The 72,089-nt window shown below is 28.9% G+C and overlaps 1 protein-coding gene, 1 long non-coding RNA gene and 1 other non-coding gene across 3 annotated transcripts; 1 reads left to right on the top strand and 2 right to left on the bottom strand.

The window, feature by feature from the left end:
* Positions 1-3,856: 3,856 nt before the first annotated feature.
* LOC122849296 lies at positions 3,857-4,696 on the bottom strand. The gene is made up of 4 exons (XR_006373562.1): positions 4,515-4,696; positions 4,275-4,437; positions 4,042-4,179; positions 3,857-3,969 (listed from the first exon to the last, which is right to left on the bottom strand). It is a non-coding gene; the product is annotated as an uncharacterized LOC122849296 (long non-coding RNA).
* Positions 4,697-26,988: 22,292 nt separating this feature from the next.
* On the bottom strand, positions 26,989-50,409 carry LOC122849288 (odorant receptor Or2-like). The gene is made up of 10 exons (XM_044147973.1): positions 50,251-50,409; positions 49,994-50,113; positions 49,726-49,843; positions 31,216-31,486; positions 31,039-31,134; positions 30,854-30,944; positions 29,144-29,280; positions 28,940-29,034; positions 28,828-28,865; positions 26,989-27,068 (listed from the first exon to the last, which is right to left on the bottom strand). Exons 1-10 carry the CDS (start codon positions 50,260-50,262, stop codon positions 27,018-27,020), a joined length of 1,029 nt encoding a protein of 342 aa, XP_044003908.1. The 5' UTR covers positions 50,263-50,409; the 3' UTR covers positions 26,989-27,017.
* A 15,494-nt stretch (positions 50,410-65,903) lies between these two features.
* Trnay-gua lies at positions 65,904-66,000 on the top strand. The gene is made up of 2 exons: positions 65,904-65,941; positions 65,965-66,000. It is a non-coding gene; the product is annotated as a tRNA-Tyr (tRNA).
* Positions 66,001-72,089: the final 6,089 nt, after the last annotated feature.

Genomic DNA, 72,089 nt, shown 5'->3' with positions numbered 1-72,089 from the left:
CCTGCTAGTAATTTGCAGATGAGATCTTCGAGTTTCCTGAATTTTTTTGGGTATTTGTTTTCCTTGCGGATTAATTTGATGCTTTAATGCTTGCACTTGTTTTTTCCAGGATTTTTGCATCTTTAACCTGGTCAGAGAGATTTTTTTCAGAAAGCCATCTGGTATTGCATCATACAAGGTTGATTTATAAATTTTATCCATCAATGGTGTGATGAAAAATTTTCTTATCATTAACAATTTGTAAAAACTGTCAGTTATTAGTCCAGTGTGAGACAGGTATTATGAAAATTCTCCTTGATCAATATTTTCACCAGGGGCAGCATTTAGCATTATAAATATAGCTGAGCTTAGTGCTCCAATGGCTGAGCCAATACAATTTTGTGTTTCAATGAAATGTTGGTCTTTTGTAGTGGCCAGTGGAGTCATTAAAACTGGTACATTTACCTTTAGAGCTTCCAAATGCATCTTTCTATTTCTTGAATATTTTTCCAAGATTTTTTTTTTCGGTCGTTTTAGGTAGACCTGTATTTTCTAATGTTCCCATCTTAATTTTTCCTCCGAATGCCAAAACTGATCAAATAATCGATATTGAATTGATATATTGATTTTATTTCATATGTATCACAACTTACTTTTTATTTTTTTTTAATATTATTTAATTACCAAGAATTATCAAAATTTAATATAATATTTGTTACGTTTTGAATTAAAAAATTCTTATTAATTCAATGATATTGTATGGATGTTAAATTTATTCCGTGAAATCGATAATAATGAATTATGGAATTTTGTTTTATTTTTTATCAATTATTTGGAATATCCATCAAGTATCCATCAATTTCGAGACGAATGAAAAGTCGAAGTCGCTATCGATCGAAACAAGTTGGGTGGATTATGTGACGTTAGTCACAGTGAGCTGAGATCTCCAATTTTCAATAGCTCTTGAAAATATTCGAAATATGTCTCATCGATTGGAAATTTATCAATTTCTTACAATATGGTAAAAATTGATAACACTGTGAGTAAAATCGATTTATTAATTATTTCCCATAAAAGTTTTTTTTTCTCTATTCATATGAGAAAATATATAAATATTTTATGACTCAGAAAACAGGATTAGCATATTGTGCAGTGTTTGACATTTCTCGTACCCCTGTGGCAACAAATATTTAACCATAAACCGTTCGTGTTGGTCCTGTAACTGTTATTAAAAATGAAATCCGGAGGATGAAATCAAATGCAACAATAATTTACTCTCCATTCCTATCAGGTGGGTAATATAATCATTACAAAACTGTTTCTTTTACTAAATTTAGAATAATTCGTATCTACTCTATCTATTTTCTTTGAATACAGCTCTTTGAATATGCTCTTTGAATAATAGCAAAAGAAAAAGATTTCATCGACAGACTGGTATCGCGGAATGTGGCATTAGCAGTTTATTCTAAATTGATAGGTTCAGCATTGTTGCCTGTCGACGATATTCATTGAATATTACAATTCAACGAACTGCACCACATGCATTGAGTTTTTTGAATCAGATTTTATCAATAATTATTATTAAAGATATTAGCCAGATGGAGTTGTGCCAGAAGGATCCTGTAAATGGTGAGAATTCTATCGAAGCCTATTATCATAGGATGCAGGTACGGATGGGATCTCATCTTAAAATTTGCGTGTTTATGAGTGAGGATATTATTCATCTATTGTTATCTCGACATTTTGTATCTATTATTACATATTTTGCTCTCTTTCGAATGTGATTGTATATATATATTCATCAATTATTTAATCAAAAAAATTTATGTATTTTTGAATTATCATAAAAGTACTTTTAGTTTACAAATTTTTAATTATTTATTGAAATATTATTATATAACGCTCAAATATTTGGAAAGAATTGAAATATTTCCAAGCTTTTGTGAGGACTGAAGCAAGTTCAATGGTTAGTGTTTATAAAGTAAAAGAACCCGTTTCACATAAATATATCGATCAGTAAAGAATTTTGTGTAGAAAGTGGGACTTTCCCTAGCAAGTAGAGATGAGTGTAACAAGATTATCGGCATGCTAAAACAATGTTTCACAGGCATTTAGAAATGACTATATTTTGACTGATTAAGCTTCAGTTGATGAGTTTCAAAATTCTACTGTTTATGTTATAAGTAAGTACATGTTATAAATATGAGTTATGAATTTCATTCATTTCTTTTAGAAGTTAAAAAATAATATTCACAAAAAATATCTATAACAGGTGTTCAATTATCTCAACGGAATGAAAGAATTGATATTTTACGATTCAATAATGATGTAGTGTCAATATTTCAACGTGATGCAAAAAATGAAAGCTTCACTCTTTCAATACGTGAAATATTAAATTTATTTTTTTCTTTAAAACTATTGAAATTTCGTCTCTATATATTATCGTTGAAAAAATTGATGCTGCTTTATGCCTTTTTTGCCGGGGATTAGTGCTAGACTCAATCTCGTTACCATGTCGTTATTTGTTTCTTTGCTGAACCTGCACATCAGCTCGTTATCTGGAAGAACAAGCGAACATCATAAAACTGTTTTGTTAATGTTGTGGACAGCAAAGTCAAACACTTGAAATGCGATATTCAAAATCACTAGAACGGCCGAAAAAGTTTAATATGAATCGTCAATTTATGATTGCAATTTGACACAAGCCAAGTGAAATTATTTTGTTTCTTGGTTGGGCATTTGATATTGAAAAAGCAGTTGTTAAAGATAAGTTTTAATCAAATATTTAAATAATAAGAAATTGAATAAACATAAAAATAGAATTATAGTGATAATAATTCACAAATAATCTGCTGGAAATGTACTTTTTATTATTCTGATAATAATTCAAATTTGGAATTTAAAATACGAAAAAATAAAAAATAATTATAAAAATATTCATTAAATTTTGTTTTTTTTTTTAATTAGAATTTTGTCAAGTACAAGTGTCTTTTGTACGGAAGCCGGGTAGGGGCATCGAGTCCTTACGTGCAATCGTACGAACGCAAACAGACAAACTAAAGTTAGCGTACGTGCGAAGAACGATTGCAAGTAAGCACTCAAGAAAAAATAATAAAAATCGGCGCGCGCATGTTTAATCCGCCATATTATTTATTGTTATTTATAATTTCATTCTGTCAAATGTCAATAAATAATTATAAACATTGCTCCAAATCTGTTCCAATATTGATATATAAATTTATTTAATAATAATATCAAATCTTTTAAAAATACATGAAATTTAAAGAAAATGATAATAAACCTTGCTACAATATAGATATTAATTAATTCAATAAAAGTATTAAATATTTATAAATACGTGTTATTTATATAAACACTCATACGTCAAGATAACTCCTCAACTAATAATTTTAATAACACAGGTAATTAATATAAAAAATCAAATCAAATGACTATGCTGTAGTTAATGCTCTGTATATAATTATGCAATATTAAATATGAAATGACAGATGCTGGTGGTGCTGGTGTAATTGGAGTTGGTCAGGCTGGTCATGATGATGTAGTTGAATACAGGAATAAACTGATTGAATATTATCATAGAGAAGGATATGGTTATAAAGAAATAGTACGTGATGGTTGCATTTTGTGATATTTTAAATACTGGAATAAACCACAACTATGACCATTAATTCCAAAATCTTTGATAACTTCTTTATCCCAATTTCCCAGTTCAATTGTTAACTCCATGAAAGAGTATTCTCTTTTTGTATATGTATCATTAAAAAATTTCAGACCAGCTTAACGAATATATGCAACGTTGTATTGCTTTGATTCAATTAGTTCTAATTTAATACTACTTTGATCGTTTACATTTTTTCTTGAGTATGGTTTTTCACTTCCAAAAAAATAATGAATCCATCTAATCGTAATATATTTGTTCACAATTTTCTTTCCACATGGGGCTTCCTTTTTTTGTGTCAATTGACGAATCTGAAAAAAAATTCAAAAATATAAAACGAATATCACAAAATATTAGTATGACAAATTTAAAAAAAATATTACTTTTTTTGGTGGACCCATTTAACTGTCATCACTGTCATATGAATTTTCTGCTGATAGTGAAGGTGGGGTTGGTGGTAATTCTTTAACGATCTCCATTAGTTTTCTTGATTTTTGAGCATTGAAATTAGCTAAAGGATGCTGAAATATTGTTAAAAAGAAAATTATTAAATATTTTGTGGTGCATTAACTGACGAAAATATTTCAGATAAAAGATATCATAATGATTAATTTACCGTCTATCATAGGAACAACCGATACAGTATCATCACCATCTTCTTTTTAATAAGAAAGACCAGTTACATTTGAAATTACATTTTTAAGATCACTTAATTTTAGAGTTGAAGTTAATGTCAATTTGTATTTGTTACGACCACAAGTTGCCTTAAAAGTTTTTAACTAAAAACAACAGGTGATTAGTCATGAACAAATGATTGTTTTAAACAATACTATTTAAAAAAATATTTACTACTTACAGAGTCACTCATTTTTAGATAGTATTGTGTAGAATTGTCTACTTAGAATGATACGAATGTTGCAATTATTTAAGATTTCACATTATAAACATAAACATAACCTTGACAGCGTCTCAACAATATCGCAAACACATACATTTATTATTATAATTGACGTCAACAGTGGATTATTAATTTATATTATAGATATATAAATATTGTTAATAATATAATAATATTATTGATCAAAACAAAAGAATTTAATAAACAATTATCACTGAATAAGACGTGCAATACATGAATCATTTGTTCTGATTTATTTATTATTAATAACAATATTAAATAATATGGCGGATTAAGCATGCGCGCGCCGATTTTTATTATTTTTTCTTGAGTTTGCTGTTTTCGTTCGTACGATTACACGTAAGCACTCTATGTCCCTACCCGGCTTCCGTAATTTTGCGTAGTTGTAGAGTCAGTGTTTAAATTAATCAATAACTAATTTGCTTCACTGAGAAAACAATAAAAGCAAACTCTAAGAAAAAAAAAATGTTAGTTTTTGTTGAATGCATCTAGGTAGTTGCAAAAGAAAGAATTGACTATAAGTTCAGCAACAATCAGGTATGTGGTAGCATGAGAAATCAAAAAAAAAATATTGAATTATTCTGTATGTAATTCAATTTTCCAGGTTACACTGATGACTCTGCACACTTGACGAGTATACCCGATTTTGCATAGATTTTTACACATTCGATACTGTAACGAAATTTATTATTTCGCTGGTTCTCGAAATAATAATTAACAAGAGAGATCTAATTATTTATTTGCATGTCAACTGAATTGTTAACAATTAATAGGAGTTAATTGTTAATAATTCTAAGGGTCACTGCATAGGCACTGTGGAGGGTCAAGTCTACTACGAGTAGACCATCATCACACATAAATGTGTACGTGTGAGTTCACGAATGGATCGCTGTAAATAATAACAATAATAATAATATTGAGATATATTATTATTGCAATGGCAACGTATGTGTAAGACCTGGTCACGGATGGATCGCTGTATGGTTCCCTATACAAAATACTCATTTTATATGTAGAATATTTGCTCCTACACTTATGATACTTGTGACGTCAGTATTTTGCCATAGTATAGTCGCAATATAATATAGGCGTATGTAACACTATGCTTGGTTCACGATAGTTCCCTCAGGTTTGGTTACGTATCTCATAGTCCGATCAGGTGGACCGGGCCCCTCTAATATTAGGATTTCTAATATTAACGAAAATATCTAGTTAATTCATTCTCATTATTCTATGATTATTTTCCTTTAAAACTTTTGATTTACATATTCTTTTTTTTTTTGTTATTTCATAGTTGAATACTAATTTATCAACTTGGTACGTAACAAAATAGGTGTCAGAAGTGGGATTTTTTTATTGTGTAACGTAGATTGATAACTCATTTTTTTTAAGCTATAAAATATTTTGGGAACACTATACACTTACATAATTTTTTTTTTACATACAAAAAAATTACAAAAATATTTATATACATATTTATAATTTTTTCAACTTTATACTTCGTCGCAGGAGTCAATTTTTTTTTTCATTATCAAGCGATATGTATCATTTATATTTTTACTTTTTACACGAACAAACAAACTCAATATTTTATATTTTATTGCGTTAAACTCCTTACGAATCAAATTTTTGAAATCTTTCATTGAATTCAATTCTTTATATCATTTTTTTCGTCCGTCGATAATAATACTTAGTGAGAAATGTCATCAGACGGGTTGGTTGCGGGATCACCGATCTCTCCTATTTATGAAGAGATAGACCTACACGCTGAAGCAATGCGGGGAAGAAAAGTTGAGGGGGAAAATTTAAAAACATTAATTACTAAATTACAAGTATGTGCAAATGATTGATTATTTTCTTATATAATAATCAAATTACATGATGTAGTCGTCTGAGTTTCACGATAATAACAACTGAATTTTTTGGTTATTATTACCCTTTCTTATTCCGTTTAAATCAATTATTTTTTCGAATTTATTGTTTATATTTTTTTTATTATATTTTATGTTTTTGGCTATCAGTAGTCGTATGTGTGGTCAACAAGAAAGATAATAAAAAAAAGAAGCTTTTTCATTAAGCCCGCGCTTTTTAGATTGTTAATTGTAGATAGATAAGTTTAGTAATGATTTAATTACCTCACATCCTCAAACTTCGACTTCATACTTTGACCATGTTTTTTGTGGTAGCTTTGGAGTTCATTTCAATTCATTACACCGATCTTTTTGTCTGGATGTGGCTACATCACCGATACATGGACGAAATAATCTCTTCGTTTTCGAGTTATCTTCAATCCAATTTTTTAGTACAAATATACCTTTTTTACTATCCGGTGAAAAATAAATAAGAACATACTTTAGTGCTTACAATAAATTTGTGAAATAAATATAAAAGTACGTTGTGTAAGTTGACTGTATAAGTGAACGTTGTTTAAAATCCGCAATCCAAATTATAGCTAATGATTCTAAAAGAAGTATTTTTTTGGATGACGAAACGCAAAGGAAACCTTTGTTGAATATGTTTTTTTCATTATTGTGATATTATAATCGTGATAATTTGAGACCGGACTTCAAACGTAAATATACTCAACCAATAACTTAGAGATTTGACTATAAATTTTGCGTCCACAGACGTTTGACGTAAACGAGGTTTTTGTTTGTCACAAAGGAATGTTCGTTTATGATTTCTCAAATAAACTTTGGGGACATTATCTTCACTCAGATCCTGGGTAAAAGATTGTCAAAAAATATCGACTCATTATCCTACAGAAGTTTAGTCAAAAGCCATTATACGATATTCACGAAGAAACTTTAGAGATGTAGAAATATTTTTTAACATTATTTACCGATGACTGCCTGGAGTAAAGGAAACAAAGTATTTGAGGGAATCCAGAAATCCTCTGAAGACGAAACCGGACGGATCCGTTTGCCATTATTTTATAATGAAATTTTAGTCGAGAATTTGAATCAATTATATGACTTTATTTATTCGCAAACTGCGTCAAACAGTTTGAATCCTGTGGAGTATCCTGGACCAACACATTCTCATTATGTAAATCATTTAATGAAAGACGATAAAGTCCGATTCTTTGTAAGACGTCATATTGGTTTTTTCTGTAAGTCGCCATTTTGGATTTTGTTGACGGCATATTGGTTTTTTCGTAAGACGCCATAATGTATTTTTTTTTTGATGTCATCTTTGGTTTTTGAAAGACGCCATTTTGTGTCATTATTATTATTATTATTGGAAAAAAAATATTTTCCCTAACCGGGATTTGAACTCGGAACTTTGGCATAAGAGTTTGGCACGCTATCTTGTGGAACAAACAAGAGATTATGATATATGCGTGGTTGGACGCCGTACGATGCGCATCGTCTCTCGTACATATTTCACCAAATTCACAATTTTTGATTTTAAAAGTCAATTTAATTGCCAATTTATATACTGTTAGTACGGATCCACCAGTAAACATAATATTGTATAATATAAAGTGTTATTTTTAATAATTAACAGTTTCTTTATATATCAAATGAAGAGTCGGTTGGTAACATAACCTTTCAGCCGTCATTGACTCACAATAAATTTACACATAATTTAATAACATAATTAATTGTTCGTATACTATTTAAACTATATAGTGACTAACAACTTGTTAATAAGACAATGAATCAATTAAATTGATGGAACATCAAGTTAATTAAAGTGTGCTAACATAAAACAATTTGTTTAATTATTGAACATTTTTTGTTGTTCCATAATTTGTGGTGTAATATCATTTTGGTGTATGTCAGGCATATAATTATTGCTGCATTGCATAGACATCATCTTCTAGACCTGGTGATTTGGGCGTGGTCCTCTGAACACTCTGCCTTATCTTAAATAACTGGAGATAGTTCCTAATCTTACCACCACCAGCACTTTGTTATTCTGCTCTACATTACCTACCAAGGTTATAAATTTCCACACCAGACGTCACTACTTGTTTTTATCAATCAGCTGTACAGCTGTATTATTATATATACAGAATGTCAATAGTGAGATCTCCAACAAGACGTAGCACATCTCTGGACCTCAATGATAATGTATTTAGTGCTAATAATTTCATGTTAATAAAACTCGCAACAATCAAGCTTCAATATTACCATGTCACATACATCTGGCTCAACTATATCTGTGGCTGATAGACGTCCTCTTCGTCCACGTGAAAATACAACATCTACTTCAACTACTGGTACACAAATGGCTAATGACATTACACTTGATGAGATCAAGAGTCTCCTCGATCAACAAACTGTATCATTTCAGGCATCATTTGATTCTAAACCAAATAGTATTATTGATACATTTAAATCGTTTACAGTTACTGTAAATAAAAAATTTGCAACAATTCATGCTGAATTAGGTCAGGTCAGCAACAACATACAAACACTAAATACAACAATTGGCAATAACGTCATTGTTTTTGGCATACCTGAAGACCCAGATAATAATTTAAACACTAATCAACGTATTGTAAGTGATAGAGGTAAAGTAGATCAGCTCATAAAGTTTGTTTTTGATTCACAACCAAGTGCTGGTACTGTCAAAGTGACCTCGTCACGTATTCACCCTCATTCTGGAACTTTGGCAAAGCCCACAATGACAAAGGTGAAATTTAATAGTATTTTCTATAAAGATGTATTTGTGCAGAGGTTTATGGAGTTGAAAAAATTAAAGTCACTGACAGGTTGGATGGCCATAGTGGCTATCTCTCAGGACTTTACACCGAATCAACTAGCCCAAAGACGTCAACTTGACAGATCTCAATTGACAGAAAATGATCAGGATTCATCAATGGTGTCATCAGGGTCATGAACAACACTCACCCAACAACGTGATATCATCAATTAATAAATTACTATTTTATTGATATTATTGTTATATTATTAATTTCGTTATATTATTATGTTATTGTAATGTCCGGCGGTGAGCCAATTTTATTTTGGAAAATTAAATATAAATTAATATAATGAGTGATATCGACAGAATCCTAAAAATATAGGGATTCTCTCGGTACCACTCATGTCATAATTGAACAATTAGAAATAATTTTAATGAAGGTTGGAAAATCCTAAGATTTTCCTCAACCAATAAGAAATAAGCGACATAAGGAAAGTGGAACTGGACCAAGGAGGAAAACCGAACATCCCCGAAGGATCCCCACCTACCCTTATGTTCTGAGGGCATCGAGCGAGGTTGATCGCTAGATCTCGGTCACTCGGTCAGAGTTAGTTCCTTGACCTACACCAGCTCTTCCAGCTCTAACTAGCATAGGCACTTTGCCTCGTCGAATTTCAATTGCTCTCAAAAACTTAGAATATTTTCTACAAATCAGCACAACTGTAAGTTATACTTATTCAATATCTTATTGATTATTTTATCAATTTATTGTTTCAATAATATTTAAGTAACATTTGGTTACTTAAATCATTAATTTAAATTCATTAAATCATTTACAAATAACTTGTAATAAATTACGACCGCATGGTCTAAATTTTCTTGCTTGAGTAAATTAAATTCAAAGCACGCATTGGGTTGCATTGTCTAATCAAATAAATATTGAATAGAATAATTTACATTTTTGCTATAATAAATAATCAGTTATTTATTTAAAATAATTAAATATTTAATTATATAAATTTACGACCTCGTGGTCAGCCATTCAATATTGAATACAATTTATAAAGTACAGTGAAGAAGTTTCGTATAATTATTTTATTTAAATTCAAATAAAAGTAACATTTACTGTGATTTCACTGTAAAGTCAGTGCTACGTTTATGTCTACAATTTGACATAATTTAATCTTCGATCACATACAACCGACTTGTATAATTACATTGTACCACATCTATATAAAATATATATATACATTTATATATATTTTTATACATCGTTACTGGCGATATTGTAACCAAGCCAACCTGTCAATTTGCGAGCGCCTCCGAGGTCAAGCCAAGACACACGCCGTCACTAGATTGCTAGATTAAATCACCGACAATCAATGTAAGTACCTTCTTTTAAATAAATTTTGTTCAGTGTTTGTTCTGTGAATTTATGACAAGTGTAAAAATATTAACATTGTAAGAGCCAAGCGTCATGGTAGCGTCAATGTAGAGTCAGTGACTTGCTTAATTAATCGACTGGATTGCTTCTCAATCTCGTCGCTAGTATTTCGGCCGTCATAATTTAATTATTGTTCGGGTTATTCGCAATTTTAATATTTCTCTGTCTCTGACTCCGTCACGACCGCATGGCTTTAGGTTCTCTTTTTTCGACGCGACGCGCGAGTAAAATTTAATTGGGTTACATATTTAATAATTGTTTTTGTATCGCATTTTCATGTAATAGTAACAGGGTTAATTTATAAATAAATTGTGCTCCGATTTTTACTGAATTTACAAGTGTTATTTGAAATTATTTCTACCGTATCATTGTGTTATATTTTCGCGCATTTTTCAGGTTCCTTTTTACCTCTCCCTACATTACGCAAATCCGTCTCCCTACCTTTCTTATGCGCCCTGGCTGCGCAGGATAAACAGGGTTAAATTAATTACATATCTAGTTGGATTATTTTAAAGGGCAATATTGATTGTCTAATAAATGATCCGGCTACGATATTTCGTTATATTATTATTCATTTTGTTATGGAACTAATATATTAGTTATCGTTGCTATAAGCTAATTACAAGCTTCTAGCTACATCATACTGATTTGAAATGGTGTCAATCATCTTATTATAACGTTATGGCAAAAGGTTATTTGTTGTATCACTTAATTATCGTATTACTTTGCTTCAGATCATAATTTAATAGGGTCAAATTGTTTTTCTATTCTCTCTTTTTCTTACGTTCTGCGTCCTCCTCTTTTGCCTTACTGTCATTATAAATCAAATAATAAATCAATGTTGAATTTAGTGTAATAGTAAGGCAGATGTCTCGGTATGTAAAACAGTTTTCCCTTCAGATTAAGTTTAAAAGTTTCTAACAATAATTAATTTAATGCAACATAATCATATGTAATTACCCCTTTCTTATACTAGGTTTGTAGCACATCTGATAGCTAATATATTATATTATTATTATTATTATTATTAATGCAAAGACTGGTTTTTTTTCATATACAATTGAACTATTATTCTAGTATTATCTAATTGTTATACTTTTGTAATAATAATTATTTTAATCATTATTATAAGTTTAGTAATGTGATCCATGCCATAATATAATTATTGTAAATAACATTTATATCTCATATTTTGATAAATTGTAATATTATTATGTAATATGTACTAAATTGCTTATTGCAATTTTATCCTAATTCCAATAATGGCCTCTTGCCGCTGGGATATTGATAATAAATAAATAAATAAATAAATAAATAAATAAATATCCTATCGGTAGAAGAATATTCCTTCAAATATTATATAATGAAAAACTAAATCGCCTTCGATAGCTCAGTTGGTAGAAGCAATAGACTGTAATTGGTTTAATTAAAATATAAGAGATATCCAGAGGTCGCTGGTTCGAATGCGGCTCGAAGGAATTTTTTTTTTCTATTTTCAATATAAAACACCGTTGATGGAATTAAAAGAAAAAAATTTGTCTCGATGATGGTTCGAACTGAGGACCAATCATTTTATAGGTTGGAACCTTAGCTCTTGCATCATCAAGAAAATTACAGTAAGTATTGTAAATAATTTCATTATTTCATTATTTATTTGATGTTTCTAAAATAAGTTGTAGACGGGGTAAAAATGGTAGTTGTAAATAAAGAGTGGAAGAGATGGAAAAAGAGGGGAGTGGTTATTCAGAGGTATAAAAGAAATATCATCAGTTCGGAACTGTTCACTATACAGTTGAGTTGAGTTGAGTTGAGTTGATATATATTAAAACTAAATGTCAGCATTTATTGATTTTCAAGGATTTCAAGAACCTCAAGGTTTATTTGTTGTAAAAGAGTTGGTTATCCAACCTATTAATTCGAGATCTTTATCAACTATAAAAATATTCAAACCACCTTGTGAAAAACCACATCGAACACAAGAATATAAAAAAACTGTGAATAATTGTGGAAAAAATTATCATGGATATCTTGGGAAGCTGGTCATGATCAATATAATAACGTATCAACAATACTCATTGAAGAATTAATTGGAAAGTTTAATTCTTTATTTATCGAAGGTGAAGATAGAAAAAAATGGTCAACATTTATTTTACGTTTTAATCCAATGACAATTTTTAATTTGGAAGACCTGGGTTGTCCAGATATGAAAATATTAGAGACGGAACATCCAGCAATACGTTCAGCTAGTGGCATTTTGAAAGAAAATGTTTCCAATTTTACTGACAACAGTAAATTTGGTTCACATAAAACTCGTCAGATATCAGTTAAAGGTGAAAAATATGAACAATTTTAGAAATATAATTTAATATAATAATAATCTTATAAAATAAATTTTAGATCCAAAATGTGGTAAAAAAAATATTAGACCAAAAGCAAAGGAAATAAACAGTTACATTTGGGGTCCAGATGATACCAAGCTGCTCATCCAAGCATATGGAACTTATCAACATCTCATGTCACATCATACTAAATCCAATATTGTTTGGCCATCTATCCAAAATGTCATGTTCAGTCGAGGATATAATGTGACTATTGATCAGTGTAGAAATAAATGGAATAGTCTACTCAAACAGTATAAAGTTGATCATGATCTTCAGACTGGTGCTGCTCCAACAGCTAATGGGTTTTATGAGTTAATGAATGAAATTCTTGGTGACAGACCAGTTAACTCTAGCCCTCACTCATTGAGTTCAATGCATTATAAACGAAAGAATACAACTGAAAATATTTCATCAAGTACATGTCAAGTTAATGATAAAGTTTCATCGCAACCAAAAAAAATGCGAAAAGTGAGTAAGCTGGAAAAACGTGAGCAGTATGGGGCTGAAAAATTACAGCTGTTCAAAAAGAAACTAGAATTGGAAGAAAAAAAACTTGAAATTGCTAACAAAAAAGCTAATAATGATTCATTGAAGGTAGAGTCATTTACAAATGCAACGTTGGCATTAGCAAAATTGCTCGAAATGACTTCACGAAAACCAGAATAGATAATTTTTTATGTACTTGTAGTTGCCAGTACTATAAGTACATATAGTTGCATGCAATAATATAAACGTGATAATTTATGATATAAATATATATATATATTACATATTATATTATTATCGGATCTGCTGGCAGAACAAATTCAAGTTTATAGCTTGAATTAAATTATCTTCGAAATTTTTTTTCGTTTACTTTTCAAGTATTTTATTTTTTTTTTTTGTTTACTTTTCAAGTATTTTTTTGTTTATTTTTTCTAAATATATTTAAGTATAAAAAGACTTAAAAAAAAGGTTTGACGTTGTTGACAATAAGTAGTCATCAATATTCTAAAAGAAAAAGTTGTCAAGATGGCAAAAAAAAAAAAAAAAACGTGTTAATCAATCAATACTACAAAATTGATAACAAGTCGTAGTATTAATCACTGTACGTTGTCAATGTCTTCGTCATTCAAAATTAATATTATTTTTCAAGTATTTTTTTTTGTTTACTTTTCAAGTAAACTTTTTTTTATTGTATTTTTTATGAAAAAATATTTTGATAATTTTCATTAGTAACAAATTTTTGTTGACGTTCTATTTAATATTAGTTTCGATAATTCTTTATTCATAAAGTACTGATAGAATTCAAGTTTTGTTTGTCCCAAAAAATAAATGGGTATTTTTCTAAATTAAATGTCAGTATTATATTATTTTCCTTTCCACCAAAATTAAGTAAACATTGATTCCATTTACAGGTATAATGATGGAGGAAAAGTTTTATATTTTTATTTGTTAAATTAAAAAATCAATTACAAATTATTAAATTATAAATTATTAACATCATTTTATTTGTATAATTTTTTTTTATCTAAAAATATTATTGAAAATATCTTGGCGTCTATCTGCAATATTGACAACGTCAATAAGTTGCCCACCACCATCATCATTATCATTATCATCATCATCATCATCGTCATTATCATCATTATCATTATTATTATCATCACTTTCATCTGAATAATATTTTTCAGAGTCTGCAGCTGAATCTCGATCCGAGTCAGACTCATCAGCTTTAGCCAGATTACATATGTTATGAAGTATGCATGCACTTAGCGTGCATTCACCAATCAAATCCAACAGCAAATTACTAAAACACGACAAACGACGAAATCGACCTTTCAATAAGCCAAAGGTATGTTCAACTACCACACGCATAGATGAATGACGATAATTAAAAGCACGCTGTTCTTCAGTCAAAAAACCATCATTACGAAATGGAGGAACAAGCTACGGTAAATTGGGGTAGGCTGAGTCTCCAAGAAGACCTTCAAACAAATCTGCATCATCCTGTGCTCTATGAAAGGAGATCTTCTTAAGCACCTTGCATCGTGCATGTAACCAGGTTCACCAACATGCACATCGATAAACATTTTATCACTTGTAACAGTACCTTGTAAAAGTATACTGTGGTACCGTTTTCGATTATAATAATCTCGTTGAAATTCCATGGGTCTTTTGATTCTTATGTGGCAACCGTCAATAGCACCAGTAATACCAGGAATATTTTGAATGTTGTAAAATCCGATACTAATATTTTCTTTTTCTTGACGATCTGGCCATGCAATGTACTCATGAGTAAGTGAAATTATAAAAATTAAGTGTTACTCTCAAGACTCGGTGGGCTGAACTCATTGTTATATCAAAACGATCAGATATTTCTCTAAATGTTTCAGTATTTGCTAGGTACATTAATATCAACAAAAATGCTCGTTCATGTGTTATAGCTCGAACCATTGGTTCATTATTCCTTAAAAAATCTGTACGTTGGAATCGATCTATAAAGAAATTATCAAGTTATTAGCATGTTATAATGATTATCTAGTCTTCTTGTAAAGAACAAACCTATAAATTGATATGTATATCGTCTTTTAAGACGAAAATGACTACGAAATAATTCATTATCATATCTATGTACACAGAGCTCAATGTAGTTATTTATTTTTGGAATTACTCGACGTGGTAAATCAACTTCATCATCTGATGAATCCAAATCTAGAATGGAGTCATTGTCATCACTATCATCATCATCATCATCACTATCATCATCAATGTCATCATCAAATACTTCCTGTACAAATACACAACAAACAAATTAGGATGTTATTTTTTTATAGTAGTGTGATGAAGTATAATAATTACCTGAAGTAAAAATTCAATTAACTGTCCAGCTATTGCAATTATGTTGTTTATAACATTTTCGTTGATTAATATATTATTATCCATTGTTTGTTGTGATTTGGAAATATAAAATTAAAGAGGTTATTTTTTGATCCTAATTTCTTGATTAATTGCATATTCGACGCCATCCCTCCTCAAGTTTGCATAATATGCGCATGTGTATGATCATGCGCATTGAAGTGAAAAAAAATAAATACACAAAAGAAAGCACCTAGTATGTCGAATTCGGCTGAAATGCGCAACGCTGCGCGCGTTCATAATTTTGTGAATATGACAGCCTAGCAAAGTATAAAAAATATCGACACACTAGCGGCCAATCAGATCTCTCAAAAAACAACAACAGTGTCGAATAATCCAATATCGCAACACTAGAAAACGCTGTGATTGGTCAATAAATAAATATGACACACTTGGTTGAATCCCTTCTTTACCATCGTTTTTACTTCAATCTCAAGCGTAGTCGTACATTTTCGTAAACACGAGAACGAAAACACGCGAACATACACGAACTCTGTTATTTACAAAAAGTAGATGACTGTAGATGTGTGTGGATCATCATCATCATCATCATCATCATCATCATCATCATTATTTTCTATCATATAAATATTGATTTTCAACTCATTTTGTTTTTCAAAATTTTTGATTTTTTCCCATCTTATTGGAAAAGTTATTCTGCTGCAATTTAATCTGTCGAGATGTTTTATATAATGACTTACACGCTCACCATTATTGGACACCTTGTATAAACATGCCAAAACTAACCATATAAAATAAAAATTATCAGAATTTTCAACATTCACAACTGAATGAGTTTTAAGATGGCATTTCAACAAAAGATGAATTACCGCCTTGCAGTGGTATGTCATCCAAAAAAAAAAAAGATATAGATTCAGATCATCGTAGGTATCTTTTACCAAGTACAACTCCTTTTCAGCAGACACCTGCACTCCTCTAGAACCTCCAGGAGTTAACGAGGTTGCAATAGCGGTTCCTTCTAAAAAAAAAAATAATAAATACAAAAATTAATAAATTGATAAAAAAAAAAAAAGTTAACAGAAGTTTATAAAAAGAAAAAAAAAAAAAAAGATTACCAGGATGTGACGGCTCCATGGCTGCTTGCTCACCTCCACGAGTCGATACGGCTGCAGTGGCGTTTTCCTCTAGAAAAAAAAAACAAAAAAATTAATAAATAAGTTAATAATAAAAAGAAAAAAGTAAAAAAAAAAAATATAATGAATAAGAAAAATTTACCTCGGTTAGTAGGAATAGGGACAGCGGCTTCTCCCGATGACTCCCGGTGCAGCTTTTCTTTCTCCGACCTGGACATTGCACTGTATCTCGACACTAAAACTTCATTCAGGAGTCTTTTCCAAAAACATACATGCTGGAATGAAAATAAATTGAATGAAATAAAATAAATTTGAAAGAAAATACAATTAAATTGATAAGAAAAACAAGAAAGATTGGTGAGAACTGCATGCTTGCATGATGCAATTTCCTCATGCATGCATTCTAACCAATCTTTTTATTTTTTTATTATCAATTTTATTGTATTTTTTTTTTTTTCCAATTTATATTATTTTATTCTTTCAATTTTATTTTATTTATTTTTATTAAATTAATTAACAGTTTTTTATTATATATTTTTTTCTTTGCAAAACACATGCGTAAAAGAGATTGCACACATGTTCAGCAAAATAAAAAAAAAATATCTGTAATGAGAAAGCCACACTACTAATTCATCAAATAAAAATAAATAAAATAAAATTGAAAGAATAAAATAATATAAATTTAAAAAAAAATTCAATAAAATTGATAATAAAAAAAACAAAAAAAAGATTCGTGAGAACACCTGCTTGTGTGATGTAATTTTTCAAGCATGCCGTCTAACCAATCTTTTCATTTTTTCATATTAATTTTATGTTTTTATTGTATTTTCTTTTAATTTTTTTTATTTTATTTATTTTTTATTTAATAAATTAGTAATGTGGCTTTTTTATTATATATTTTTTCTTTGCAAAACACGTGCGTAAATGAGTGTTGAGCGAAGAAAAAATATATAATAAAAAAGTCACAGAACTACTTTATTAAATAAAAAATAAATAAAATAAAATAAATTAATTAAATAATTAAATAAATAAATAACTTACATGTCTGTTAACTCTTCCACTCATTTTATATTTTCCTTTAAAAGTATTATCAACCAACCGCATAACTTAACGCGAAGCGCACTTTAAGGAAATCTTGGATATTCGCAATCCATAGAACGTTGACAGAACGAGACTGCAGCGCTCTACTAATCATCTCATATAAACTAAAAGATAAAAACGGGAAATACATTACCTACATTTTACTAGAATTTGAATCGTAATATTATGAAAATTATTAAATTATTATTATTATTGATGAAAAAATAATAATATATTACATTCATAATAATAATAATATATATATATATATATATATACAGTGGTGGTTTCGGGGACATTTTTTTTTTTTTTGCGATTTTATTCAGTAATTGAACTTTGTACATCAATGTACATTCATGTATAAGATGATTTTATTGTATACACCAAAATAAAAAAATTTTTATCGATTGGTACTTTCGAGGACGATCGTTATCACACTCTTTTAACCCTTCACTTACCTTATTTATTCGAATCTTTTGTATTTTAGTATTGTGTTGGCATGAATTTAAAAAGTACAAAAAATAGAAGTAGTAAATTTTTTTTTTTTATACATAAAATTTAAGATTTGACACAAGTCCTCAAAACAACCGATGCATGAAGAATTTATCTATGTAATGGAGGTTTCGAGGACTTTTCTTTTCAAATTTCAATTTTCAAAAAAAATTCAGGAAAAAAAAAAGGGTCCCTTTTGAGAAATTACAAAATTAGTGATATTTAAGATGATGAGTCTAGAAAAAGTAATGAAAAAATCTGAAAAAATTAGAGGCTTAGTTTCAGCTCGAAAACTACCAAAAATAGCTCATTTTATTGAAATCGCAAGGGGTCAGGCAGATGACCCCGTGATTTGACTAAGAATGCCCCATATGCATATACTAACATGTGCGATTGTTGTAACGTGATTTTATTGTTAAAAATACGCATCCACGTGAGTGTTGCGGTTGACCTGCGCCAATTTCAATGATTGGTGTATTCGAGTTGTAACGTTTTAAATTTAATCGAGTTACCAAGTCTTCTGATGGAAATCTCAGAGCTTTGATCCAATTAGGCTCGCACTTGGATTAAATTATCAAGGTTATCCTTTACATTCACCAAGGCTGTTGCTAATAAAACACTTGGTCTTATTGGTGGAGTTGATGTCTTCATCGTTTGACTTCTGATGTGATTGATTGATATTGTCTGACTATTGGCCATTGATGAAAAGCGTAAAGTTTGAGCCTTTATAGGCATGAGTTGATGTCATTGTTGTTGTTGCTGAGTAGAATTACTTGTACCAATTATTGCATTATGCAATGAGGTATGATGAGCTTGATGACATTTATTACAACGTCGTGAATTACGACATTCATCTAAGTTGTGTTAACCGAGACAATTACGACACAAACGTCTTGGTTCACTTTGGTCAACATATTTTAATTTCTTAGTCAGATAAATTTAAATATTTTGGACAATCTGAGATGAAATCGAGTTGTTCACACCTAGCACATGGATATGCACTAGATCTGGGTGTCTTTTGTGAAATAACCATTGAAGGTCGTTGCTTTGCACCAGAGTTTGACGAGTTAGACACTGGTTGTGTAACCACTGATGTATGATAAATTTTACTTGGTGACGTTGATGACGTTGGAGTTAGTTTCACGTTTTGTGAATGTGCTGAGTTGCCACGTGAAGTTCTAACTCGAGTTGTCGCGAACTTTTTGAGCTGATCCCATGTGGATGGATTGGTGGATTCGCCTTGATGTTGTTCCCAATTATGTAATGTAGATTTATCCAATTTTGATTTAAGGATAAATACTATTAAGTGATTATCCAATCCATCGCCAAGTGGACAGTCCATTACTTGAAGGGAGCTCAAAGCTTGAGATGTTGTTGTGACTAATTTCTCTAAGTCACTGGCTGAATTCTTTTGTACTGGTGGTAAATAATAAAACTCAGCTATATGTGATTGTGGGATGAACCTCTTGTTATTATAATGGTCATGTAATGCTTTCCATGATTTTGCAAATCCATCTTTTGATACTTTGAAGGATTTAATGTGTTCTTGAGCTGGTCCAATAGTATATTGGACTAAATAAGCATGCTTGTCAGTATCAGAGATGTTTGCTTCGATTATTTTTGAGTCGAATGTATCTCTAAACGTGATCCATTGATTAAAATCACGTGAAAATGTAGTGATATTTAGTTTTTCTAAATTTGTTGTTGGAGTTGGTTGAGGTATCTCAGGTGTTTCATATTGAACCAATTCTCCCATCATGCCACTAAGATCAAGAATGTAAGATGATCGTGCATGTTTATATACATCAAGTTTAGTATAATCATGTTCTTCAATAAGTTTAAGTATTGACTTATCTTTTTGGCATAAATGAAATTGTATATATTTTTCATTGGAGTTAAATTCTGCCCACTTTTCTTTGAGCATAGAAATATGAGCTTCGATGAATCCATGTGGGAGTTTTGTTTCTCCATGAGCTGTATTAAGTTCAACAAGAGCATTTTCAAGTTTTGCATAAAGCATCATTTGGATAGCCAACAATGATGGCACATTATCAGCTACAGATAATCCATTGTATTGTCTCAGTCAACACACAATAGATTGAGTTGGAATTGCTGATTGTGTAAGTGTTTCGAGATGTATATGTGTGTATCACTGACACTAATATTGAGCTGGCAATCTGTGAATATATTGGAAATAATAAGTAAACAAAAAAAAATAATAAATTTTCAATTAACTGTCATAAAAATGAGGATGTTGTAATTCATGAGTTGCAAAACAAAAATAGATATAAATGGCTGTATATATATATATTTCAACAGACAATATACAAGAAAAAATGTTTGTTGTGAGTGTGTATGTGTCAACAAGGATTTTCCATGTTTCCCTTGACTGAATTGTGTGAACCCCGTTTACCACGTGAAAGGTATATCTTGAAATAACACTTATTATTCGTACTAATTATTCCACAATATTATGCACACAATTCACTATTTAATTGAGTAGTTAATGTTTTTTATATTTTCAATGTAATCAGGTCAGGTGTCAATTGGTTTGAGTCGGAGGTTGAGAGTTGGGAGTTTACTTTGGAATTATTCAGTACATTAGATTAAATAGTCACATAAATAAATAATAACCCTAATCATTTATTATTTGATAATTTATTTATTTAATATCTAAATTGAGTTGAATTAAATACACTTGAAATATATGTTGAGTCGATGAGCTGTTAAAAACTAGTAATGAACTGAGAGCTAGAAAAAAAATATATGGAAAAAATTATATTAAGAAAAATGGTTGACAATCAATCTTCCGTTGATTGTCACTAGATGGCCATAGTGATTTATGACCATTTAGTCAGAACACTTGTTTTTGCTAACTTTAAAACAACAAAATATCTCAATCCGGGTTTGTTCAATATGACTCACGATGTCGGGGTACTCATACTTTTGTTGATATAACTGTTGTCAGGCGAAGAATAAATCAATTATCATTTGAATAACTTATCAGTAGCCTTGTTGTTCAATATTATTGTCCAACAAGGACAAGATATTTTTAATTTGTATCTGCTCTAAATGACTTTTCAGAGAGCCCCATGCAGCTGGAGTCTAAGATAAATTGAAAAAATGAAAAAACCCACGGTAACATGTATGGAGGCTAGTGGCCCGGCTACCCATTGAAATTTGAAAATTTTCAATACTTTGCCTAATGCTATGATGGCGGTGTTGAGCGATTTATTTAAATAAAATTATGCTTATAAGATTTTTTCATTGAATTTGTTGAAATTATTATGTTCTATAATATCTATTGCTGCTAAACATCGAATACTAATGAATAAATGAATAAATAAATTAATGTAAAAAAAAGCAATCAAGAAGCGCTCGTAAAAATAGCGCTTCAAAATGGCCTCTAAAAAAAGGAAATTTTTTATTTTTTTAAAATACAGCGCTCCAAATACCTTCTAATAAAATAATCGTAAAGACTTCGTACTATGGTTACATCAAAATTATAACTGAGTATATAAAGGTTATAGTTATATGGCCTAAAGTTATATCTGTAAGCTATATCCTTATGATATGAGTGCCGGTTGAAGACCCAGAATCCACCGTGAAATTATCACTACTGAATGACCTGGGATTGACGAAATTCTAATAAATAATTAAGGAAACTCAAAGTATTTTATGTAAGAAAATAATACAGGTGACGTTAACTTTATTATTCTTTAATCCTAATACAACTCAAACCGAAAATAATAACTGAATATTGGGGTGTGAGATCTCTCAAGTCGGAGAATACTCTCTAAATTCACATAAAATGGGAAGTTCATCCAGCTTCTTAAGTCAACCTCAGCTAAAAGCGGACGTGTCGACTTGACCATTTCCACACTAGAGTTGAACGTTAGAACGACCTTAATAGACTCTCAATATGGCTCTCTGCTTTGCAGCTAAAAAGCCAAGTTGATGAATCCAAGTCCAGAATTGAACTAGCTCTGAACGACATGGATAAACTCTCAATATCGCTCTCTGCTTTGCAGCAGAAAAGCCAACCTGATGAGTTGGAACCCAGAAACGAACTGACGAGCCAGAAAGCGAGCTCTTTACTATTTACTTTTTTCCCTCCTTCGGCATACTCATTCTCCTTTCTTTTTCAAGAGTGGGAACAGGCTGGCCGATTGAGGGGAATAATAATAATAATTTACAATATAAGTTTAGCAAGTGAGGAGAAAGAAATAGGATTTAAGGTTAACCTGACAACATCACGTTACAGTACTGACTGACTGTTTTTTTTATTAATTACACATTTCATTTAAACCGAATATTCACCAAAATTTTGAACTTTGTACTTTCATTTCGGCCTACACTCATATTTATCAATCTGCCAAAAAAATTAGTTGACTTGTGATATGGTTGTTAAGTTTTTTGTTCCATTTTTTTCATAACGTAGATACAGATAGTCAATCATTTAGGACTATATCGCATTCTCTTTTTCTCTTTCTCTATGTGTGTATATAGCAGCCAGAATCACCGAAGGAACGTTTATCAACTCTGGCACGTAACAAGCCATCATTATTGATAATTTTTTGTGATTCACGAGAAAGTACAAAGCTGAATATTGACATGAAGCAAACAATCTAATTACAAAAAGTAAACAATACGGAAACGAAAAGTATTCTGAATTTTTGAAATAAATGAATACTTTTTGGAGTCAATATTATATTAAAAAACAAAATGTAAGCAATATAAGGATACAAAAGTAAGCGACACAACTTGACTATCTTCATTGAAATTTTGAGTCTCTAAACTAAATAAATCAATTTCAATTCATCTTCCGTTTTCTGACAAAAATATCTTCATCATTTTTCTCGAATACTAAAGCCTATTCATCCATAAATTTTCTATTTTTATACAATAAAAACACATAAATAATTAAAATTAAAATTCATTCAAATAAAGAAAAAATGGAATCGATAATTACAAAAATAATGATGATCGTGATAAAAAATAAATAAAAAATAAGTTGAACAACAAATTCAACTGATTGCTTAGTGATCTTTTTCACAATTATAACAAAACAGGTTGCTAAGCCAGCATGTTCTTCCGTTAACATTAGTTCAACAGTCAATTATAAATATATGATTCATCTTATAATAAAATTTATATCAGAAAGGTAAAATTATGAATGTAACTCACAATCTTTATCAAAACGAAATCAATATACTGTGTTTCAACACGACTACCAATTAACAAATTTAATTGTAACAGAACTAATCAAGTCACCCAACAGAGCAATTAAGAGAATCATTATTCGTCAAAAAATTGCAACTAGAAATCAGCAATTCTAAATTCAGTAAAATCGTTGTAAATTATTATCAGACGAAACACAACCTCAAACCACTTGACATATCAATGAACTCGACCATATTCTATAACATTGAACAATCGTGTTCTTTAATGAAGTCCTCCTCTTTCTTGACCCGAGTTTTTTCGTTTTACGCTGTGAGATTGATCTATTAACGGCGAGGTAAGGGTCAAAAATAAGTAACTGCATATAACAATTACACTATAAACGGGTGAATTTGGACATAACAGTGTATATTTGTTTTATCATTTAAAAATTAAATTGATGAATTTATTCTTTAATAGAGCACTTGTCAGTTATTGACAATTCTAAACAAAACATTTTCGATCACAAACTTTAGTTATTAATTTTGAATCCGAAGTTAAAATATAAATTTTTCCGGAAATAATTTTCTCAGATCTTTAAAATTAGAAAAAAAAAAATTGAAAAAAAAGTAAGAATTGTAAAAACGTCTTGACCCACTCCAAACGTGGTTGGCTTATTTGTTGGAGACAAGGAGTTAAATTACATGACTCTATTTTACCGGCTAAAATACGTCATAAAAATTTTCAAAGAAGTCCGTAAGGAACAGGCAGATGACGAGATGAAGTGACTTAGAATGCCCGATACGCATAAAATTGAGTATGTGATTGCATTGTTAATGGTTATATTTCATATGTTATAAATTATAATATGTTACGTCTTGGTATAAATAATAATTAATAATCGATAATAAATAATAATTTAATAAATTCAATAGATGCAAAACAAGCAATAAAATTTTTCTTTTTTTATTTTTATTTTCACACGGAATAAAAATCCATATTTTGCATTTTTTATAAAACAATTTATTTTTATAATTTTTACATAAATTTTGGGTAAGCAGTTTTCAAAGTCACCTCTGCAACGCGAGATTCCACATCCGTTGAAGTTGCTAAATTATTATTTATTAAATGTTTAAACAATTTGAATGTGCTGACTACTATGGGAACCATTGTATCTGATTGGTTCAAGAAATGGCACCACTTTTCATCCCTACCTAATAATTAAATTTTTATGGGAATAATTTTATTTTTAATATTAAGGAGCGTCACTCTTGCGACAACTTTCGTTCTATTCAAATCATTGAAACTAAATTAAAAATTAAAAATTAAAATTAAAATTAAATCAATTACATCTGATAAAAATTAAATAAAATCAATTGAACTTTTACGTTTTAAATAAATAACATTTTTTTTGAGTGAATTTAAACTAATTAATTCTTGTGATAAATTATTATTTCCTGTGTTATTTAACCTTCCCTAATCCTATATAAAAATTATTGACTGTGACATTTCTCCGGGGTGTTGTTTTCTGTGCTTCGAGTTTATTTTACCGTTTGGATTATTCGAGACTACAAACATCAACAGGCGACCATCCAGATTGACACGCTCTCAACAATTGTTTCGGATTATTCTTACATCAAGGTACATCTACAATCATACACATTCCCTCCTAACCCGTTACCCTGTAGGGAATAACAAAATAAGAGGATTTTTAATTTTAACGTGAAATACCAAGTTGATTTATTTTAATTATTCTATGATTATTTGGTTATTTAATTTTGATTTTACATATTCTTTCTTTTTCTTGTTATTTCATAGTTAAATTTTAATTTTTCAACTTGGTACGTAACAAATAGATTTAAGAAGTTCAAAAATTATCGTTTCCCATATAATGGTATTCGAATAGTTGAAAAAATTATTTAATATTGTTGCTTAGTTTTTTTTGTTTGTATAGAAAATTTTGTTGTTGCCTCGAATTTTTCGTGAGTTTGTCTTTGAAAAATTTGTTCAGTTTCTCTCACTTTTCTAAAATCTGTCTCGAGGAAATCTCATTGTCTCTGGAAATGTAGTTGGAAAATTGTCTCATCGTCTCTAATTTCTCTTAAATTTGTCTAAGAGAATACTTCTCTTTATCTCTGAAAATCGAATAATATGGAAATTTTTATCCATCTATTGCTCTTTGAAAAATCTCTATACGTCTCACAAACGAGATTTATAGGAGAGATCTCTAAGAAACCTAAAAGAGATCTCGCAGTGATCATCAAGAGATTCAATTTTTTACCAGTGATCACTTTATTAAAAAGAATAATTACATGAGGGAATTTCAAGTTATCTAAATATTGAAGTATCACCCCTAACTAGGTAGGTGAAGATCGTTACTCCTACAATTTACTGAATAATGGAACAGAATTTGAATCATTACAAGTGCATGGTCTGAAATTAGTTGCATTATCAATTTAACATTCAAGTAATTAAAGGGATAAAAATATTCGTTTTGTTCTAATGGTTTTGTGGAATCAACAATTAATAATTCACTATTACTCAAATAAAAACATTTAGCAATATCATTCGCGAAAAGATTGACGTTAAATACAAGGAATGAATGCTTTAAGAAAATAAGCAAATAACAACTTATGTAAAGCTTGGGTAATCGCGTTGTCATTCTTCAAGATCATCAAGTGATGGACCAACAAGTAATTAAAATCCGAGTGCAATTCACCGGTTCCCTGCGAACTTACAGAGTAACAAGAATGTTTTTTTATTGGTCAAAATAAATCTTTTCCGCTGTTCTCTCCTATTTTGTCACCACTTTCCTTTACTAGTTCTTTAATTTTTTAGACCAAATCGATTTTTAATAATTACAACAATAAATAAAGTTTCAGTTTTACTTAAGAATGACTACATAATATTACTACGAAAGTTGTAATCGAAACGGTATAAATACTAGATAATTACACTTTCACTAAATGCTATTACATCATGACTACACTCAAAGTGACACCATGACTACTCCATAGTCTCTTTGTAGACATTAAGATGACTTTCAACTAACATCATCGTGCAAATATTCAAGTCGCATAGATTCTGTATTCGGCAATGCTATATTTTTTGTGCATGTTCACGAACCATTGTGGCGCTACTGAATAAGTGTCGAAAAATGACTGATTCAATGAAAAATGTCACCAAGTCATTACATGTTATTTCAGTCAATCTTGCTTCTGGCTCAAACGTTTTTTTAATCCATAGATAGAAAAACAGCTTGATATGATGCCGTAGTTTTCAGAATCTGGAATCATTTAAGGAATGATAGGTGTTTCATTCTGTAAAAAAACATGAATTACACGGAAAGAAAGTTTGAGTAGAATTCGTAGAGTAGGTTTAGAAAGAGTACCTAGGTGGTGCAGTGAAATTTGGTGATCGGAATTTGCTTCTGTAAACGCTTACAAGAGTGAAAATTTTTACATAAATACTTTGGTAAAAAATATCATTGAACAGGCTTTTTTTTCCTGATAATACACAAGATAGACAACTGATATAATTTCCCGTGTAGGAATCGCCAAGACTTACGAAACGGCCATGCATTAGCCCATCAATGTTACCCAATGATTGGTAACCAGGCATAGGCTATTCGTGGTTTATTATTGATGAACGACTTTCTTATTCTTGTAGTGCCGATTAGCTGTTTTGATCTACGGTCAAGCCTTAGCTGACTCTTGGATGTCCATTAATTGCCAACTATGCATCGGCCGAGCCTTGGGTCATTCTCAGATATTCGTTGATTGGCAGCAACGCATGGGCCAATCCTGGCTGACTTTTAAATGGCAATTTTTTGGTTGCCAATCCTTGGCTGATACATTCATGGCCATTGCTGCGGTGCCATTCATCAAGTTTCGTTGTAGCAACTATGGCCGAGTGGTAATGCTTCAAGATGTCACACAGAAGACTCGAGTTCAAGTCCAGATAAAATCAAATATCAGTATTGTTTAATCATAGTTTTTCAAAACAATCATTAAGAGTTTGTATAATTGAAGCCTTTAGATCAGTTAAATAATAAATGAATTTTTTCAGTTTTTAAACTGAAACTTCTTTTCGCAATGTAGTGAAAAAAAAACAGTGTGTCGGCCATGTAACGCTCGGAGCGAGCCAATGGCCGGGTGAGCCAACGCTTGAAACGAGCGAACGCGTAGACCGAGCGAGTGTTTGCCCATATAACTAATAAGAGTGAATGAGTGAGTGGCTACGAGCGAGAAAAGAGATATGCTGAGAATGAATTTGTGTGTGTGTGCGTTGCTAATAGTGTAGCTGATCGGTTTGCAGCGTTTACAAAAAATGATGAATAAAAAAAATAAATTAATATTATAAATGTTATTAATATGATTAATGTCATTTATATAATTATTACCAATATATATTGATATTATTTCTAATTCATAATAGCATCGAAATTATTATTGACATTATTATTCTATATAATGTTATTGGAATTGTTGTTATTAACAATAATTATTTCAATAATATCTTCGATAATAATAGTATCAATGGTATTGATTATATAAATAATAATAATAAGAATAATAATACAATAATGATAATATCACAATTGACAATAATGTTTAAATATGAATATGAATAATTATTAGTATTTATGTTTTGAATATTATTAATAATAATAATAATAATAATATTATTATTATGAATATCATATTGATATCATCATTTATATTATGAACATTATCAATATTATTATTAATATTATTATTATTATCATAAATTAATCGATTGTTTATATTATTGAAATTGTTACAAATAACTTGACAGACAGCGAAAGGAGTTTCACTTCCCTCGCGCGTACTGCTAACACACACAATTTTTTTTTTAATTCAATTAACAATGCTTGGTCACGTTGTGTTCTCCTACACGGGTTATAATTATTGTTACGTATTTCACTAAGTTTCAGTAATTTTTACTCAAAACTTCTCTCAGTGTACAAATAATTGTAACTCATTAATATGCTCGGGTTTTTATACATCATCTATTCATCTTACCTTTGCAAAACTCTCTAGTGAAAGTGGTATCATTTTTCCTTGAGAAGAAATATTAAAAATTTTTTGAATTGATATTTGTATATAAGAAAAAACAATAAAGTTATCAAATTACCAGCAGTTAGTTGACAAGGTACTTGAGATCGTAGAATCATGAGCATACATGTTTTTTGTATCTTCAGTGATTTTGTATACCACATTGCTTTATATCTGTAATTCATAAACGAATTAATATACTACTTTGGATTGGAAAGTACCATCATGTAAATACTGTATAATGAAACAAGAAAAAAAAATAAATATAAATTGATATAATTACATAGATTCACTGAGCTGCAAACTATGATTTATCAGTTGTTGTGACATTGTGCACAAAAAACACATATGTAGAACTTGTATCAAGATGTAAATTGAGAATTTGAACACCGTCTGAATCAATTTTGGTGATATAATTATCTGTGTTTCGAGAAATGATATTTTTTTAAGTTTGCAATATTGAGTAAAGACGTTGAGATTAGTTACATCAAATTTCAATGTATATTTTAGTTTCTTTTTCATAGGCTGATAAATATTCCTGTCTATTACTCCATGATTATTTTGAATCGTCATGATGGAAATTTCAATATATATTTTAGAACTAAAGAAATAACGCTCACATAATGTAACATAATTTATTAAAAATTAAATTGATTGGTCATAAAAAATTCCTTCTGTTTTGAATTGGTTGCTCTATGTACTGGCCAATTTCGGAGCAATACAAGAATTGCAGTGTTGTTCATAGAAATTCACAAATATTTTTCACCAGATTTCAGTAAAATGCGTTTTGTGTCTAGTTCTTGCGTTCTTTACCCTAGTATCTTTATTCTATTTCAAAGTTTCTAATTCTTGTCTTTTATAATATTTGTTTTTAGTAAAATTTTTATTTTTATGTTCTCATTTATTTTTTTTTCGAAAATAAATTGAGTCATTTGATATGAAGTATGATGATAGCCAAGTACACAAATACTTGAATTGTAATTGAATTCAATCTGTCACAGTATCGTTTTCATTCAATTCCACATATCTTAACAACGTATAAATTTTACCTTAATTGAGGGACGGATGTTGGAGATACATATTTACAAAAACTTTCTCCTTAGTGATAGAGTTACAGCATGTTATTCATTACTTAATTTAATAATGAGGAAGTCTCACTGAGACAGGTAAGCTAGCCTCGGTAGAAAAACTACATTAGTTACATGCCAAAGAAATTTTTTCTTCAGCATAGAACCAGGGATAAGATTGATGGTGAAAGTAAGTTAAAGTGAATTTTCGGGGTCGAAAAGTTGGAGAAATTTCTCTAACAGATAAGTGTCGAAAAAGAGTAGAGAATTGGTTCCAGAAAGGCAGGGAAATATTTGAACGAGACAAATCATCAAACTTACTCACTTTCAACTTTTTAGTTTTAAAATATGCCGAAAATGAGATATTATCGAGGCATGTTTTAATTTTGTTCAATTTTTTTGTATTCGGAAAAAAATTATAAAAACGTCTTGGCCCACTCTAATTTTTATCGAATATACGTAAATTGAATACTTCCTTTCATAAAAAACATTTCATGCGTTTAAATTTGCGATTATTTATGAGAGACGAGAATTTACATTAAAACACTCTACTTTACCGGCTGAAATACGTCACAAAATTTTTAAAAAAATTCAGGCTGCATAAAAAGCGGAAAAGAACATATAAAAAAATTTTCAACTTATTCCGTGAGGGTCAGATCGATGACCAACTGAAGTGACTTTAAATGCCCCATATATTTTTACGATGTAATCTTCGCTTGCTAGTGTGTAGCCACGCACACACATACTACTAAAGAACTTAGTTTTTTCATCAGTGGCGCCACAAAAAATTTTAGGACACGGGAATAAAAAATAGCGTTATTGATATACGGGCCCTTCGTGGCATAAATATTGGTTCGGTGATGCGACTGGGAATCAACCTTAAGTAGGACTCTATATCTTATTTTTGGAATTTTTCATAAGTATACCTGGACTACAGTAAGATTCAGCAAAAGTACGTTCAACCCAACAATTAATAAAAAACATGAATTATAGACAGACTCAACTTGTTCAGAAAGCCTGTAATTATATAATATACGTATAATAAAAAATATATACTTAATACTTTTAAACAGATGTAGTCAAAATATATAAATTTGTATATTACTATTACTTTATCAGTTCCGTATGAGTTATAACACAGTCTTTGATTAATTTGTATTGATCAGTTAGATTTGATTTTGAAGATAGACATTTTCGTATTCTGCATCTATATTTTTCAATAATGATGTGTTAGTTCTAGTGAAATTTTATTATTTTTTTAGTCATTATTTTTGAAAATATAATTTACCCAAGAATTGTAAATTGGCCACATATATGTTGTACAATTACGACAAATAATATATCATTACATGTTATTACTGTAGTGAGTGATAAAGTGTCAAAATAATCCATAAATAATGCTAAAAAATAATATATTCCAACATCACATTCATTAAAGTACATTGGAAGTGTGTATAATTTTGTTTCTGGCAATGAATGATTTGGAACCAACATTGTGTTATAGAAATAAGTAAGTGGAGGATCCACTATGAAAAAAAAACAAGCAATATATCCGAGACCTGAAACATATTATAAAATCATATGTCAATTTCGATGAGATTAGTAAACATGCGTGTAATATAAATTCAAAGAATTAAGGGTCCGGATGCAATAACAAGTCAAGCGCTCGGATGCCGATAAAACGTAACGTTGTTCAGGTTAAATTTACGAAAATTTCAAAATGATTTTAAAAAAAAAAAAAAATACCTCCATGTACAGAATCGAAAATGACATATTTTTTTCCAAACAAATGATTTTCAATTACAATTATTTAATGGATTAAAAAATGAAGTTTGATTTTTTTTTTTGGCAAAAAACATTATTTTTCCAGGTATAACTCTTCATAACTAGCGGCTGTATGCAAAGTTTCAATTCGATTCATCAATTATTAACAAAGTTATGACGAGTTAGACTTGGAAAAATAATGTTTTTTGCAAAAAAAAAAAAAATCAAACTTTATTCTTTAATCCATTAAATAATTGTAATCATTTGTTAAAAAATAATAATCATTTTTGATTCTACACTGTATTTTTTTTTTTTTTTTAAATCATTTTGAAATTTTTGTAAATTTAACCTGAACGTTATGTTTCATAGGCCTCCGGGCACTCGACTTGTTATTGCATCCGGACCCTCAATTGTGATCAGTGGATAGGTATGTGAATGCCTGTTTGATGTTCCATAAGCCCCTTTACTTGCCCAGACACATTATACTAGACGGTCACAAACCAATTGACTTTTCACAGAACCCTGCATTTACAGGAACTGTAATAAGTTTATTATTTAATAAATCATAATTTTATGTATATACACTGAGAGAATTTAAGTGTTATTTCCATGATGGAATCTCCGTAAATTTCCGTAGTGGCAATGTTGAATCGAAATTGATTAACGACAACTAGTTTTTTTTTCCGAAAAAACGACTTTACAAAACGATTTATAGAAAAAAATTTTTTGTGTTACCATCTTTAGGTTCGGATTGTAGGATAAGAATAATTTGTGAAAAATTGAAAAAGCACGTCATATCCTGTTAACTGATGCGTAAACAACTTCATTAATATACAATCTGGAATCCATTAATGGATCAGCCAGTCGTTGGGAACGTAGATGAATTAAGAACTGTCGTTCTTATAGTCTGACATGGTGTCGAATATATATTATATGAGTTGTCTTATTCTGCTGGTTTAATTACGCAGGCTGATTAGCACTCTAAAAATAATATGAAAAATGCCAGTGAATTGGTTGATTTTTAAAAAAAATGTTGATGAAAAACAGATATTTCATTGTCATATATTTGTAACTTTCATATATATTTATTTGTATATCCTTATATAACAGAAGCATTGGTGTCATGGCGGTGTTTGATGTTTCCCTAACTTGCAGCTTGAAATGTGAATTCGATTAGTACTCATTCGAAATTTAATTGCAGCGATAATTTGTGCTGGTTTTGATTGGGACTAAGATAAACCACGTGCATGTCGTATAAATTAATAAAGGTGGCGCTAATTTCATATACATATGTAATATGTATGTGTGTGTTGACATATGTGATCATAACAGGTACATAAAGCTGGCACAGGCAGAATGGCACAACCAGATCAGACCTTATCAGTAATTATGAGCTGATTATGAGCTAGTTTTAAGTGCGAACCGCGATTTTTGAGCTTTATTTATTTATTTATTTTATTAAAAGTTATGCTAGCTTTCGAGAACAGCTCACTCGATCAGGATAACATTATGAATGAAAAGTTGTGCCAGCTTACGTTGAACTTGTAATAAAAAAAAAAAAAAAGGAGAAAAAATAAAAAAATTTTTTCAATTACATATCTAATTAGCTTATGAAAAGCTCATAATTTGAAGCCCTACTTGATCGAAATCGCATAATAAATAAAAAAGTTGTGCTAGCTTTTCTTGAAAGGTGGTTACAATTGGTGATAATATGTACTCTTGTGTCACAATCAATTTGCAATGAACTTCGCTTTTACAACTTGTTTGGTTCGTTTTATGTTTATTATTTTATTATGAATAAAATATTAATATCGTGAATTATCGGATATTCAGGAGATTAATAATATTGAACTGGATTTATGGAATTTTACAAGAATAATTATTTTATGAATCGATGAATTTTTAAGTTGAATTATTATTCTTTTTGAAATCAATTATAAGTTAAACTATACTTTGATCAATTAAAAAAATCCTAAGTTAATTTTGTTAAACTATTTGGAAAATTTATAAGTGTTCTCCCTAATTTTAATTCATAAATTGATTTTTAAAGCGGCGATCTAGAGTTGGTCCTGGTGATTCGAAAACTGATTGGTCTTAATTTTTTCGGAGCTTCTATATGAAACTGGGCCCTGGGAACAGTTAGGTTTTGGGAAGAGAAAAAACTGTCGGATCAAAGTGTCACAGAGTGAATTTTTAGATACCGCGTTGTGTTTGGTCATTCAAATATTTATTTTGTTGCATCGATTTGTTTATTAGTTAGTTTTTCCTTAAGTTTCGTATCTTATTAGTTCAATGTTTCAAAGTCGTTCTTGTTGTTGTTTTCCTTAGAAAACGCGATGAGAATGTTATTTTTTTCTTTTGTTTACCTCTTTTTAATGATTAACTAATCCCTATCTAACTCTATTTATCTAACTTAAAAAATAATATTTGTACATCCTGTCGAATGTAACATCTAATTAAGCTTTTGGAGTAAACTTTTTTTTTTTTCAATCATCATTGGAGTACAAACCCTGTATTCATTTGTCAAGTAAGCTCACATCTTTCCCTCCAAAAATTAAAAAAAAAACTATTCAATAATATTTATTGATAATCATTAACAACTATTAAAGCTGCTACGGAATCGTTGATGAACAATTTCTGTTGAACAATTTTTGATACTTCTCTTTTACCGTAGTGCGAATTCAGCTGTTATCAACTCACGTTTTTTTTAATGAGCTTAATACACTGTCGTGAGGCGACACAAGTTGTCTGTCTCTCTAACGATCGCTACTTTTTTTGACTGTCTCTCTATGGTTCACTATGGTTCACTAATGGCTCTATATTGTTTTGAATATCTTGTGAGGTTTTCTAAGTTACAGAGGTAAAGTCCTGGTAAAACCTTGTCTGAATTTCTAATGACATACTAATAAGATCACGCTGGATCTCTATATGGATCTTGGATGATAATAATTATTATTTTACTATCACTACATAATGATGTGTTTGTGTGTGTGTGATTTAGTTCACGATGTACTGATTTTTCTACCGATAAGGTAGAAGCGTTGGTTACTATGGGATCAACGAGAATTTCTCACCATCCTCCTTCATTACCACCAGATGGAAGCTAGCTGGTGTAAAACGGCCACCAACGGGCTGAGGAATTTTACGTAACTGGCCGCGGACGCCAATTCAGTAGCGATCTTGCTCAGTAAGAAATCGTAAAGGGGGACACTCCACCATATTGAGTTTCGAACGTCACTCGGGTGCCATTACAAAAATTTATAAGTCTTTGGTAGGGAGCGTAATGATGTAACGCCGCAGGCAGCTATTATTAGCAAAATCATCAACTTCGGTTAATTCGCTAACTTGTATAACATAAGTCAATCGAGAATGAGAATATTTGTACCTCTCAAATGCTTTACCAAATGTTCTCTTAGTTACTCTCTCACTCCAAGGCACCAAGTGATCAAAAGCAAGATCAGCCCGTAGCCATACATGATCTTACGCCGAATCACTTTGCTCCCCCAATCACTTAGTTATAGGTTACCCTGACAGCAGGCAACCACATTAGTTGAAGAGAGACAGAAATATACAATGCCCTACCTATAGTAGATTAGCGACATCATACATTACCCACTAGAACATGTACCAATACATCAGAAGCGTGTTTGGGCTCATTGGTGACATCAACTAGTCCCACGCATAACGCCGCAATTAATTTATGAAAAAAAAAACAATATAAATGTAAAATTTTTCCTAACATGGCCGCTAGAATAAAAGAGGGAAAAATCTGAAAAAATTTGAGAGTGTGTTTCTTGATGTCGACTATCAGTTAAAAAAACACTCAAAACTTATTCGCAAACATCCAAGCTCAAAAGTGGTACTCGAATTGGTGGAACTTCTCATTTATATATGTCGAAAGTATAAAAAATGATCAGTCTTGGTGATCCAAAGAATAATTGACACTTGGCGGACAAATGGTAAACTTTAATGTGCCAACTCTTGGCTTAATTGTATATTCTCCGTCTTGGCCACACAGGGATTAACAAAGGCAAGGCCAAAGAATGATTCTTCGATGCCTTGGCTTAATCATCTGTTTCCAGTCTTGGCCACCCGATAATTTACCAAAACTCGGCCGATGAATGCCTCCAAGCATTGGATGCCACTATTGGGACAAGACTTGGCCGTGTTGGGAGTCTTGGCAATTCCTACACGGGTACTTTTATGAATAGATTGATTATTCTCAATGTGTCACGTTGTTGATATAAATGTTTTATAGCATAATTTTAATATTTCAACATTTTGTCATGAGATGGTGTCAAAGCACGACAGAAGTGGACTTCGTGCTATAAACATAGAAATTTTCGCATTATTTATATTTCGATTTATGATTTATTGTGACAAACTGACGGTAAATAAGACTTAAGTTAATTCTAATACACTGAGAAAAAAAATTGCTACAGTTTAGCAAATTTTTTCTTGGAACTTTTTTGTCTTAAGTTGAAAAAAAAAATAATTAATTCGAGAAAAAATGTCTCATTTTGAGAAAATATTTTTTTTCAATTTGAGACAAATTATTTTTTTTTTGAAAAAATATAGAATTAATTTAAGAAAACTTGTGATGAACTTAAGGGATATCCAGCACAAATCAAAAATACGGATAGAGTCTTGAAATTTTTTAAGTAGCTTAATGAAATAGTAATACACACGCTCAAATTTTATGATAATTTTCTTGTAGCTAATTACTAAGTAATTGATTAATAAAGTAGGCTACTTTTTTGGAGGTTATACATAGGTTCTTATGGAGAGCCCGGTTGAGTTTTTAGAAACCTGGTTAGCCATTTCACGAAAATTACGGCTAGCTTTATCAAAAACTAAGTATAGATAGAGGAAACAATAAGGAAACTTTTGATATAAAAATTAATAGGGCTTTGAGACCTTTTTATTTTACAATAAATAAAAATAAATTTTTGTCCTTGTCTAAATACTTAAGTGGAAGTGAGAAACAAGATTTTCTCCTTTTTTTTTATCTCGTTCGCACTCATAGAAATATTATGTTTCTGAATGCCATCCGCAAGAGGTCTCTAGATATGCGCGGGTAACACCTTAAGGATATTTTGTCTTTTGATTTGAGGAAAAATTTGCTAAAAAAAAATGACATATACCTCAATTTGAAAGAAGAGTCATTCAATTTAAAGCAACGAGCGATCAAGTTGAGAGAAAATTTGCTAAAATAAAATAATATATGCCTCAATTCAAAACAGTATTGATTTTTTTTATGTAAAATATTTGTTAATTAAAATCACTTGAGAATTGAATCAAAGCAACAAACAATCAATTTGAGAAAAAATTTGCTAAAATAAAATGACATATAGACAAGTCATTCAATTTGAAGCAGCGAGCGATCAAGTTGAGAAAAAATTTGGTAAAATGAAATCAAAATTTGCTCTATTTATATCATTATTCACTCAACTTAAATATGTTTTTTTCTCAACTTGAATGATTTTTGTCTCAACTTAAATTAATAAATAATCAAAAGTTGAAAAAAATACATTTTTTAATTTAAAAAAAAAAAAAATTATTGATTTTCACTGAGAACTTCAATTCGTTTTTTGTTTGTATTATAGTTTTTTTTTTTGTAAATTAATTTTTTGTCTCAAGCGCGATTCGAACCTATCTCCCCAAAAACCTATCTGAACCTATATTCCGAACGCCAGTGTGTTATCCCCTAAGCCATCGCACGTTAACTTGGAAGACAGAAAATTTTCATCCTCATTAAGAATGACCTTCTTTTACATATATTATTTATTGAATATATAATAAACTTGACGTCTTATAATACATTTATTTGAATAAAGTTTATTTTAGTTTTATTTTTTTCAGACAAATAACAAAAAAAGTTAAGTGGTGATGTAATTTAATTTATTATAAAATACATACTCCAATTTGAATAAGTTAACAAAATCAATCAAACATTTTCTTTTTTTACTACATAGATATATAGATTTAACTTATTTCAATTAGAGTATGTATTTTATAATAAATTAAATTACATCACCACTTAACTTTTTTTGTTATTTGTCTAAAAATAATAAAATAAAATAAACTTTATTCAAATAAATGTATTATAAGACGTCGAGTTTATTATCAAGAGGCACGGTAGTGCCTCGAGTCAAGTATGAGAAAGAAAAGTATGTGTGTGATGAGAATATGTGTGAGATGAGATTAACTACTACTACCGTGCCTTATTATACATCAAATATTTTGTCCCCTTCCGTCGAGAATCTATTAGAAATTTAATTAAAATATGATAGACTCGAATGAGGCTGCTGAGATTCGGTGATGATCCCATAAATCGATGTCGAGCTTTTTTTTTTAAAAAAAATCAGATTTTTCCGTTGCAGTAATATATATCTAAAGCATAATTGATATTTACGGTCTTTTCGTTTTTCTCAAATCGACTACATTTTGTTCGTTCAGTTGGTATGGTATAAAACTTTACGAGGGTGATGCCATATATTGGCTGCACTGCAGAATTTTATTTTATTATTTTTCATAACCTCCAGAATACGTCGTTGAACTGTCATGTTAAACGTAAAAAAAAAAAAATATATACCTATATATATAATAAAAACAATATATATTTACTAAATAAATTAATATAATAATAATAATAATAATTTACAATAAATACATCAAGTAGTAAAGATAATTTATTGGGTGGTCTTGATCTTGGTATAACAAGTCTAATTGGTGGTAATGTTAAGCAAAAAGAAAAATAGACTTGTTGCTGAATTTCGTAATCGTTCAATAAATTCGCAAGATTGGGAAGTATTTTACAAGTATGTTGTGTTATGTTATGTTGGTTATTGCTATTATTATTTGTATTATTTTAATTTAATTATTTATATTATTTATATTATATATTTGTGTATTTAGAAAAGGAGAAATAACAAGTGAACATGAATTTTTAAGTGATAATACAAGTTGGGCATCTTGGGCAATAAATACAATGGTTAAAACACAATAACATCACCAGAAACAAATTACATTCATTTTAAAACACTTCAAGAAATTGCTGATTTAATATATTAAATTTATCTGTTAATGATAAAGATTTAATTCTTTCAGTTGCACAAATAACTAAAAAATGTTGTGATAAATATATATAATAATAAAAATATAACTGAAGAAAATATTAGAATGGCATTATTGTGGTTGTCAAAGCTTAAAAATGTCATCAAGGTATAACAACAACAACAACAACATCAACTACAACAACTTGCTGGTTTAGAGAATACTTTGGACTTAATCAAGAATTACATAAAGAGCTTAATTGTATTCAAGATGATTTACCAGTTAATATGACTACAGATAAAAATCTTTTTGCAATTTCTAGATCATAAATTAATTTTGTAAATATCATTAATCATTTGGATTAATTTATTAAATTTTACATTATTATTGGTGAAATATATTTTTTAATTAAATTTTGTTTAATGCAGATATTTCAATTACGAGTATTGCCACCGTCAAGCAATATTACATTACCATCTGGACAAGTAACACAAGTACTAAAAGTATAACAAATTTATCATATTTAATTTGTCTACATGAGTCCACAAACAACAAATGATTAAGAAAAAGATTTAATTATACAAAATAGAATACGTCAATTAAAATGGGTAACATGTCATAAGCTGAGAAAAAAGAAAGGTGACAGAAGAGTATACATTACCAGAAATAACTCTCTCTGAAATAACATAAACAAGTATTAGTGATCTTTTAGTAACACATCCATATTTTATTTCAACTATCCAACAAATTTAGCTAATTTTTTGGTATCATTTTTGGACAATAAACGTCCATTAGTTCGTGAAAAAGTATTTAATTGTGTAAAAAATATATTTAAAGATAATAAACGTGGTAAATTATCTCTTGTTATTGTTCGTAAATTAAACCAATATATTAAATTACGTGGTCACTTGGTTCATACTGAACTTGTTAAAGTATTATTGTCATTGAGAATAAAAGATATTGATCTTGATAAAGAATGTGATGATGAAATGACACAAAAAAAATTAATGAGCCATCAACAACGTATACTTTCATTGAGTAAACGTGAAAAAAGTAAAAAATTAGAAGCTGTTGAAAAAGAGCTTGAAAAGTTGAAGAACAAAAAATATTAACTGAAATAACAAGTATTGTATTTACAATATATTTTAGAATGTTAAAACAAGCACCAAATAGTCAAGTTTTACCTATAATGTTTAGAGTGTCTAGCTAAATTTGCACATTGTATTAATCTTAAATTTTATCAAGATTTAGCTATTATCATAAATACACTGATGGAAGAAAAAATTTAGGTTTACGTGAACAATTACATTGTATACAAACTGTATTTACAATATCGTCTGAACAAGGACCAGCATTAAATATTGTTTCATACAGATTTTATGTACATTTGTATTAAAATTCATTATTATCAATTAATGCTGGGAAAAATCAACAAGATTGTCATATTATCATATTGAAATATTAATTCAAGTGTTGATTAATCGTAGAAAAAAAATAACACAAAATCGTTTAATAGCATTTATCAAGAGAATTGCACCAATGTCATTGCAATTACAACATCATGGATCATTGAGGCTACTTGGTATTATTAAAATAATTATGCTAACAAAATCAATTTAGGGACTTTTTGATACTGATGCTAATTCTGCTGATGGTTTTTATCAACCAGAACTTGATGAACCAGAATGTTGTGATGCATATTGTACATCATTATGGGAACTTGTTGCATTACAAAGACATTATCATTCTGTTGTACAAAAAATACCACGTAATATTGCAGCTGGTATACCAATAACTGGTGTTGCTAGTTTACCACTAGAACATTCCAAATTAAAACCCAAAGATTTGTATGGACAATTTGATCTAACTGGGTATTTATTCCATCAATTGAATCTACATGAGTCCACAGACAACAGATGATCAATTATTAATTGTTGTAATAATATATTTAAATTATTACAATTATCAGTTCGGGGACCAGCATCAGCTGATGAATTTTTACCAGCTTTAATATTCATTGTGCTAAAAGTCAATTATTGAAATGACAAATGGTAATCAAGATAATAACATTAAAGATGATAAACAACAACAAATTGAATCACAACAACAATTACCAAATACGAAAGAAATGTATTTGTGTTGATGAGAATATGTGTGATGATGAGAGTTAACTACTACCGTGCCTTATTATACATCAAATATTTTGTCCCCTTCCGTCTCTAATCTTTTAGAAATTTAATTAAAATATGATAGAGTTGAATGAGGATGCTGAGGTTTAGTTATGATCCCATAGATCGATGTCGAGCTTTTTTAAAAAAAAAAATCAGATTTTTTCGTTGCGGTAATATATATTTAAAGCTTAATTGATATTTACGGTCTTTGCCTTTTTATCAAATCTACCAGATTTCTTTCGGTCAGTTGGTATAAAACTTTACAATTATTTTTCTTCTCTCTCCTAGACGTCTCTTTTTTTTAGTGTTTATATTTTGGCTGCACTACCAATATTAATTTAAAGTGGACATTTAGCTTTCTGAAATTTTCTTTTTCAAAATGACTTTTGCTATTTATATTTATACTTCTTTAATAATTCATCTTCATATGTGCATCTATTTTTTGTTTTTTTTTCTTTTAAATAATGCTAAAATGGCTACGTGCAATAGAACTCATATTTTCTGAAGTTTTTTTTTAACCTCATAAAATATACTAATTAAAATTTCAAAAATTTATATATTTAAATAAATAAATAATTCTTATAAATATTAATTAAACAAAAATGAATTGTATGAAAATAAACTTTAAATTATTTATTCATTCATTCATTACGTTTTTTATAAAAACAGGAGCTTTCACACAAAATAATCGGTTTTTGTTTATTGTCAAAAAAAGAAATTCATATTAAATTACAACATTTGTACCTGGTAGTAATACTAAATTTTAATAATTGATTTTCAACAGATATGTACAGTATGAAGTTAATGGAATATACATAAGGAATTACCATATGGTACAATGTCTGATGATGAAATGCAACAGTCGGGTATCCCTGGTGGAAATATTTCTTCGAATTTTCTACGAATCTCTACAAATTTTTACGACATTGACCCATTCGAGAGTTTCGAAATTATCTCTCAATTTTTCTTCGAGTTTTTTGGCCTTCGGAGAAACTTCTCCAATTGCTCGAGAACTTCTCTAAAAGTCAACCATGTGTTAAGGGATTTGTACGATTTTGTTCGGAATATGAGAAAGAAATGAAATTTATACAGTAGATTTTTGAAATACTAATACATTTTATGTGATTTTTTGGTAATTGTTTGGAAGCTCGTTTTTTTTTTATTAATTTTTAAAGTTGACAACTTTTAACATTGGCTCTTATGGAGAATGCGATTTTCGTCAAAAAAAAAATCCATTAAAATACCAATATCTCCAATCGACAATATGACATCATGAAAAAAAAACTATCGGGTAATAAACTGAGACAAAAGAAAACGTATAGAAAAAAAATAAAAGAGGTTTGGAGCATAGTTTTTTTACAATTAATAATTAAAGTATGAAAAAATGGATTTTTATGAGAAATTATTGAAAAATCACTAGAGACCTCTTGCGGATGACTTCTAGAAACACAATATTTCTATGAGTGCGAAAAAGACAAAAAACAGAGAAAAAATGTTGTCTCACTCTCCGTTTTGAAAAATCGTCCAAATCCCTTAACATAGTTCCAAAATTTTCTTTGAATGTTTCTCCGAGTTTTTTTGAGCTTCAGAGAAGATGGACTATTAGTAAAAATAATTTATAGATTTTCTTTGAACATTTTTCGGAATTTATTTAGTTCTTCAAAGAAGCTTCTTCGATTGTTTGCAAACTTTAGAAGAACTATTCAGAAATTTGTAAAAAGTTTGTTGAAATTCGTAGAAGTATTTCTACTATGAATTATTCGGCAAGAAACCTTAAAATATTTCTCGAAGCTCAGACAAATAATTAAGAGTACGGAGAAAACTTTCGAAGATTTATTAAAATTTTTTCTCCCCATGGGTCAATTTCGTGGAAATTCGTTAAAATTCGCAGACAGCTCTTAGAAAATTCGTAAAAATATTTCTACCAGGGATACCAGCATTACAAGAGAAAGGTTTATTATTTCTTTGGGTAATTGGACGTGCTACGGAATTTGGTCGTGAATGTTTACAGCTATGATAGAGTTGATGAAATAATATCCCTGGTGATAAAAAATCTGGCAAATTCTGACAGATCCTTACAGATTCTCGCAGATTCACACCGGTTTTCGGAACAACTGCCAGATTCTGCCAGATTATTTTTACCAGGGATAGGTTAAAACAAATCAATTACAAAGAATAATAAGAACTGGGGCGCTATTCTTGGTCCCGTATTGCGGGAGTTATTGCGAGTCTCGCAATAACGATTCGCCGATAAGAAATATTATTCGCGATAGAAAAACATGAAGGCGCTTTTTGTTGCTTTCATGTAAATTTTACCTTATTTTTGCATTTGCATACCACAATGGCAGCTTCACATGAAAGCAACAACAAGCACCTTGATGTTTTTCTATCTTAAGATAAAAAATATTTTTTGTATGGGGTAGTCTAAAATAGACAAGCTTTAAACACCTTGTTTATTTTGATGATCAGGACGTATGATATGTTGTTATTTTTTATTGTAAACGATCAAAAGACACTACAAAAAGATATGATATCAAACAAAAAACAAAAATAATTTTTTGTACAAAAAGGAGAGTCAAGTATTCGAAATTGTTATTATTTTTTTTTTTAAACATACAAAAAAAGAGAATATCAAAAAAGTCAAGTACAAAAGTACTAATTTCTTTAAAAATCATTGACCCATATGAATGGTTTTAAATTTTAACAAAATTTTATACTTGACCCCGCCCGGTTCTTCCCAAATAAAGTTTCAAGCCTACACACTTTTATAATTACCTAACGAAAAATACACATTCTACTTACCATTCAGGGCTTTCAGAAACTCACACCACCCACTTCTAGATTTTCCTGATATTTGCATTTAAAAAAAACCTACGTATACCATAAAGGTTTTAATTATTTTATTACTTTTAATATTTACTATAGCTGTTTTGGCGAATGTATTTTTAAAAATATTTCGGTAAAACAATATATTTCAATAAACTTTTCAGGAAGAATTTTCTTTCTAGTTTACAAACAGAATGTTATTTCAATTATTTTTTTGTTTTCCGTGGATAATTTTTGTAAAGCTCAACAACACAGCCATGATGAAAATATATCTCTTCATTTTCTTCACTTTTTTCCGAAAATAACTTATAGAGAGAGAGATGGTGGAGAAATATTTCTATGGTGGAAATATTTCTACGCCATTTCTCCGCCTTATCTCCACTTTTTTTCACCCATTTCCGAAAATTACCCATGGTTGGAGAAATTAAATTCGACTTTTCTCCGACCTTTCTCCCCCTAAAATTTATTCGTACATTCAAACTTCCAACTTTTCTTCTTCTTTTTTCCCCTTCAAATTTATTTTGGTTTTCTTCCTCATGCTTTTTTTTTATGAATTAATTTTTTTGTTTTAAGCCGTGGTTATTTCTTTTTTTTTCCTTCCAGGAAACTTCAGTAATAAAAAATTTCGATAATAATTTTTCTTGATATACTTTCATCTTCAGTCCGAAAACCGATGTTATTGATAAAAAGTACTCACTATTGATAATTTTTTGATTCCAATAATAATCACAAATACAACTATTCCAATGTTCTATTATAAATTATGATTGTATCTCATTATTTCTAAATTTTTTATTTTTCCATATATTTTTGAATAATCAAATTTATAATTATAACTATAATTAACTTGATACTATTGAATTATTGATAATTGTTAAATAATTTTTTAATCACTCTGAAAAATAAACATTAATGATCAACTATAAATTTTACTTTTTAAATTAAAATATTTATCCCTAGCAATTATCATTGTTTTTTTCTTTAATTGATGTTCCCAACAACTTAAGTGTGCCTATCTACATGAATTAAAAATTCGTGGCCAGCTTCAAAAACAATAAATAACCACTCAACCAACAATACATCATTATAAATATATTCATTGTCGTTGTGATTGCTAGTGTCATTTACTAACGTGGATATTGAATAATCATATTTAACTGCAAAATAGATGGAAACGTAAGTGAATTATTTTACGAAATTTTTTCGGCCAACTACAGTTCTGGTTGAAGATTATTTGTATGAACAATTTATAAAATAAATAATTTTGCTTTGTTTTTTTGTGTAGATTGATAAAGAAGTACCTTTGGTATGCGGTTATTTTCGTGAAAATTTGCAATGTTCACAAATCGAAGGTGCTGACGAGGTGAAAACATTCTATTAATGTTTAGAAGAGTATCAAAGCCTTACAATAATAAATGACGTGGTTTATCCAAGTATATATCAATTACTACATTCAATTACATTATTATATTCTTTTTATTCAGATTAGTAATTAATATTCTTTTAATTTAATTCCAGTAAATAAAAAAAGACCAAGCTCATTAGTATAATCACAAAATGAAGATCAAGAACAACAGCATTATGAAAAATCAAAACAACAAGGACAGTCAATACAACAACAACAGCCAATATAATAACATTAACAACAGTCAATACAGCAACAACAACAGTCAATACAACAACAACAACAGTCTATACAATATCAGCAACAGTCAAAACAACAACAAAAACAACGGATAAATCCAAATTTTGGGACGATGATATGAAAAAGTTTTTGATTAAATGTGTAAAAAAAAGACCTCTTTCGTGGAATTACATACTGCCAATCGAAGAAAGAACATCAGGCATCGATAGATGCCTATTGAATGATGTTATGAACGAAATAACAAGTGAATAATATTTGGTTTTAGAAAACTTTCTGTAATAAAAAAAAATTTTTTAAAATGTGTACTAATCATGATATATATATTTTCAGAACAGCATGAAGATCATGAATTTTATCCTAAAGATATAAAAGACAGATAGAAGAGCTTAAGGGATTATTTTAATAAACTCAAAGTCATGAGGAAAGGAACCACAGGATCTGCTAGTGGATCACAGCCAGAACTGTGGATCCATGAAAAAGCCCTGACTTTTTTGGATAAAGGGATTGAACTAAATGAGTAAGAATGTCTTCTTTCTAAATTATTCAGTGTAAATTTTTCTACCTGCCACTTATCAATGAATCATTTGTTTCTAGAACTATTTCGAATGTACCTCCTGAATCTTCACCAGTTGTATTTCGTAGAGGTAAAAAAAGAAAGAATGACTCTGTTGAAAAGCTTGTGCTGTAACAAGCTTAGTAAGCAGAGGAGCTAACAACAACAACAACAACAACAATAACTCAATAGGACCTCGTGAAGCAACTGGCAGAGCCAGTGACAATCCAAAGGTTTGTCCATTCACCACAATGCTGGAACAAATAATGAATGAACTACCTAACAACTCAGTTGATGTATTTAAAATAATGAATGTTATTTCTGATCTGAAAAATAAATAAAATGAATAAATGAACATTTAGCTTCATCAAAAAAAAATAGTTTATAGGCTATAAATCCATATCATTAAATTTTCACTCTATTTTATTAATAACATATTTTCAATAATGTATAATAGTGGTCTTCTGAACCTTCCTAATTTTATTTTTTGACACTTTGTTTGTAAAAGACGCCATTACGCACCAATTATAGTGCGTAAAAGTATCCCCTTACGCACTATATTGGCGCAAAATGGCGCCTCTATTACAAACCTCGTGTCAAAAAATATTGTATATAACTTGTACGTGAAGAAGGTGATCCTCCACGACTTTGAAAGTGTCATACTCGTCACCAGGTCGTTTTCGACTCGCTTTCGGCTCGTTCTCAACTCCTGGTGACTCATATTGACTAGGGATGTGCGATAGTCACCGATATATTTAATGGCCGATATTATATCGATATATATCGATATATTATCGCCGATATTTTTTGACCCCGATATATTGATATCCGATATTTTTTCTAACAAATATCGGGTATATTTTTTTCAGAAAATACTGTTGTTACCGACATAAATTTTTTTTTATTGATTATTAAAAATCGTTTAAAACAAACAAAATAACATTCGTTAAATGAATAAATGTCTAAAAAATTATTAATGTGTATTAATGACGTTATTTCGGGAAAAAATTAATGTTGCTTACCACCTAATTTCTTTGCTCACATAAATTCCTTAGCTGCTGCTTTTCCTTGGTTTTTATTTATTTATTTCACAAATAAAATTATTCCTATAATTTATTTAAATAAATTAGAAAACCAAGGACAAGCAGTAGCTAAGAAAAAGATGAAGCTAAAGAATTAATGTAGCCCAAAAAATTTTGTGGAAATTAATTCATAAAAAATTATTATTTGGCAGAATAATAATTTTTAATAAATTTATTTCTCCAGAGAAATTGACATTTGGTATAACATCCATTCCTTAGCCCCGCAATTGCCATGAGTTAATATTTTTTTTTAAACAAATAAAAGCTATCAACAAATGGGCTTATATGTATAGCCTTAGATTTTTTACTCAGATGGTAGATATTTTATTTAGACTATATAATAGCCAAACAATCCATATCTACATCATTTTACTTAGCTAGATTTCGCATTTAGCTGAATTTTTTATGAAGCTAGATTTTCTAATTAGCTGTGATTGTAGCGAAACAATCAATATCTACATTATTTTTCTTAGCTAGATTATTCACGCAGCTGTTATTGTAGCCAAACAATCACTATCTACCTTATTTAACCATTCAAATCTTTGACTTAGTCACTAGATTTTTTGTGTCTGAATTTTTTTTTTTTTAATTTTTGTAGTGATTTTTTTTATTGTGATTTTTTTTTGTCAAAATTTGTTTTGTCGTGATTTATTTGTCAATTTTTTTTTTGAAAATTTTTTTTTGTTGTGGAACCGAATTCTCTATTTCAATTCTACGTTGAGTTATTCATTGCCTAATTTTTCTGAATTGTTGAAAAATTGATTAAAAATGCTATAACTTCGAGGATAATGAGGATGGAAATATTATCCGGCTCAATTGAAAGTTTTTAAGAATCTCTGTTGTAGGAAATGTGGTTCTTTTTTGGCCTTAAATAGTTTTTGAGAAAAGAAATCAAATATTTAATTTTTTTTTTTATTTTAAAGTTTTTTTTTTTTCTTCAAAAACTGTTGAAGATGGAAGAAAAAACCCACCATGTGGGCGATAGAGTTTTTTGAGAGGCAAAATATGAGCCTAATACGAAGTCTATTCTAATTTTTGTTCAAGTTATTCAATATCTAATTTTTTAAATTCGTTAAAAACCGTAATAACTTTCGGGATAATGAAGATGGAGACATCAAACTAGGCCTAAATGGAAGTCCTCACAAAGCTTCGTTATAGGATATTTGGCTTTTTCTTTGGCCTTGAATAGTTTCTGGGAAAAAAAAAAAAATATTTGATTATTTTTTGTTATTTTAAACTTCTAACCTCAAATTAACCTGATTCCAACTTACGAGAGTGATTAGGTCATATCGTTGGAGAAATCTTGAAGTAACTGAAATCCAACCAAAACTGTTGAACGGCTAAATGGTTACAGCAAACTGGTCTTCGGTTCACATAACTTCAGAATAACCATTATATAACGCGGTCAAAGACAATTGTGTTTGCGCACATTGCAACCCTCAGGTAACGGTTATCCAACCACGAAGAAACCTTATAAAAACTTAACCCCAAAAGAACCTGATTCCAACCTATCGAATGGGTTGGGTCATACCACTAGGGTATGGCTTTTTTGATCGAGACAAATAGTGATTGTCATGTGTTGAACTATAATTCCCAATTATCTGGAGACTCGTTAACAGTAAATCTAACTATTTACCTTTCATTACAGGAATATTAGATTCGAAAATTCGTGGCTATAGTAAAAAAATCATAGACTATTACAAATATCAAAAAATATTTCAATAAATTTCACCAAAATCATCTACAAAATATGATTATTTAGATGTAAAATTTTCCAATCTTCCAAGGAAATGATACTTTTTGTAGCTAAGCATCAAGAATTCTACTTTGAAGGAATTCTTTTTTAGGACATTTCGTATTTTTGGATACAACTTTGTTTAATTTTTGTTCATCTGAAGGTTATACAAAGTCTGAATTAGTACAATCTTGATTTGTCTCGATGTGAAACTGTTAGCAGAAAAAGAATTCCGTCGTCAGTTAATTTTTTATTCCTTGAATATTTTGTTTTTCTAAATTCAATTTATATTTTTATTATTATTTTTATTGTGCAAATTGCCACTTCCTGTGAATTTGACAAACTTTATGTCTAGTCTATGCAATCTTCACAAATAATTCGCCATCTCTTCACCAAATACGTCTCTATCCAGAAATGATTTCAAATTGTGCATTAAAGATATAAACTAATGTTATCAATGTTTTTTTTTAATAATTGAACTAAAACATTATAACAAGAATATAATTATTATTATAAAAAAAAAATATATATACTGATCTAGAATCACGTTGAACGGTATAACGGATCGAAAAGTATTTTTTTGCTATCAGAAAACTCCTCAATTCAACACAATGATGGATTTCGGGAAAATTTTTTAATCTTGAGAGAAAATGACATTTGTTTTGCATAAATATATATTAGATCAGTTTAATATTAGGATTCTCTATCATTGTAGTAGTATTTCTACTTTGTAGTTTCTTGGGTTTCCAAACAATAGTTTAGAAGTTTGATAAAGAAGATTAACTGTCCAGTTCAAGAATAGTCACTACTTGTTCGGTTTTTTTCCGTGAATACCAGTCCATCTTGAATCAAGATTAAAAAATTTTCCAAAAATCAGCGATTTCTCTCAGTGTATTTAATAAAAATCGAAGTGTAGTAATTATTTCGATAATTAAAATAATTGAATTAGTCAATGTTACTCAAAACCTGAATATCCAATTGCGATTATTTTTCCAATGTATGCATATCTGTGAAGAATTTGTTTTTCTTCATCGTTGATAATTGTTATCCAATCTTTTCTTATACAATCTAAAATTTTTCTAATCTACAAAATTTAGTGATTAATATAAATAACAAATTTGGTTTCGATTGATCTATTTCATAATATGTAAGTCAATGAATTTTCGAAAAAATTAAATGTAAAAAAAAATTTTTCCGATCCTGATATCGGTAAAGTTTTAAGAAAATTGCTTACCTTGGGTGTATAGTGAATATTATTTATTAGTTTTATCAAGCTAATCAAGTCGAAAAAGTTTGGTGAGACAGCTGCAATCATTATATCTTTATTATTGTGCCAATGCACTGCTGCTGAAGACTTGAATTAGAATAATGTTAATATTTAATAAATGAAAGTATAGTATTGAAAATTATGAAAACATTGGATTATGTAAGATGATGATTTTGAAAATAATTCTAATTTCGAATATGTTAAATAAAATGTTTTTTCTTTACCTGACTGATCATTTGAAATAAAATTGCAATGAAACTTATATTCAAATAAAACAGTTTTTTTTTTTTACTTTGGTATGGCCATTGACCAGTGATTTCATTTAAATACTTAGTTACTTTGTAATAAGAATTATCGAAGAAAAATGACACAGATTGATGTTTTTCCATAATAGAATATTTATTTTTGAGCGTTTAGTTTTCAATATATCAATTCCAAATGAATCAATTAAAAGTTTTTCGAATAAAAAACGTATTGCACTGAGTAAATAAATTAGTCTCGTCGAGAAAATACCTTTTGAAAATTAGCAAATTTTTTCTTGAAAATTTATTGCTCGAATTAAAAAAAATAGATGATCAATTCGAATAAAAAATGTTTTGTTTCGGGATTCTTTTTTTTCGTAAGTCAGCTAAAATACGTCATTTTTTGGACCGTAGTCAATTAATTTCAGAAAACATGTAATAAGGAACCTATCGTTTTTTTAATTTGGGGAAGTCAATCGACAGCTCAATCCAGAAAAATATAGAGTTTTTTCGATTGAAATATGTTAATTTGAATAATTTGAGAATCAATTTAAAGCAACAAGCAATCAGTTTGAGACAAATTTCATTAAAATAAAAATACAGCCATATAGTCAATTCAACAAGTAAGTCAGTCACTCAATTGATTTGAAAAAACTAACAATGAAATTAAAAAAAATTTGCTAAAATTAAACCACATTTTACTCTTCTCGAATAATTAGTAACATAAATTGAACACTGCTTGTTTCAACTCAGATTAATGACCAACATTTTAATATGTACCCAACTCGATGCACACACACACGCACACACACACACAGGTGTTGTATTTACACGCACCGTAAAAGTTCTAGTGATATAATATAATAATAAGAAGCAAATTGTCTCGTTTTTATTTTTTTTTTTCGTCAATCATTTAACAAGTTATACGCTATTTCAGAGACAAAAATTTTGTTTTTTCATTTTTCTCACGGCGCGTACTCATTTTTCGGGAAAAAAAGGACGGTTTTTTTTCGAAAATGTCTGGAGATTAAATTGATGTTCTATAATTAAAGAAAATTTTTTCATTTTCATTTTTTTTTTTCGTCAATTATTTGAAAAGTATTCGCGATTTCTCGGGCAAAAATATTTTTTTTTTTTATTCTTCTCGCAACGCGCAATCATTTTCGGGAAAAAAAGGGTGGTTTTTTTCGTGGAAATGCCTTTATACGAAACTACGGTACTGTAATTAAAGAAAATTTCTTTTTTTATACGGCTACAATATCAAAACATACTCGTTTAAAATTTTGTTTCTATTTTCTACGATTAACAAAAAAAAAACGGGAAAATTTTCTTCAATTATAGCACATCAATTTCGTCTTCCCGCAATTTCCTAAAAAAACCTCTCCTTTTCCTTCAAAATAGCAGAAATAGCAGCTTTATTATTAGTGTGCGATAGTTCGATTCATTTATAATAAGGCAAAAAAAAAATTTTATTAATCGATGCATCTTTATATGTTGGGACTAATTGTTAAGATTCTTTTTTTAACATTCCTTTCGACGCGGGAATTGAGAAAATTGTTTGGAACCGAATTCAAAAGTTTATATCGTTAATATTTTTACGCTGCATGTAAAGCTGTGTGTGTGTGTGCGTCGAGTCGAGTACAGCCGGGTAGCGTCGGGTCAAAATAAAACTATCTCTCTTTCTAGTATATCTATCGTGGTCGCGCAGGGGAGTTTTGATTAGGGATTCGTGAAGGGTAACGCATTAATCGGAAAATATAAAACTTGGAAAATCAATTACACAAAAACTGATGGTTGTAAAGAAAAACTTATTAATCCTATCGAACAGCTAAAATATTATTCCCTACAACATTTATTCAGATTTTTCTTTGCTCATTCTGACGGGAAACGAATTTTCTTTTAACCCTTTCCCGCGGGGATAGAATTTTTTCAATATTTTTAACGGAATCAGGAGGTCAAAAAATACTATATATAATTTTTTTGTTAAATTCGGATAAATTTTTTTAAAATACTTATTCAAAGCAAAACTAGCCTGGATCGATATTGCACTGAGAGAAAAAGTTAATAAAATATAGCAAAATTTTGCTTGAAAGTTTTAGGCTTTGATTTAATAAAAAAATGTATGAATTTGAGCAAAATATTTTTTAATTAAAGCAATTTATTTGCTTTAAATTGAGAAAGTTTTTTTTTTATTTAAGAGAAAAGAGAATTAATTTAAGAGAAACTTTGCTAAAAAGGAAGCAAAAATATTACTTAAATCAAGCAAATAAGCGGTCTAGTTAAGACAAAAGTTGCTAAAATGGAGTGACAATTGATTTTATTTAATGGGTTAGACGTTTAATTTAAGGATAATATTGATTGAATAAAAAGAAAATTGTTTTTATACAAATGATAAATGAATTAATTTAAAAAAATTATGGATTAATTCAAGACAAAAAGCGATCTAGTTAAGACACAAGTTGCTAAAATTAAGCAACATTTAATTTAATTTAATGGGTAAGTCGTTTAACTTGAGGAAATTATCGATTAATTTGAAAAAATTATGAATCAATTTGAAGCAGGAAAGCGATCTAATCAAGACGATAGTTGCTAAAATTGAGCGACATTTCATTTAATTTAATGGTTAAGTCGTTTAATTTGATGATAATATTGATTGAATTAATAGAAAATTGTTTTTATACAAAAGAAAAATGAATTAATTCAAAAAAATTATGAATCAATTTAAAACAAAAAGCGATCTAGTTAAGACACAAGTTGCTAAAATTAAGCAACATTTAATTTAATTTAATGGGTAAGTCGTTTAACTTGAAGAAATTATCGATTAATGTGAATAACTTATGAATCAATTTAAAGCAGACAAGCGATCTAATCAAGACAAAAGTTGGTAAAATTGAGCGACATTTCATTTAATTTAATGGTCAAGTCGTTTAATTTGAGGAAGTTATAGATTAGATTAATAGAAAATTGTTTTCATTTTTGATTAAAAGAAATGAAAATAAAAAAAAAAAATTATTTTTTTAATTTTTCTTTTTTTTTCAGGACTTATTGAACTTTACACTTGAAGAATCAATTGTAATTTTATTTTTTTTTTTTTTTGTCCTAACCGAGCCTCGAACCTCTGCCTAATCTAAACCTATACTTTTGAAAGCCAGTGCGTTACCCCCTGAACCATCGCGCGTTAACGTATCAGAGACAAAATTACGAAGTCCTTGTATTAAAAGTTTCATCACATCCTGATAAGCTGGTTGGTTCTATTTTCGTTACATGTTATTATTTAAATTTTTGTTAATACTTTATTTTTTTATATAAATATTCAACTGGTTTTTAAAAAAAAAAAAATTTACAATATATGTATGGAATATTTTAAGAGGACATCTGAAATAAAATAACGAAAAGCCTATAGTAAGATGGGTAATTTATTTGTTTTTCTTTAAGCCAGTTAAATAAAGTATAAGTATAAGTTAAATAAAGAAAGAAAGATGAATTATTAAAAATTTAAACAATCACATGTAACGAAAATAAAACCAACCAGCTTATCGGGATGTGATGAAACTTTTGATACAAGAACTTCATAATTTTGTCTCTGATACGTTAACGCGCGATGGTTCAGGGGGTAACACACTGGCCTTTAAAAGTATAGGTTTAGATTAGGCAGAGGTTCGAGGCTCGGTTAGGACAAAAAAAAAAAAAAAAAAATTACAATTAATTCTTCAAGTGTAAAATTCAATAAGTCCTGAAAAAAAAAGAAAAATAAAAAAAATAATTTTTTTCGAACTACATTCTTTGTTAGTTTGAATGGAACGATTCACTTTTTGAAATAATTGAAAAAATTGATAGCTTTAAGTATATCGCATAATCCTTTAAATTAATTGACTCTTCATTCAAATAAAAATCTAATTCGGTTAAAATTGAAAAAAAAAAAATTCTCAAAATGAAACATTTCTTGAGTTGATTGTTCTTTTTTTTTTAACTTAAAGCTTTAGCTAGCTTTTTGTGTACTTTATTTGTCAGTTAAATATTCTACCTCTAGTTTATATCAACTACCTCGTATTTTCTATGGCCATAACTCTCCAACTTTTATGTAAAAGTGTATAATTAAAAAAAAATCATTTGATAGAAATTTAATTTACCTGAATTATGTCAATCAAATAAAAAACATCTCGGCTATTTTTATTTATTCCCATAATATATTGCATCATCAAAAACTACACTATCGTATTTTTCTGGCTAAGCAAATGTTACGATTCTCATGTCTATCGTCAATTTTTAAGTATGCATATGATTACTGTACGAATAGCGCACAGTGTGTACTAGTTAATTACATGCTCAGCTCGAATCAATATCTCTTGATTATTAATATCTATGTATCAAAACTATTGTTCCCTAGCTAATGTCAATCAAAAAAACATGCAACTATTTTATTGTATAATTGATGTCATACTACGTTTAGATTTTACAATAACTAGCAATTCAAACGTCTTTTAGAAATACACGTTCTGCACAAAAAAAAAAAAAAGGTGTGTGTTATTGTACGCACAGGAAAGTGAAACTTCTTCAGAAATTTTAACAAAGAGTGATCGAATGTTTCCTAGTTGCATTATTATATTTCAAACTAGCGGTCTTTTTCGGTTCCCTTTCGAGTCAACTAATTCGTTCAGTTATTCATTATTGATTATGAATCTCAAAAAATATCTGGAAAAACTAGTTCGATTTTTGCATCGTAACCAGGGTAAATAAAAAAACAATCGACTAAAAAAATTTAGAATTTTTTTATTATTTTTAATCAAACTATTGACGTAGAAAAATCTCGAAAAATATCTGGAAAAAAAGTTTAATTAATACATTATAAATAAAACAGCATAATATTCTTTTATAAATATTTATATTAATAGAACATGATTATAGTAATAGAACAATTTTTTTTTTTTCAATTGAACACAACTTGTTTTTTCATTAACATAACTTGGAAATATAATATTAAATAGACAATAACCATTAAAAACTAATAATTTTAATTAATTCTAATATTAAATTGTTATTGTTTTTATTGTTGTTGTTGATGATGATAAAATGAATCATAAATAATTTTGACATCAGACTCGGAAGGATCATACAAATCATGGTTTCGCTGTTGTTATTGCTGTTGTTGTTGTTGTTGATAAAAAGTATCATAAATTATGTTAACATCAGAATAATCGTCAAATGGGTTATATAAATCATGATTCTGTCGTCGTTGTTGTTGTTGTTGTTGTTGTTGTTATTGCTGCTGCCGTTTTTGTTCTTCACCTGATAATAAAAATCAATATAACATTTATATTATAAAATTTGTTATTAATTGTTATTAATTTGTTGTAATTAAAAAAAAAAATAATAACCATTTGAGAAATATTTCTCTAATCTTTGATAGATATTTAAAGAATATTGTGTCCTCTCAGTCACTTGAGGATCATCAAGATTTTTATCAGGATGAAAATGCTTGATATTTCCCCTATTTATCATTTTCATATCCATCAAGCTTCCGACGTTGTTGAACAATGCTCTTATATCGTTTCTAAAATCATAATGTGACATGTTGGAGCCTGAGAAATATAAATAAATATTATACAAATTTTGATGGAGTACACTAATTTTTTTCCATTTGGTTTTTCAATGACTGTTAAAACAACTAAACAATAACAGGAGCAATACTAATTATATAATTGTAATATAAATCATGGTTCATAACAAATAGTACACGTATGTATACACCGGACAAATTTAATTGATTTCAAACCCTACTTCTGTACTAGATAAAACAGTTTTTTTAAACATACGTACCTGCTAATTGTAACAACTTTGTGAATCATCAATACTTGTATCAATAACTTTGTTTGGTAATTTCGATAGTACTTCAAGTTCAAGCGCTAAATAACCAGCTTTAAAAAGTATAAGTTGTAAAATCTTCAAGTACTAATTGTTTATCTGGTTGTCCTTCTTTTCAGTACCATAACTCAAACCAGATAATACAACAGAGGACATCGTTTTTTTCTATATATACAATATATTGTCAACAACTTAATGATACATTGGTGTTAATATATTTTCACGTGTTTTCTAATTCATCCTTTGCTTCAAGTAATATACGTGCATCTTCATTATGTAAATAATCGAAACTAGCTAGTCCAAGATATAAATGCATTTTTTGATTTGGCGTTGGTAATACCTCTAGATCATATGGGGTGACCATATGCACCGAACGCAAAATCAGGACAATTCATTGTGTCCACCAACCCCCCCCCCCTCCCCCCCCATCTTCCCGAATAGTTGAATACTGTTACGTACCAGGCTAATTAATTTGAATTAACTATGAAATAGCAAAAAAAAAGAAAGAACGTTTAACAAGAAAATTAATAATATAATACAAACAAAACATGAAAGTTCGTTTGTTTTAGTTTTATCATAGTTTTTAGAGTGAAGTTAGAAAATATGTATTTTGCAGTATAAAGTTAAATATTTGTGGATAAAAAATTTAGGCGCTTTTTATTATAATGTTATTAACATGTATCGCAAGCGTTATCGTAAAAAAGCGCCTAATTTTTTTTTTTTTTTTTTTTTTTATCCAGCGAATTATTTAACTTTATACTTTAAAATTTTGCTATTTTTTTTTTATATTTCACTTCTTTTGATTATTAAAGCTATGATAAAAAAATAAACAGCTCATCTAAAATTGAGGCTTCCAGGGACATCAATTGTAAATTTATGTTTTGTTTGTATTTCACTCATTTTGTTTAACTAATAATAATTAATGAAAATTCGTGAGAGAGAATATAACGAATTATATTCGTACAATTCAGGTGCGTAAATCCTAGAAAAATTATCTAGAATACTCATCAGAAGCGTCATGATTTGTACCACTTTGTAATAATTTGTACTAATTTGTACCACTAAGCAAGGAATTAGTATCTTAAAAATAACAAAAAAAAATTATTCACTCAAAAATGTTAATTAACAATTGAATATCTGCTTTAATTATTGAAGTACAAATTCTGTTCTCCCTGGTGGAAATATTACTCCAGCATCACTCTGGCATTTCTCCGTTTTTGGCCTATTTCCGGAGAAATTACTCCAGCATGAGGTTGATGGCGGAGAAATTATTCCGGCAAAAAAATCATGGCAGATTAATTTTTCCGACATTAATCTGATGCCGGAGTAATTTCTCCGGAAATGGGCCAAAAACGGAGTAATGCCGAAGAAAGCCGGAGTAATGGCGGAGAAATATTTCTTTCAGGACTTGACGGTACAAGTTAGCTCACGTTTGCTCTTTAAAATAAAAAATAAATTATTTCAAAATATTGAATTTTGGAGGCACCATGCAATTGTTAATAAAAATGTTTGATTAACAATTGCAAGGCGCCTTTAAAAATCAATATTTTTGAATAATTTTTACTTTATTTTGAAGAGCAGAACGTGGGCTAATTTTGTACCCTCAATAATAATAACAAAGTATTGTAAATTGAAATTTTGGGGTAACATGTTTTTTATTATTATTATTGAGGTACAAATTAGCTTAACGTCTGCTCTTTAAAACAAAAAAAAAATTATTTGAAAATATTGATTTTTAAAGGCACCATGCAATTGTTGATTAAAAATTTTCATTAACGATCGCATGGTGCCTCAAAAATATTTTTAAATAATTTATTTTCTATTTTAAAGAGTAGAACGTGAGCTAGAATGGAATGTGTACCTCAATAATTAAAGCAGACATTCAATTGTTAATTAACGTTTTGGAGTAAATAATTTTTATTTTTGTTGTTATTTTTGAGGTACAAATTCAGGGCTTTAGTACAAATTATTCTGCGTCTTTAGAAAATTTTTTCCCCCTGAGTCATCTAGAAAAAAAATCGGTTTTAACCCTTTCGCCACTGTTCAATTTTAAGGTACAAATCAAAACAATTGCGGTGCAAAATGGTACAAATTAAGACGCTTCTAATGAGTATATTCTAGATAATTTTTCTAGGACTTATGCAGGCCAGGTTCACGCACCTGTATAATTCTTCTACATATTTTCATTTAACCGTGAATGATGAAATAATAACGATATTAATTATATATAAGAAATAACAAATCTTCTTGCATATAAATAAATCGAAAATTGAAACATGTATATATATATACTTATATGTAGCTAAGGGAGAATTAAAAAAAAAAAAGAATAACATTGTACGGCACACACACCCACAAGAAAATAATCGATAACCATGCATACATGCATATCTCCGTATGTACGACATGAAACGTCTCGAGAGAGGGGATAAGGAGGACATTTAGCTGAGAAATTTATTTTTTTATAAGATTTTGTTCTTGGCTTTTACTGATGTTGATATCTTTTTTATTAGTTATTGGAAAAAATCGAAAGTAGGCTTATTAGAAAGAGGGTCATCGATATATATAATAAAACTATTTTTATTTTTTTTTTTCGGCCAATAGTTATACTGCAAATTGATAAATTAGAAATTATGACGTCACAGAGCACAAACTTAAAATACTTATACCCAGTAGAGAGTTCGCGTTCGTTCTATATATTTTTTTCGTTCTAAAATTGAGGCGAGACCCTATCGGGTCTCCTGATAATTTGACAATTATACAAATTAATGACCCTGATATTTAACGTATTTTAATAGAATCCTCTTGTTTTGTTATTCTCTACAGGGTAACGGGTCAGGTGTAATTATGTAGATTCTACCTTGTTGTTGCGGTTTATCCAAAATTAAATTGTAGAGAGCGTGTCAATCCGGATGGTCGCTGATGATGTTGATAATTTTAGAATAATCCAATAGGTAACACAAACTCGTAGCACAGAAAAACAACACCCCGGAGAAAACTCACAGTCGATAATTTTTGTATAGGATTAGGAAAGGTTAAATAATTTAGGAAATAATAATTTGTCACTAGCAATTGTTTTGAGTTTTAACTCCACTGGTATTGATTTATTTTATTAATTATTAAAATATTCAATTGATTTTATATTTTATGAAAAAAACAAATTTTAATTTGATTTTATTATTTCGTTTAATTTGATTTATTACAATTTATTTGATTTAATTTATGATTTGAATAGAACAAAAGTTGTCGCAAGAGTGAAGCTCCTTAATTTATTAAAATAATAATTCCCATATAAATTAAATTACAAAGTAGGGATGATTAAAAGTGGGAACATCTTGACCAATCATGCTTAAGAGTTCCCATGGTAGTCAGCATTTATCATTTGTTTAAACATTTTATTATTAAAAATTTACTAAACTCAACGGATACAAAATATCAAGTTGCAAGGTGACTTTGAACTACGTTTTGCAAAAATGATTTTAAATAAAAAAATAAAAAAATATAATATTGTGAGAGAAAAGGTAAAATGTTGATTTTTCTAAAATAAATGAAAATAATCTAAAAAAAATAAAAAGGAAAAATTTTAATTGCTTACTCGGTACTTTAGATGCCCTTGAATTTACTAAATTGTTCATTTATTTATCTATTTATTTATTATTGGTATCAAAGTTGAATAAATTATATTGTGTCAATTTTTTCAAAATCAGTACATGAATAATTTTCAAAATTATATTATGCAATTTGTAAGCTTGGGCTCTTTATATTTTTATTTTCTTTTATTGTTTAAATATAAAAAGCGACCAATCTTACTTGTTTAAATTTATCAAATGACTATGCAATGAAATTTACTTTAAAATATGAATATTAATTATTCAAATTTACCCTGAAATTGAGTGGATGTAAAATAACAATCAAACAGAATTTTTATATTTTAATATACTAAAATTAGTTGTATTTATTCAAAGTATTATGCCCTAATCATTCATACAAAACACACACATACTCATACCAATATAACCTGACTGGTGATTGAAGATCTTGATGCCCAATTGATGATGCTGACGATGATTCGTTGGCCTTGGAATATTGGTTGATCAGACCAAGTAAATGTCCAAATATTTGATGTTGTGTAATTACCAGCAATGAATATTATTGATGTTGAATAATTGCCAGCAATGAATATTATTGATGTTGAATTGACTTTATTTCTTCAACGCTGATGCAACAAGTTTATTTTTTAGTAATGGCGGCGTGATTTATGGAAGGACGCCGTCCTGATTCACGTCGTCGTTTACCAAGTTTTGATTTATTGCTCAGCTTGTTTAATTGACAATTTTTGTTGTGTACACAATATATTTTATTTAATTAATGACAATTTGATATTGATTGTTGTATTACAACAATCAATTAGTTGAAAAATCAGTTTAATATTTTAGATTCACAGTTCAGTACTTGGATTTATTTGAGTTGGCTTGGCCAACTTAATATTTGCCAGCGTCTTGCTTGCCAGCCAAGACACAAGTGTACGGAGCACACGTTCTCCGTAGCCAAAAACTACACTCTCTCTCTCTCTCTTCTCCGTCTCTCTCTCATCAATTCTCACACTCACGCATCATACCAGGTGGCGCACCATCGAGCATTACTATCTCGCTTCAAATTATTGAGTGTTTTATATTTTATACAAGAAATTTCGTTTCTTCCTCTCAACTCATGGACTGTGCGTTTATTATCGAAAATACTTTTTTTACAATGGGCATTATATCCCGGTATAGCAAAAAAACTCTGCTGTTTTTATATTTTCGGAGCAGCTTTCTTCACAATTATTTGAAACAAGAAAATCTACAATTTTTAGTCAATAAACGTAGACAAAATATATAAACAAAGAAAGAATATAAGACTTGTATAAGTCTGCCATCTAAAGACGTTGAGTGAAAGTAATCTAATAACTTTTTCAACCACCACCATGCTCCGTTAAGTTGATTTTTTTCGCATTGTTGAGAATTCCCAAAAAAATAATAGAATGAAAAAAAAAATTGCCCAATCGGGACATTTACGTCAAATCAGGACATTTTATCAAAAAAGGACATTTTCACAATTGATCAGGACATCTGTTTTCAAATCAGGACATGTCCTGATTAAATTTTGCATATGGTAACCCTAATATCATATGCTTTCACAAGATTTAATTTTAGTTGAAATGCACAGCCTGGTTCTAAATGACAATATATTTTATCCTGAATAAAACCATTTCTTTGACGGAATGTAAAGAATTTTCGAAATTGACGTTTTTGTAATGCAGCAAATGTAACACGTCTAATACTACGTGATATTAGCTCATCTTTATTTTGTGAACACTTTCTTCCATAAAGTTTTAATAATTTACCAGTTTTTTTTCAACTGATATTGGTATTGTTGATATAACTTCTTGTAGCTCAAGAAGTGGTAAACTTAGATCACGGAATGAACCCATAAGTTTCAATCAATTCACATAATCTTGGCAATCAATATGGATTTGATACCAGCTGATGTATTTCTCTAATGCACGATATTTTTGATGTAAAGCATTTAGTTTTTCTGGTATTGCTAATGATATTGGTGATGGAAATTGCCCAGTATATTCTTGTGCTTGTATCCATTGTTCTCTCATCATATTTAACTTATTGATTAATTTTTTTTGATGGTTTCAATTTATCTTTCATTAATTGTGATTAATAATTATTTTTTACCGAATCTATAATGTTTTATTTAAAATAATTTACATTTAATGAGTATTGCTTAATATTGTATATTTGTCTGATGTTCAATAAGATAATTCAATCTATCGTAGTCATGGAAATAAACAGTAAATAGGAAAAAACAAAAAATAAATATATAATTAAATTAATAAATTAATTAAAATTGACTACCTTCATTGCGTTACTTTCGTTGCACCCATCTTTTGTTTTCTTTTATAACTTCCCATTCGAAAGAAGTTTCACTTCAAAAAATATTCTCATAAATAAGTAAGTGACTATAGTGAAAAATAAATAAGTCATTGCGTGGTTATATTAAGTCAATTGGAGTTTGATTATTGTGTTCGTGATAGAGATTTTGAGGATAGAAAAGATTTATTTATTAAGGTAAAAGTTTCAATTAATTCTAAAAAAACGATGTTGGATATATTTTGTATCAAAAAATTAAATAGCAGTGGAAAAAAACCGATCGCTCTATCCGATACCTTGAAAATATTTTATCATACCCAAACAAGCCAAAGCAATCATTCGGGATAATCTTCCAATTGCTAATAGAAACAGAACCAGAAACATTTGGTAAAAGACTTGGAAAAAATAAATTTATAAGAGTTATTCTAGCTCGTGAATTCAGACAAAAATTGCCACTAGAGTCAAGAAGAAAATCATTCAACTGAATAGTAATTTATCTGAAAAATTCTTATTTATAAAAATTTGCAGATCAAGAGGCACGGCAGTGCCTCGAGTCAAGTATGAGAAAGAAATGTATGTGTGTTGATAAGAATATGTGTGATGATGAGAGCTAACTACTACCGTGTCTTATTATACATCAAATATTTTGTCTCCTTCCGTCCCTAATCTTTTAGAAATCTGATTAAAATATGATAGAGTTGAATGAGGAATCTGAGGTTTGGTAGCTCTAATTATTTATTTGTTGTCACTTGAATAATTATAACTAATTATTATTATTAATAATGAATAGGAGGTGGTTGTTAGTACTTTAAAAGGGATCTCAGTTAAAGTTACAGTAGAGGGTCAAGTTCCGCTAGCTGTTGTATCAAAAATGACGAATCACGCGAATATATTCGATGTCTAGTGGTGGTTTTTAATACTTAATACCTCATCATGGTAAAGAGCTCCCCTCCATCCGTCGTAAAACACGAACTTCCCGAAAGCTATGGGTCGGATGTCTGAGGCGATCGGTAGAAAAGCGCGTGAGTAGGAGTCGAAAGCCCTCAGTAGCTTGAGAATTTTCCGTGTCGTGAGACGACACAACTTTTCTGGCTCTCGAACGATCACTACCTCCCAGGTAGGATCCCACAAGGGTGAACGGCCGTGCCAGGCTTGTTACAAGCTTGTGTTTCCTAACTTTGGTGGACTAGAATGTGCCTAGCTTGGCACAGAGAATTTTTCTAGTCATTGCACAAGACTTGTTAATCTAGGCTTGTACCAAGCCTGTGTCGATTGTTATTTCCAAGCCTCACACAAGGTTAAGAATTCCAAGCGCGTGTCAAGCTTGTATTTACAGTCATTGCACAAGACTTGTTATTCCAGGCTTGTACCAAGCCTGTATTAATCGTTAGTTCCAAGCCTCACACAAGATTAAAAATTTTAAGGTTGTGTCAAGCTGTCCCCTCGATTTTTTCCGAGCCTCGTAATACAGCCTTGTTTCAAGCTGGTGCCCATTGTTTCACCAAGCCCGACACGAGACTTGACTCATGCATGCAGGCCTGGCACAATCGTTTACTCCTACCTGGGCTTTCTTGACTGGCTCTCTATGGTTCACTACTGGTTCGAGTATCTTGGAAGGTTCTGTCTTTATCAGAAGTAATGTCACAGTGAAACTCTACCCGATTTCTTAACGACGTACTGATAATCACTAATAATAATAATAATAATAATAATAATAATAATAATAATAATAATAATAATAATAATAATAATAATAATAATAATAATAATAATAATAATAATAATAATAATAATAATAATAATAATAATAATAATAATAATATAATAATAATAATAATAAATAATAATAATAATAATAATAATAATAATAATAATAATAATAATAATAATAATAATAATAATAATAATAATAATAATATATAATAATAATAATAATAATATGTAATAATAATAATAATAATAATAATAATAATAATAATAATAATAATAATAATAATAATAATAATAATAATAATAATAATAATAATAATAATAATAATAATAATAATAATAATAATAATAATGATAATAATAATAATAATAATAATAATAATAATAATAATAATAATAATAATAATAATAATAATAATAATAATAATAATAATAATAATAATAATAATCTAATAATAATAATAATAATAATAATAATAATATAATAATAATAATAATAATAATATATAATAATAATAATAATAATAATAATAATAATAATAATAATAATAATAATAATAATAATAATAATAATAATAATAATAATAATAAATAATAATATGTAATAATAATAATAATAATAATAATAATAATAATAATAATAATAATAATAATAATAATAATAATAATAATAATAATAATAATAATAATAATAATAATAATAATAATAATAATAATAATAATAATAATAATAATAATAATAATATATAATAATAATAATAATAATAATAATAATAATAATAATAATAATAATAATAATAATAATAATAATAATAATAATAATAATAATAATAATAATAATAATAATAATAATAATAATAATAATAATAATAATAATAATAATAATAATAATAATAATAATAATAATAATAATAATAATAATAATAATAATGATAATAATAATAATAATAATAATAATAATAATAATAATAATAATAATAATAATAATAATAATAATAATAATAATAATAATAAATAATAATAATAATAATAATAATAATAATAATAATAATAATAATAATAATGATAATAATAATAATAATAATAATAATAATAATAATAATAATAATAATAATAATAATAATAATAATAATAATAATAATAATAATTTATAGTTTTTCTTATTGATAATAAATCATTTATAATCATCAATAAAAAATTAATAATTTAAAAAATCTTGCCATCAAATAAATTTCAAATAAAATTGAATATACACCCTTCATCTTTTTCTTGCAGAAAAAAGGCGTAAATCCTTGAACATACGCCCTTTATCCTTTATCAAAGGTTGTTACGCCCATTTTCCCTTTTTTCTTAAGTGTTAAAATTAGATGAAAAACCCGAAAATTTATAAATTGATGTTTTTGGTACTTCCGCCCTTCATCTTTTAATGTGACGATATAATTGATACCATCGACATTATTACTAATAATATATTGATATTGATGTTAATCATAATATTATTAGAGTTATTATTATTTATAATAATATTATTCATATATAACCATAGTATAAATAAAATAATAATTTCAACAATATCATCGATAATAATAATATCAATATAATATTAGTAATAAATTAGAACTAAATCAGTAGTATATATAGAAGAGTTCTGGCTCACCCCCCGCTGTGCCCCTCCTTCCCCCGTAAAACCCGCGCCCCCGCTGCGATCCGCAGGTGATTTCGCGGAATCCGCGAGGTCTGACCCCGGGGGTCCGCGAAATTAATTAACCATTTGGTCGCCACAGGGGCCCTTGAATTAATTAATTAGGTTAATTAATTAGGTCAAATCACTACAGGGGGTCCTCCAATTGAGTAATTAAGTCAAATCGCCGAAGGGGGTCCGATTTTTCATAAGACGCCATATTGGTTTTTCTATAAGACGCCATATTGGATTTTTTTAAATGTCATCTTTGGTTTTTAAAAGACGCCATCTTGTGTTATTATTGTTAATGGAAAAAAAATATTTTCCCTAACCGGGATTTGAACTCGGACCTTTGGCATGTGAGTTTGGCACGCTATCCTCTGAAACAAACAAGAGATTATGTTATTCTCTGTCGGTAAAAAAATATTCCTTCAAATATTATTTAATGAAAAACTAAATCTCCTTCGATAGCTCAGTTGGTAGAAGCGATGGACTGTAATTGGTTTGATTAAAAAATGAGATATCCAGAGGTCGCTGGTTCGAACCCGGCTCGAAGGAATATTTTTTTTTTTTATTCATATAAAAACAATGTTGTTGGAATTAAAAAAAAAAAAAATTTGTCTTGATGATGGTTTGAAATGAGGACCAATCATTTTATAGGTTGGAACATTAGCTCTTGCATCATCAAGACAAATTACAGAAAGTATTGTAAATAATTCTATTATTTCATCATCTATTTGATGTTTATAAAATAAGTTGTGGAGGGGGTAGTAGGAAGTGGAAGGAATGAAAAAAGAGGGGAGTGGATATCCAGAGGTATAAAAAAAATATCATCAGTTCAGAACTGGTCACTATACAGTCGAGTTGAGTTGAGTTGATATATTAAAACAAAATGTCAGCATGCATTGATTTTCAAGGATTTCAAGAACCTTAAGGTTTATTTGTTGTAAAAGAGTTAGTTATCAACCTATAAATTCAAGATCTTCACCAACTATAAAAATATTCAAACCACTTTGTGAAAAATCTCATCTAACAGAAGAATATAAAAAAACTGTGAATACTTGTGAAAAAAATTATCATGGGATATCTTGGGAAACTGGTTATGATCAATATAACAACGTATCAACAATAATCGTTGAAGAATTAGTTGGAAAGTTTAATTATTTATTTGTCAAAGGTAAAGATAGAAAAAAATGGTTAACATTTATTTTACGTTTTAATCCAATGACAATTTTTAATTTGGAAGACTTGGGATGTCCAGATATAAAAATATTAGAGATGGAACATCCAGCAATACGACATATGAATTCACATCCTTTATGCAGTTCTTACAAATGTGCATATGAAAATGCACAGAGATACAAATACTGGTATATTAAAAAATTTTCAACAAGAGCCAACATGAAAAAATCCATTTTACATTTTTGTGCAGTTGAAAATATAACTGACTTGACACAAAAAGATATTGCTGCACTTCCAGTGATGGCTATTATAAAATTTGCATCACATCAAATTGATGAAATTTGGGAAAAATTATCAGTAGAACAACGTTCAAATCCAACAATTTCAAAATTAAAACGATGTAAAAAACATCCAATACAAAATGATTGTGAAGATGAAGTTGGAATATCTTATTATGTACTAGAAAAAGATTGTTTAAAATGTGAAGAAGGAACTGACAATGCAGAATTGAATTTTATCAATGAATAAATGATGCAAAACCAAATTTTTAATAGTTGTTAATTTTTTTAGAATTATCCTTTCTTCCTTTAAATATAAAATATAAAAAAATAAAGATTTAGTTTGTATAATAAAATAATAGAAACAAGTTTCAACAAGTTTTAAGATGTTCGAACAGGAAAAAATAAAAATACTGTCTAGATTTCATTGTTATAAAAATTGATGAATCATCTGACAACAATGGATTAAATTTTAGAAAATATACTGAAACATGTTTAAACAGGAATTATTAGCTTTTCTCAAAAGAATATTTTTCACATCTATTGTTATAACTCCAGAAAAAAGATTAAAGAATGAAAAGATTAAGAGATTAGAATAATAGAAAGTAAAAACTATTTTCTAAGAAGAAAAAAATTTTAGTCGGGATAAGCATCACCTGATTTCCTTCCCCCACAAAATATCAACCAATCACAACGTTCCCCCACTCTTAAAAAAATTTATAGTAGGGATAAGCATAACCTGTTTTTCCTTCTCCCACAAAATATTAACCAATCACAACGTTCCCCCACTCTTAGTGAAGAGAGGAAAGGGAACTTTTTAGATGGTGGGAGACCCGAGATTTAGTATATATTCTCGTGCACAGAGACTAAGCATCACTCATCGTTCAGTCCATCAGCTGTAGTGCGCCCAGTCTTAGAAACCAACAAGTAAGTTTTATCATATATTTATAAATTTTATTAACTTATTAATACTATCAATGTTTTTCCATTATTTTGTTAACTAAAAAATAACTTTTCCATTTACAGATATTAAAAATGGGTTTTGCAAAAGCAAAAAAACTTCAAAAAGCTAACAAACGCAAATCATTGAAAGATTTGAAAAAGAAGGTAGTTTATAAAATTACTAAAGTAGCGAGATTTTTAACATCAAAGTATGGTCCAGCGCTAACAGTTGAAATCAACAATGAAAATTATGCATATCTACCAAAAAGATTTGCTACACATTTTAATCAAGATGATCAAGAATTTGAGGAGCTAGAAAATGCTGTCAAGAAAGGAACACTAACCATGGTTCTCGATGGTGAAAATAACCAAGATGTAATATTAGATGATAGTACATATGATCTACGTGATTTCGATGATGATTATGAGGAAATGTAAATAAATAAATAAATACACTAAATCAAATTATTTTCGTTTGTTTTTTATTTAATTAAAACCATTAGTTACAATTAATTTATGTTAATTTATGTACTATTCCACTTATTGGTCTATATTCAATTATTTTATCATGTAAAATTGAGCAATATTTCTTTCGATTCAAATTCCAACCGTACGTCTACAGCACCAGTCTTCAAAAACTCATTTTGTTTACTACAATCAATAACAATTAATGGAGATTTTTTTAATAAAATTATCTTTTGTTACTAAATCTATTTTTGAGCCATAGTAAGACTTTGCAAAATTAGCATACATATCGTATAATAAAGCAATTGATTTTTTTCAATATCAAGATTCAAATTCCCATATGGAAAAATATGAGAATTAAGATAAAGTTTAACATTTGTTATTTTACAATGATCAAAATGTGTTACATCTTTTTGCCAATCATTTTTTCTATTTGATTGAAAACCAAGAATAACATAACGTGGCTTTTCCAGTTGAGTTGCAGTTTTCACTGTCCATATATGATGAGTTGTTTGCGGCAGCAATGGATACTCATATAAGTCCCACGATCTAAATCCAATAGAAATGACAGGATCTTTTTGTATATATTTCATTATATCAATTTTATTTTTGTTTGATAACATTATATATGGTACAAGCCATTCAATTTTTGTAAGTTTTAAATCAAATCCTGGCATATCAGGAACTCTCTCATTATCTCGTACGATCGCATTCAAATTTGAACGTGATCGTATCATAATGAGTTCATGTTTCGGATTTGACAATTATTTTTTGATAATCTTCAGCAAAGCCAAAAATCATATTTAATAGAACGCATATATCAAAATATCTATCATCATTTATCAATTTCATACCATTTTGATTTATTCACCCTGCATTTTCATAATTCATTCTTGAACTTAATGATAAATAATTTTTCATTGTAGATGTTATACCAACATTCTTTGATTTATCAATTAAAACTCCATTTAATTCATAACGCATTTCATCAAACAAAAAACACATAGCATTATTTACTAACGTTAAAGAAAAAATATGGGCAAGTGGATCTTCTGCATTTGCAGCAGCATGTTGTTGCGTTAATTTTCCACTCATACGTATATAGCTTTTTGATGGTAGAACAAACAAATCTTGATTCTGTATTGATATTCTTATTTCATCACTATTATCGAAGCTGGTTGATCCAAATGACTGATGAGCATGTAGCTCATAGTTGGATATTTCATTGTTAAATTGAACTGGCGCGTTTATATCGAAAATATTTTCATCACTCATTTTGACGTGTAAAACAATCAAGACAAGTTATATTTATACAATTAAAGTTCCAAAATTTTTTTTTACTCTTAGACCTAGACTCTGTAGGTAATTCATATTCTGAGATGTCAATTTCTTGACTGCTCAATTCAAACTGACTGGAGGTGTCCATGATGTGCTGCTTTTATACGATGCCCCACGTTTTATAGCGCGTGAATTGGAGCGAATTCCCATTCCTATGATTTTACATGTAACGTAATGGTTATTGTTTCACCACGGAAATTTACTAATTTTCCGTTTTGATCAACATTTTTTAATTGTAAATGATCAATGGTTTTAACAGTAATTGGTAAATGAATTGGATTAGCTGGTACTTCAATTATTTTATAACCAGGTTGTACAGCAGGAAAAAAGTTATATATTGTATGAACTTTTTGTTGATTCACGTAAGCTCCTGTTGTAATGTTGCACTCGATTCTCAATGTATTCACTTTTAAAATATTAATCGGGTAGTTTGATTCATATTTTGTATCAGCCCTCAATAGTCTAGGTGTAAATCCTAGTAAACGTGGTTTACAAAATCAATATCTCTTTCACTTGTAATATATGAATGTAAAGTATTTTTATTATATGCAATTTTGATTCCATATTCTTCTAAGTAAGCAGCTAAATCATCTATTTCATAACTTCCAGTTGGTATTTCAATTTTATCATAACTGTCAAAATGTGAAATTATATTATTTCCTGATCGATATTTGGCAATTAATTAAATGATAAAAATGAAATTAGTTCTAATGAATAATTTTTTTCACTTGATAATTGTATTGGTGGAAAGTAATCAGTTTCTAAGTCTGAAGATTTACCGGTGAGAGTTAAAGTAAATGTATCGTTCATTCTCAAGCTCGATAAATAACTAATTGTAAATTTTCTTTTCCTCTGCTTTTATAGTTTTCCAGTGAGAAAAGCGAGACATAAATGTCCACAATTATACGTATTCCAATCTCGATAACGTTTATGATTATAATTGATGCTACTAACATTAAGATAACTGACAAGATCTTTCGGTGGTTGTAAGTTGCCAAAACTATCAAAGTATATTGCTGAATTTTTATTGAGTATTTTATATGCTACCCAATGTGTTCCAGGATTTCTTTTATCATCTAAATTAATAATTCCACACTCTTGTTTCCAAGGTCCATCTTTTGGCATATCATTTCGCATAAAAACTCCACGAAAATTAGCAATTTTTGATTGTTTAGCAAATTTTAATAAATCACCGTCAGTTAAAGCTCTTTGTGGTAGCATCAGTTGAAGTATTTTGGAGACAGATAAAGTCCCATACCGCTTTTATGTGGTGTTAAATAATGTCCTTTTCCAATGGCAATCGATTCCATCATTTTATTATGTCGCTTATTTTCATTTAATTGTTCTTTACTTGTCTTTACAGCATTGATAGCTTTAACAACCCCAGATGCTCTACCAACTAACCCACCCAATGCTGATATAGCTGAGAAAATCGGGATTAAGAGTGGTAGTGCACCACCGATATGTTTAGCAACTGGTAAAACTCTAGGTACTGTAATAGCTTTCTTGCCACCATTTTTTTAAATAGCTGCTCTCGCACCGTTTATTGCTGATTTAATTGCAACTGATGAAAAATTCCCATAAAAATTTAAATGAAAAGTAGGGATGATCTTAGGTGGTAACATCTTTGACCAATTATAATTTACCTGTCCCACGATAGTCAGCATTTAATATTTTACTTAAAGAATTATTTGTAACGTCAACCGATGTAAGATATCGAGTAGCTAAGGTGACTTTGAACTACGGTTTGCAAAAATAATAAAAAGTAAAAAATATAATATTGTGAGAAACAAGTAAAATGTTAATTTTGCTAAAATAATCAAAAAATAAAAAGAAAAAATTTTAACTGCTCACTCGGTATTTTATATGCCCTAGAATTTACTAAATATTTCATTTATTTATTTATTTATTAATAATATTGATAGCAAGACGTATTTAAATAAAGATTTAATAGATGATTACTTAGGAAAAATCAATAGTATACAGTGGGATAAAGATTATGGTGTAAAAAAAGTGAAATCCGACTACAAAATTGGAAATGCAAAAATATTCTTTAACGATGATGAATTAAATATTTTTAATACATCTTACAAAATAACACCTGGATTAATGGAATTATTATTTATGAAATCACCAGACAGAAGAACTATCACTGATATTGATGAAAAAAATTATAATGAAATTATTAATAATACAAATGCACATCATCAATATCATAGATCTAATATGCCAATAAAAAATTCAGCATCTCGAAAATACATTGATTTTATCGCACCCCATAAGAATAATAATAATGAGCATTATGGTACTGGATTATTACCAACGGTTATGACTCTCAGAAAAAATAATCCAACTAGAGTCAATTATATTCATTGGGATAATCCAAATGAACTTGTTGATCGATTACGATTAGTAGTAGCATCAAGAGCAGCTGGTAATCCA

This window comes from Aphidius gifuensis, linkage group LG1 (genome assembly GCF_014905175.1).
Source record: "Aphidius gifuensis isolate YNYX2018 linkage group LG1, ASM1490517v1, whole genome shotgun sequence".
Taxonomy (NCBI): Eukaryota; Metazoa; Arthropoda; class Insecta; order Hymenoptera; family Braconidae; genus Aphidius; species Aphidius gifuensis.
This window is presented reverse-complemented; position numbering and strand designations above follow the sequence as displayed.

What these genes read in the sequence shown, in the direction of transcription:
- LOC122849288 (XM_044147973.1), bottom strand. An exon ending in ATATTCACTATACACCCAAG is followed by an intron (nt 49,844 to 49,993) that starts GTAAGCAATTTT and finishes TAAATTTTGTAG; the next exon opens with ATTAGAAAAATTTTAGATTG. An exon ending in AATCGCAATTGGATATTCAG is followed by an intron (nt 31,487 to 49,725) that starts GTTTTGAGTAAC and finishes AATATGTTTCAG; the next exon opens with GTCTCGGATATATTGCTTGT.